This window comes from Phymastichus coffea, unplaced genomic scaffold (assembly GCF_024137745.1).
Source record: "Phymastichus coffea isolate CEN01 unplaced genomic scaffold, Cenicafe_Pcof_1.1 PCOF00060, whole genome shotgun sequence".
NCBI classification, from domain to species: domain Eukaryota; kingdom Metazoa; phylum Arthropoda; class Insecta; order Hymenoptera; family Eulophidae; genus Phymastichus; species Phymastichus coffea.
This window is the reverse complement of record NW_026706871.1, coordinates 442,952-515,040: the sequence shown is the minus strand read 5'-3', so window position 1 is coordinate 515,040 and position 72,089 is coordinate 442,952. Positions and strand designations below refer to the sequence as shown.

At 40.7% G+C, this 72,089-nt stretch overlaps 1 protein-coding gene across 1 annotated transcript; it reads right to left on the bottom strand.

The window, feature by feature from the left end:
• Positions 1-22,499: 22,499 nt before the first annotated feature.
• LOC131666718 (transcription factor SOX-2-like) lies at positions 22,500-46,232 on the bottom strand. Its single transcript, XM_058939577.1, has 5 exons — positions 45,773-46,232; positions 40,387-40,682; positions 30,197-30,391; positions 27,417-27,559; positions 22,500-25,034 (listed from the first exon to the last, which is right to left on the bottom strand). The coding sequence occupies exons 1-5, from the start codon at positions 45,775-45,777 to the stop codon at positions 24,441-24,443; spliced, it is 1,233 nt and encodes a 410-aa protein (XP_058795560.1). The 5' UTR covers positions 45,778-46,232; the 3' UTR covers positions 22,500-24,440.
• Between the last annotated feature and the right edge of the window lie 25,857 nt (positions 46,233-72,089).

Sequence of the window (72,089 nt, the reverse complement as noted above, 5' to 3'; positions counted from 1 at the left end):
TTATAGTGAAATATCGAGGCAGAAACTAAAAAATAACACGTTTTCCTCTCAGTTTGTTTAGCTTGGCGTTCGAGCCGGTAATGTTTGTTCAACACACACTGGCATTGAAAGAATGGAAACACGCGAAAGTCTTCATTCGTTGGAGGTTTCAATCAATAGTTGTACGAAGATTTATCGAAGCAACGAAAATCCTGGAGAGTCGGGTATAACTGTCGAAGAATCAACACGCGATCGTGTCAAAGAAAACACGTAACCGAGTTTATATTGTCGCAGAGTACAGCGAGCCCTTCTTTTATTATTTTTTTTTCTCTGCTCTCAATCGCAGCCGTAGCTGGAGAAACAAGTGTGCGTGCGTGCGTGTGTGAGAGCAAAGGGTTAAAGTAGAAAAGAATAGAAAGCCTTACCCCCCTTTTAAAAGGAATGAAATTGGCGAGGACCTCGCCGACTTTAATTTACAAAATCGACCGCGTGATTTCGGCTTCCAACCCTTTCGCTCTCCCCCTCGCGCGTTTGTACGGATGCGTTTTGTATGTATACGTCATTCGTCGCTCGAGTCGAATCGCGCGGGGCTTCGACCTTTATACTATTTTCTTTCCATTCCATCGATATAGGTGACCCTTATTTCCTTCTGTCACACATATATAGTTCTTCGCTCTCGATTCCTTTATTTTTTTTCCTGTACACTTTATACGTGTAGTATTTCAACAGTACGCGCGCATTTTAAATAATAAACGAAGTTTCAACATTTTTCGAATATAGTACTTTATATCCGAGTTGCCTCTCGCACATTCATCACATCGACAGCGGGACAAGCAAGGCGCTCGCTCGATCGTACAAACATTCGATTGCGCAAAAAGACAGATTGGAAAGTCGTTAGACTGACATTGCGAAATAGGTTACGTTCCGGCATGTAAATCTGCTAATCTCGCTGGCGCTACGACGTTGATAAATTTATCCCGGTGATAATTGCGCCGCGCGCGCGCGTTACATGGCAGCGTTGCAGCATTAAATTATACTTTGCTCGCTGCGCTCGCGCGAATTGTAATTAGGAAGGTGCGCGCATTGTGCGCGGGTGCGTCGTCGAGCGGCAGCTCGTTATACGCTTCTAATTAGAAGCTCGTAAATCGTCGTAGCAGTTAGCTGAGCGCGCTCCAAGGCTTAATCAGCAACGCGGAAGATATCCGTCGCAGTCGCGCGCTTCTTATGCCGACTAATTTATGCGCCGCAGCAGGCCGCGCCGTATAATGTCGCGGGATAGTAGCCAATACAATAACAAGCGCAGCGAGCGAGAGAGCGAGCGAGCACCAGGAATCAATCGATCGGAGAGACGGCTGAGAGAGCCAACTACATGGAAGAGCGACTTGGAAGCGCTGTCAAGGGGACGTTTTTCCCGCGCGCGCGTGCATATGGAGAGAGGAGAGGGTTCAAGGAGAGACAAGCAGGTAGACTAGAGATCGTTTCTCTCTGCGTCTCCTTTTTAATACAAATAATTTCGAGGGCGAGGCCCAAGTGCGTATCGATGAAAGCTCGATATAGGGGTTGCCTGGCTGCACAGACGAGGGAGACCAAGAAAAAACGCCGAATAATGAACAGCTACGTGGATAAGCTTCAGCCGGCTGAGAAATGGCTGTTGATAATACCTACGAAGCTCATGCGGCATTCTCATGCATTCTCTGCAAGAATAGTTTTTTTTATTATTCTTAAAAACATGCTGATCGCTACTTTTTCATGCAACATCGTATGACTAATATCCATTACAACAGAAAATAATCGAAAAGAAGAAATACTCCTTCATTCATTGATAATGGATTAAAACAACTAATTTTTATTTAAAAAAAAAAAAAATAAACAATAGAGAACTGAAAAACTGCATAGAATAAAGTATATTAAAATCGTAATTTTAAGTAAACCTAAATAAAATGATTATAAATGAAATCTAACGAGCTGATTTCAATAAAAATCGGTATTCTTAATGATTATATATCTACAAGTAAACGAAACAGGTTAAGTACAGTTTTTTAAGCTCATATATCTCAACGAACTAAAACAACTAAATCAAACAAAACAATCTCGTTAGCAACGCTTTTTGCTCTTGGTTATAGCCCAACGTACAACAGTATTATTTTGAACGTGTATTTTACGTAAATCGATCCAATTTCTTTTTTACATCTTTTGACGTTTCAGATGCATATCACACTCTATATCAGGCTATCAAATGTATTTCATATGTCCAGAATCATTAATTGACCGAAGAATGCATAAGTCGACTTAGGCTCTTCTTCCGTACTGCCCCTTAATGTTATAGATAAGCAAGTATAGTATCTGCACCAATTATATATTTTGAGCCGATTTTAACGAGGAATTATTGACACGGCAACTTCGTTTAATATATTAATATACAGCAAAATTATAAAACAGTATAAGTTAATTTTGGAAAAAATATACTTTGATGAAAATTATGACATTAGTCTAAGTGCTATACTACCATTCCTAATCATATTTATTCCTACTTGTCTATATAAATGCAATAAACTTGATAAAGCAGTATTATTTTGATTTTCAATTGTAGAATTTCATAATGATATACAATAAAAATTAGAATACATAGTAAAAAGAACAACAAAAATAACAATGCATGTAAATATAATTGACGTAGAAACTCATACGGTTACTATTAGGTGTATCGAAAAAAGCAGCAAGCTAGGTCCTCTCAAGAATCCATACGAGCACACAGTATTCACGCGAAAAAAATTTTGCATTTCTATTGTATCGGTGCCGTCAAGAAAAATGACGTACAAATAGCGTGATCGAAGGGCGTAACTGGATTACAATAATAATTAAGATAGAGCAGAGAGAGTGCAAGTCAGAGAAGACAGTAAAAAGGTCTACTGCTGCGACGTCTATCTCCACAAGAAAAATCTGTCGCACGCGTGTCACTTTCCGAAGGGGCACTACCTGCGCGTACGTACACGCACATACCACCGCCGTATACATAACGTACATATATACATATCGACATATATATTGTCCCATGCGGGAATTTGCCTCCTCGTGGAGCGAATCGCAGGGGCATTGTGAAATCGAATTAGCGGATCATTTGAATTTAAGATCTCATGCGTGTGTGTGTCGCGCGCCTCGATCTCTTCTACCCCACTGTATTTTCTTTATGCGCAGTTCTATGGTCTGCGTTGTGTAATTTATGCGATGCTATATATGTATCGACGAATGCGCATCGAAATATTCCGATACCGAAATTTCACCGTTCGCCCATTGTCGCGAAAAGGAATACCCCTACTACGGGATTGCCGTTTGTAATGAAAAGAACAGCTCGCGATCCGCGCGTAACCAAAGCGGAGCACAATGTTCATCAGCGCGACAAGAACCATTATTTATTGGCTTCTTCTGCTCTCCAGCACCGACATCCACGAGCCCCGCTCTTGCGCGCCGTTTGAAATCAAATATTTTTTTTTATTGCATGCGTACGCACGACAATTGATAATATCGCGTTACTTGCGTGAGAATACCGGAATTAAATGTCGTAATTGTGCAACAAGAGATCAATAATCAGACAGAAATTCATCCGGAGTACATCGAGAGAAAGTAGAAGGAATATTTTCCCATGCGACATGCATTCATTATCAGAGTCCACGGAACTGTCCCAAGCATTTTGATTGCTCGTACCGGATACTCGCAATAAAAAAGACAAGAAAAAGATGATAAATTTAGCGTATAGTAGCGAATACGTCGGTATATATGTATGCCGTTGGCCACCTGGGAGTGCAAGCGACTATCAAATTCAGGCGGCAGGAACAATCATAACGCGAAGTCACGATTGGTCTTGTGCTCTCTCTCTCGACTCCGCGTGCTGAAGAGCCCGGAGAGTCAGTTATGTGCCGCGCGCTCTTATTGTACCTGCCGTAATAGCGATTCAACGTGCACTCTCTCTCTCCCTCTATGTCTCTCTCGTCCAAGAGAGAGAGAGAGAGAGGGGGAGTTCTGTTGTACGGCGATATTATCGTTCCGGTGATCGCGATCCCAGATATACAACTACGCTCCTCTAAAGGAAATTAATTTCTTCTAATCAATTCATAAAACCGTTATCATGTGTACACGATATTATTCTTCGGGACATTTGAAAAATCTTGCTTGAAAGGCTATCAGCGTATTCGACAATTAGTAATAGATAAAAATCTGCGATTGCGCATAGCTTTCACACTTGCTATTGAATGTTATCATATAATTGTTATTTGTTTTGTCGGTCTTTACGCAAGCACAATCGATCGGTGCAATCGTATGTGTTGCTTGTGTACAACCGTATCGCTAAAGATAACAATCCATCCAGATCGAAATATAACAAATTTGAACGTTCGCCAAATGTTCATTGCGATCTTAGCCTTTGAAGTCATTGATTACATGTAACCCCTTTTATTAACAGTGAGATTGCTACTCATGTACCGCGATATATAATTATATATCGAGGCGCTTCTACCGCGAGCATCGAACTTTCCTGAGCCCTCAGCCCACAATTTGGCGTATGCTCTCATTTCCGATAACATCTATCTGAAAAAGCGTATCGCGGGAAAATAAAAGATCCCGCAATGGAGAGGACAATTGGTCTTTGAAGCGTTACATACCGCAGTGGCTGGTGCTGCTCGAATTTGATTATATGGAGCTTCTGAGGACGCCGCTCTGGCAAGCTGCGTGTCGAAGCCCTCAAATGAGTGACGCGGCAACAATCATTGTAGATCGTTTAATAACTCACAGTGGGTGTCGGGACGCGCCCGAAGGTGTATAAGGCCACTGGTCTTATACGTCTGTGCGTGTTGTAACCAACACCGTCACTTTCGGTTTGCTTTTTATCTTTGTTTTTTTTTTCGCTCGGTCGTTTGCTTTTCGAAAGCAACTTTGCCGCGGAGTATAGCAGGAAAGACAATCATGTCTCACGGTTTAGCGTCTGTCCTCTGACGCTAGTAATGGATTCGTATCCTATTTGTACTGCAAACTAAAGAGGACTGCCATTTCGGAGTGTCGAAAATGCTATTCGCAAGTTACAGAGTGAAGGATGTATTTCGTAGCAACCAACAACTGATAAATTAAAAACTAGGCGAGATAATTGTCCAAGATGAATTATGAAATTGAAGGAACGGACGATGAAAAACTGCCTGTACGTTTTAGTCTTCACCATGGGTCGAGAAACTTTTGATGAAGTAGATTTACATATTGGATAAAATTTCCTTAGTGCGTAGAATTCTTTGATATTTCTTGAAAAATCTTTCGGATAAACCATCGAGTCCAATGAACAAGTTTATCTTAAATTTTATGTTGAAAAATGTTTCGTTCTAAATTCTTATGCGAATTAGCGCTGAAAGAAGATCTGTCTCTGAAATGGAAAATGTTAAGTTAATGAATTCGAAATTCTAGACAAACTGTTGATAAATAGGTAGAAAAACCAGTCCATACATTCCGTCATTTGCGAAAATCTTTTACGGAGCATTGATTAATCCACCTGATAAATGATATCACATTTGATGCACACAGTTATCATTCATTAGATATGATAGAAATGCGTACGGTTTGTGAACAGCGGTAAAGAGCTTCGAAATTGAAGATTCGCCCAGGGGCAAACAATATCATATAAAAAGTTAGTGGTTACTGCCAGCAAATCGATGGATCAATCTGGCAGCGAAGCCATTATAACCCGTGCATGCGCAACGATTGTGGCGACTACAAAGCTGCGCAAAGTTCTTCACCGGTGCTATTCTGCACGGCGCGCGGGCTGTATACAGGGAAAACAGGCGCATTGTCGCGAGCCCCACAAAAGCCGAGCGACGAACCGCAAAGAAATACGTGTGAATCAGCAGTTATGGGAATAATGCAAAATTGACCTGCGCGAGAACGGGACACGCATATAGAAAAGAATCGGCCTTCTAAAAGCGAAAGACGCTCTTCTTTGATATATAAATTTTCGGAATTCCCTAGTAACTTTTGTACATTCGCATATAAAATTGATTCGGTAAGCGATGATTAAAGCACAGCACAGAGGCTCGCGGTAAAGCTTCATAACTCCTACATTCATAAATAGGTGAAATTATCTCGAATGAAGCTCTGGATTGGCTCTCGTAAAAAAAACTAAAAGCTATTGAGACAGTCGATGATACATTGCCGTAAATTTCACGACGGCGTGCGTACGCCTTAACAATATGCATCGTTGAGAGCAAAGAGCTCGCGAGAGAAAGCAGCAACAGCAGCAGCAGCAGCAGCAGCACCTCTCCTACGCGCGAATCACGAATCGGTCACTCACACGAACGCACACATACGCGTACAAGGGAGAAAGCTAGCACGCGCGGCCCGTAGCTCGTTTAAATTAAGCGGGTCCTGCGCGCAGTCACGTGCCCGTGTCCCCTTTCCACTCAACTTCCTTCCATATGTAACGCCGATCGATCTCTTTTCTTCAACCCTCTCGATTGCTTTCTCTCTCTGTCTCTCTCTCCCTTTTCAATCGTGCACGGTACCGAGGCATGCTCGATCTTTTTCTTACTCTCTTTTCTACTCTACTCGACCATTCATTTAGACTGCAGAGGCTCTTTTCGTTTTCTGATGAAAACTTTATTCTCAGTGGCTGCGCGTGGCTTCGAAGTAACGTATATACGTCGCGCATAATTAGAGAAATTATGAGTGAAACGAGTTATCATTAAGTGCTTCAGTAGTCATTTGTTGCTCGAAGGTACGAAATTAACAGTACTTCGCTTTGCGTGTACCAAGATACAAACACTTGCCTGATCCATGTCGAATAATCAAATGTCACGTGATGTACACGCAAGATTTACAGTGCCGTATCGATCGGCTGAAAAAGCGCGCGTGCCACTCAATTGTTCGATCGAACGGACCATTGTCAATGTTTTTGTAGTTCCATTCGGTCTCCCGAGACATCTTTTATCACGCGACTTTTCGTAAATAAACAATGCGCCCTCGCGAAAAGGTCATACGCATGATTATGCGTTTCGTGTTCTTCAGCCATCATTCTTCATTCCTTTCCTGCGACATCACCCTTCTTGCTTGTTTTTTTTTTTTTTCGCTTTTGCATGGCCATTCTTCCTCGTCGCAAAGCTTTTCCCATAGGATCTGCTTAACCCTACTTCCTTCTTTTTCGCTGCTCATATTCCACCCACCCCGTTGCGGATGAATCACCTTCGAATGGCATTAATTCAGACTGCTCGTGAACCGGCTGAAAACCTTTCTCGAATAAACTATACCGCGGGAGCTTGTCGCTGAGTGGCGGGCGCTGCGCTCAAGAGAAGCTTCGATTTCTCGCTTTGACGATACTCTTTTGATTATCTAATCAGGAATGTTCTTCGACGCAATTCATTTCATTTTATAGCACGCGCAGCAAATGAAGAGCTGTGTGTGCTGAAGCCCGTCGAAATACATGTCAAAAAAACATGCCAAAGCCATTGTTCGAGTAGTCAAATATTCATGGACAACTCTGGGAAGTCCGTCCAGCTCATGACGAACGCGAAGAGCGGCCGTCGGAACGATAACAGGATAAACAAAAGTAACGCAAACAGCACGCACACAGAGCGAGAGTTGGGGCATAGGGCAGAGGGTAGGGGGGCGGGGGAGGAAGGGCGATCGTAAAGGGAGTAAACCGAGATAGATAGGCTCGAAGAATGGAGAAGGAACAACGGCGCACTATGGGCTTCCCTCCGGCGTGGTGCACGGCTGGAATGCGGCGCTGCACAATAGGCCCGCGTGCAGGCAGCGTAGGTCGCAGCATTGGCTGCATATTAATACGATGTGCCCCCACGTGCTCCCACTGCACCGAAGTGCCCGACAGATATGCGAAACATGGCCAGCCTATCCATATACATATGTGTATGTGGCTTGGTGGAATTCAATTCGCCGATTGTCGACGGTGACAAACACGCGACACGCGTAGCTCGGCACTGCTGCTGGCGCGCCGCTGCGTGTACCTTTTTTTTAGGGAGGGTCGGAGAGGAGAGACACCGCTGATCAGGCATTTTTTTCCCCGATGGCTTACCACTCCTATGCGAGCCGCGTACGCGAGCTTTCGACGGTCGGCCGCGGATGGCTGTGAGCGACGAGAGCTCGATTGAGCTGTCGAGGTTTTGGTTTGGTGGCGAGCGAAATAAAGGAAATTTTCCATCGCGCGATCGCGTCTCTTGAAAATGATCGATCGCAGGTCGCGACATCGGAGAGGTTTTTCGCGCGAAGCCGATTTCAGCGACGGCCGTGCGGCGCAGAAAAGCGCAGAACGAATGGGCGCTGATTAAATCTGAAAGAATGTCTAATCAAGCGGGCGATTGCTCTTTAGCGGCGAACAAAGCAAGCGAGATCTGTCATCTTGATGTTTCTGTTGGCAACGCCTGCCGATCTTCCATTCTTCAAGCCGGGCCTTCTCTCCGCTTTTTATTCCTCTTCTTCTTCATAACCCTTTTAGCCGGAATATATACGCGGAATAATCAGAAGGATCGCTTGCGGAGGCGAGAAAGGCATCTCTCTTCTACTCTAGGACCACACTGCCGCCGTCGTGGCCGCATGTGTGCAGATGAGTTATGAGAGAGAGGAAGGCATCCATATGAAGAGTGCGCGCGAACGCGCGTTGCAGCGGGAGGCCACGACGCGAGGAGATAGTGGGAGAGGGAGTCCAGGTGTACGAGACTCAATGGAAACACGCGAGCGCGGCTAATTTACATACCACGCGCTCTCGGACCAACAGAAAAAAGAGCCGAGAGGAGACCTTGCCGAATCTCCCTTGATGCTGCTCTCCGCGGAGCAAGTGACTAATAGTTTTCAGCTTTCTCTCTTTTTCTTGCGCGAATCGATATTGGAAATAAAATTATTGAAATATGCCTGTCTTCTGCGTGCAGATGTTTTTTCATCATGCCCGCCGCTATTAATTTTTATCCTGCGGTGAATTCGAAGCTACCTTCAAATTCAGGGTTGCCACATCAGCACCTTACTATCTTTATCGAGAATTAAAATTAAGATATACGTATATTATTATGTTTACCTAGTAACGCTCATTTTTACGAATTCGCTAGTATCTATGTTAATTCACGTACCATGATTTCTTTCATTATGTTTCACGATAAAGCTTCATCGTTATTCTTATCCAACTTACATTATCAATAAAATAAATTATTGTTATGTCGCGCGCCACACAAAGTAACTAGATTCTAAATAGCATTGAACAATTTTGTTTTGTCTAGAACGAGTCAGTAAAATTTCACTGGCAATCCTGTATACATGCCATTGATCAATAGTAATGATTACAAGGTACCATTGGAAATAAATAAACATTGTTTATATTCATCTACTTCGATAAAAAAAGCGCATGCGTGTGAAAATTCGTGTAGTTTTTGAGAAACAGAAGATTGCCAGTAGAAATTTCATTAATATTTCATGAATTATGTGATTTTACAAGTAAACTTATAAAAAATAAAAAAGGTTTCCTCTTACATTTCTTCTATAAAACTATGATTTGAATTAATAGGAATATTATCGTATGAATATCAATATTTCATTTTAGTAATTTATTTAACAAAATTTTTAATCATCTAGAGATTTCATTAAATCTAAATGACGTATGAATGAATCCTCCTATAAAAAAGAGAACCTGGCAAAGTAAAGCCAGTTTATTCGTGAGTTGATTGGCTTAAAGATAGTCACGTGATCAACTATTGTAGACTGTTGTATATAGGTATATGCTGTGTATGATCATGAAAGATTACCGTAGATAATTAAATGTTTGAAAAGTGCATCAATATAGTGGGCATGAATTTCATATAAATTGATCGCTTGTATCATACCAACCTCAAAATAATGACCGACTAGAGATATTAATTGAATTTTGCTCTATGCAAAAGTTTAACTTTAAATAAAAGATATAAATTGGCAGATTCTCACGATAAAATATTGTACAGTTTCAACTTTATTAAGTTACGTAAATTATTAGGAAATTTTTTTGAAAAGACGCTAATTAGAAATGTGAACGTTATATACCGAAGTATTTACATTGTGAAGGATATGATTATAAAAAACTATGTTTTTAGAATTTATAATACATTTGTTATTGTATTTTTCAAATTTTTGAATGATGATTTTTGTACACAGAACTTGAGGTGATACAAACTTCATTGATAATATTTTGAAATCATGAATATATAACTGCATATTTATTTATCAATAAATAATATCATCAGTTATATCTTATATCAAATCAAAGGAATATCTGATACATATAAAATTTCCGAATGTTCTATTTTGCAAAAATGTGATCTATATTCGTGCATTAAAGTGAATGTAAAGAAAAGAAAGAGCGCGCCAAGCACGCTAAACACCACTAGTAAATAAAAATTCATTCCAATTTATAACTTCTTATAGAATTAAGAAAAATCAATGAATGCCATGAATTCACATATTCATACACAAATTAATTACTAATTACAAATAAGTGTGTGAACATTAGTAAACACTATGAAGTTTACTATTTGCTCAAGTTTATGAATGAAGTTTTCGGATATCGTATTTATAAATCCACAATTTCCATCGCACATCTAGAATACTTTTGCAATATTTACAGTCACACACACACACGCGCGCTCCGTGTACGTATTTGTGTGTGTGTGTGTATGTGCCTTTTAAATTTCGGAATATGAGTACAATTTGTTTGAAATCCGTTGATGCCAATGTTACTTAATCAGATTCGACTTTTTTTTATCTACATTTTATTCAATGAAACCATTGATCACATAATGCAATCACTTAATTTTTTTACTTGTTCATTGCGGGTATGAACCTTTGACATCTTTCAAATTCTTATAAAATATTTATTATAACTATTTACAAGTTAGTGCTGTTGAAATACTAATTTACAACTGTAGAAGTTTTCAATCTTTAGAATTTTGAACGGCGACTGAAAATAGTCTAAAGTGATTCTCGGTACGTTGATATAAAAACAATGGCCAAATTAATAATGACGTCAACGACCATCAATTCATACTCGAGTGGACGTATTAATGAAAAGAATGAAAAAGGCAAGCAGCTACATATAAATATAAAATTAGAGCGACAACGAAAAATCTGATGAATTTGCATTGTAAAAGGAAAAGAAAGCGGGACCTGCGAGTGAGCCAAGGGTCGCGTGGTTTTAATGCCAATAAAGTCGTCGTAGTCGCGCAAAGAAAGGACGTAAGTCAAGGGGGATGGAGTGTCGGATGTGTTCGCGAGGGAGTTTCGGGAATTTCGAGACATTGACTGGCAAAGTGGCGGAGCCGCGGTAGTTCTCTCTCGCTCTCGAGAGCCGCGCGGTATAGGTAAGCTCTAAAAGTCGGCGAAGCGAGCGCGCAGCACGCTGGGAAGTCAAGTATAAAGAGAACTCTTTCAGAGAGAGAGAAAAAAAAAAAAAAATCGGCGAGCATTTCTAAACGCCTGCAATGCGCGCGCCGCGGTCTAATAAGATTCTTGTATTTGCGATTTCCGCGCGCGACGATTCGAGTGGCACTAACGGTCTTGACGTACTTTCTCCACCAAGCTTTGTCGTCAAAGCCCGCCCGCTTGGCATTTCAGAATTTTCATGTAAACGCTTTGTCGGATATGAAGAGAGCACGCTACGCGAGCTATTATACGCACGGCGGTTATTCGTTCTTTCGAGTGCATTGATAATTGTCCGGCACCATTGGCAATTAGTAGCTTGTATTGGTATTTTTGAATAACGCTCGACGATCGTTTAATTTTTAATAGCACGCCGACGAGTGACGAAAGTTGGAATTGAAGGTTCCCTGGGAGTTTGACGTCCTTCGCGTGGAATAAACTAGAAGCACAAGCAAGGGCAAGAGGAGGAAGGTGAATTCTCAAGGAGCCCGAGCTAAAACCATCGGAAGTATCCTCGGTGCAAGAATAATTAACGAGGCCTATCAGCTTGATAAAGTGCAAAAGAGGGCATCTTATTTATGCAGGCCAGCGCGCGTGGATGTCGGCGCAGCACGCGCACAGCTATATAGCATAGAGTATGAAGCTTGCGCGACACAATGGCAATGCGCGCAACCCCCGATGTGTGGCGCGCTGCTCGGCATCGAGAGAGAGAGAGAGAGAGAGATCTTTTGTTAGCGCTGTAACAACTCGCTGCCTGCTCGTGCGCGGGCCGCGGGCAAGGATTGACTTGTGCAAACAACGATATTATAGGTGGCGAGGCACCTGCACGACGCGTTCTCTCCCTCCCTCTCTGTACTCAAAATAATTACTCGGCAAATACACGCCCGCGCGCAGCGCTACACCGCACTTGCATCCACGACGTTTCGTGCGTTGTAGCCTTCTCTCTCTCGCTCTCTCTCTCTCTCTCTCGACTTCGCGGAAAATCTGTTACATATATACACCCGTATGTTCGCGCGTGTCAGCCGCCACTGGCTTTTAGTTATTCGCGTCGCTTTTAGTTTCCTTCTTTTTTTGAAAGGGCCGCGCGCTCGCGAGCGTACACGGGAAATCCAGTTCTCATCGAACGAGCGGACGTCGTGCGTCGTTGTCTTTCGTGACTGTATGGAATTTCTGTGTTTGTCGCCCACGGCAACAAGACATGTGTCGTATTGTGATAAGGACGCCGAGCCGAATGATAACAATCGAGTGGCGCACAATGACTGAATGCGGCAGCGAATTAACGAGCGAGCACGAGATTAGGCGTTGAATAAACATCGATCGATCGCGAGGTGCTCTTTTTTCGTTCGGACTGCAATCGATGTAGTCGCACGTGCGGCTTTGGGGCTGTGTACACAACATTTTTACGCTGTTTACTGTATTATTATTCGAGTGACCGAGTATGCAATATCTCTCGGATATTTTCGAAAAAATCCACTGTCATCGACACATTGTTTCTGTCGCTCGACAAGACCGCATTATTCTGTCGACAAATGCTGTTCCTGGTTGATTTCAAACACGGCTATCCAATTTTCTGTAGCGGTAATTTATCACACATTCAGCTGAATACTATTTATTAACATCTTTAAAATGCCATTTTTCATTTAAAGTAGCATCCGCACCGTAAAAGTTATTACAAAACAACATTTTCAAATAAAATGCTTCAATAATTAGGTCTTTTCATACCCAGAAATGCAGTACTTTCTATCATGCACGATCAACACGTTTGTGGCCAATGAAAAACTAACGTTGAGGTAGACATCTGAGAGCCATTGATGAATATCTCCTTATAAAAAATTCATGACCGGATGTTATGAAGCAAAAATAAAACGCTATCTTATTGGCTCGTTTAGTGCGTATGTTTTTATTTGAATCTAACCCAATCTAACTTAACTAGTTTAAAAATACTTTATCAAAATTGTGTTAATTTCTATTTTCGTTTAAATATAAATATATAAAATCATTTTAATATTTTTAATTCAAATTGTTTGCATGTACATAAATTACATTTTATTTTAAAAATTAATTTTTTCATCAATAAGTTTTGAGAAAAAAGCTGTTTTCTCCACTATTAAATGTAATCTACGTATTAAGTGTAATCTCTGACAAAAGTCCTGCACATTGTCAGAAAACCAGAAGTGCTCGCTTTTAAAAAGTAGAGTTGACCCATCTTTTTCGTATAACTTTATATTGTGAAGATGTATATTCTTTCACTTTCAAACAGACATAGTTTTGAGTTAAATTAGCCTTTGCGATCATAATAAATAAAGTGTAAACTCAAACTTTTGACAAAATTGGTATAGATCTACGAAGAAATATTTTAATCACGGACAACCTTATGTAGCCATGTTTTAAATTCTATCTTGAGATCCCCTTATAATTTGTCTTTGTGATTATCGAAGAGAGAATACGAGTGTCAAAAATTATTTTTATAAAGAGTTAAAATAAATTTTTTAAATTTAATAATAATGAATATAACTTTTTTAACCAACATTTTTTCATAACATCAATTAAATAAGAGATCAATAAATAATTATTAATCATTTTTAATTGTATTAATTTGATTAGGGATGACAAAAATGTAGGCTGTTACGCGTGAGTCGCGCTGTTGAAATTCTAGTATGTAAAAACAGTCACTGCCAAGTAAATTGTAGAAGCCAGGGCAAACAAACTTTTACGTCCAAAACAGCTCAACGCGTCAAAGATAAAGAGCACACGATTCTGTTATTGCACAACGCAAGGGCAGAACACGATTACTTGTTTTCAAATACATTTTCATATTAGTAACCTAATAATAAGATGTTCAGAATTAAGCGGCATTTGATAATTCTTCAGTGCATCCGACTTACTTTTGGCTTTAAAAATACATTTTTTCTCTCTCACTTCTATTGGATCGTTATAGTAGAACAAACACTTGTACTCACCCGTGCTTGTTCTTGGGTGAATTTTATTATTCAGCACAGTTAGTAGTTTGATACCGTACCGAAATATATTATCTATTAATTGAATGTACGTCTGTTTTTAATGAAAAGCTCGGCATAGTTTTCTCAGAACTTTCCGACTTAAAAATTATTGCGATTACGTGCGAAGTTATGCTTTAATCAAGTTGATAATAAAATGGAACCATTCTAGAAACGTACACTTTCAAATAAACTTAGCCCCGTTGAAATCGGTTGAAGCGCTTCAAAGACATGCGCAAACATACATCAACAAATTTTCACTTATTTATGTCAGCTCAGTGGGTATATTATTCCGTGCTTGCATTTGTACGATTTGATTCCTTTTTAAATATAATAATTTAGTTTTACGTTCAAGACAGTCATATCCGTTCTTTATTTCTTTACAAAACGTTTTTCTACCAAATTGGAATGCACAAACAATGCACTCATTACGATGAACGAACACTTGTGTATACAAAAGTGTCTGGAGCACACAAAAGATCAACGATTATGAGGATACGAGGAAAACGATCGAACATGAGACTTCCGCTGGTGAATAGTCCAAAGCGAAGGACTAATCGACTGGAAGAAAATGAATGTGACGCACGTTTTGGCTAATTATACCAACTGGACGCGCGCGCGGCTCATTAGTTCGTGTTTGATTGTTTGCTCGGGTCCAAGTGCTGATAGAGCTCTGGACGTTCCGTTTTGTTGGCAAATTTGCTCTCTTGGCTAATTTACAAGCCGAAGGCAACCAACCTAATCTCTTACTTACATTTGGATTCCCGTTTGTCACATTTGTCGAAACAATTTTGACAAATAGATCTTATCTATCGCAGGATTCTAAGAGTATGCAAATATATTTACCAATTATGATAAATAAGTCAAATTGAACTAACTTCTACTTTGTTTTTAAGGTAGGTGTACACAATACGGAATTATAAGTCATTGCATAATTATAGTTTAATAATAACTAACTTAAACTCTTGTAATTTCAAGCAACACTCTTTTGTTGGGTGTCTAATAACAGTGAATTTAATATGGAACTAATTGGAAAAAGGTATTGTTATATATTCAGATATTCACATGTGTACCTCAGTTAAATTGTATTTCTTATCATATACGTACTATTCATTATTCAAGCAATATAGTCAATTCATAATATAAACAGATTTTTTTCCGTGTCAAAATAACAAGTCATTTAAACAAGTAAAGATCTAATTTTTTTGCGGTTTTCAACTATATCGATATATACTTCAATACTGCAAAATATGATGTGTTTAACAATGAATATTAATTTTTTTTAATAAAATCATATATTTTGCATACTCAAATAATCTGAATTGTGTTTACTGACAATTAATTGTTGTATTACATTGTACATTTAAATTAAAAAAGTAGATAAAAAAAGTTATTTGTAGTATTTATTCGCATAGTTTATTATTAAGTAATAAGTAAGAAGTAAAGAGTAATCGTAGGGATTATTGAGTTACTTATAACATTAAAACATTGTTGAGTAATGTTTTCGAAAGAGTAAAATATGACGAATCGGACGAATAATGGATCTTTATAGCTTTATTATATCAGCTGCAGCAACTTCGTTTCCACAGACATCTTTCTTAGAGTTAATGACAAATTTTGCAAGCAAGTAAAATTGCTTTTATTTGAGTTCCATTTAGATCCTTCAATAATATTTGCTCAATCGACAATACCAAAGATACAGAAGAATATTTATAGCCAATAAGAAATAAGCAATCCCGTAATAACCGTCATGTGATAACAATCAAACTCGGAAAGCCAAATCGGACGAGGGTATCTTTCAACAGATCGAAGCATGTCACAACATTCGCACGAGACAATAATAAATAGGCCATAAACGCAAACGTGCGCGCGCGCGTTAAGGTTTTGCGATCGGGGCGTGTCGATACGTCGAGGCGACGTATTATGACGGGGTGGTGTTCGTCTCGTCGAGAATAAGGGAGAGAAAAAAAGAAGAGAGAACGCGGCGCGCTTTCATTAGCGCTAGACTCTTATTCTGCTTTTACGAGCGCAGCACGAGAGACTTAGACGCGCGGCGAGGGATGGAATATATAGCTGTTATTTTAATTAACCCCGCTCGTCGCGAGATCCTTTCTTATTCCCGTCGACAGAGCTTTTGTCTCCCGACGCTTGCGTTGACGCTTTCTCGTATTGTCGCGATTGAGGCTTCAATTTCTTTGTCTCCTCGTGGATAATGTTAATTAGGATTATACTTGTTAGCGAATATTACATTGGATAACATTGGAATAATACTAACGAATTGCTATTCACCCGTAGCGTTTCATGCTGATTACATTTTATGGCAAAATAGCAACGTGCGCCTTATATACACTTTGTAATTTTTCCACAATGCCCAATTTTAATGAAGTGATCTGTGCCCTTTTTCGATGTAAATCAGCTTGTTCGGATGAAAGAAATATTTAAATGGAACGATAATTTATTTCACGAAAATTTGTCTACTTATGTTTCCCTATTCATTGAGCTATTATGTAGCTGAATCGATTGAAGGCTCAAATCTGATGACCGTAGGAAAAACGCTGATGACTGATTTGACAAAGTGCTTCTGTTATGAGCATAACATTGATAACCAGAAATCATACTGCCAAAGTTTCCGTTCACTTATTAATTAAAACAATTAGTTTAAATAGTTTTCAAATGAAAGTCGATTATAAATGTAAAATGGGAATTAATTAAAGATAATTTAACGTAACAACATAACATAGCTTCATCGTTAACGTCAAGATCAATTTTATTGAGTATTGAAATCAATATTAAAGATATATCATTCAAAAGCGTCATCTGAAACAAAATTTCTGTTTAATCCATATAAAATATTACGATAAATAAATAAAGGAAAGAAGGTGATCTATAATTTACTAAAGACTTCCCATTCGGATAATTTAAAAAATTTAATTTACTCTAGAAGATTAAACACAGATGTGTAAGAAGCTTTTAAATGTATAGCTGCGTTCAGAAATGTAGATTATTTGGAAAACAGCTATATATCGAGCTACTTATATTGTATATGAATGATCGTGATGTATTACGACATAATGTAGCTAAATTAATGGAAAATTCGAGTTGAGATTTTAGTAGTAAAAATTCCATTTATCACTTATTTTATGAAACTAGCAGCGAGTAAATCGTTTGGTAAAAGCAGGAAGTTACACTTTGTAATAATTCTCATTATCTTCTATTATAAATCAATAATCTAATTTTGAATATGTAAGATTGTAATAAATGTTGTTATGTCGCAATCTTTATTCAAAGAATAGGATAAACGTTTAATAGTAATTTGACCCATATAGTGAATATTGAAAAGAACTAAAGATTATTTATAGCAATTTTCGATATATGATAACTCATGAATTTGGAATTGTTTTACTAATACGCATTTTCCGCTGTGATATGTGTTTTGTTAAAAAAATTAAAAAATACGTCTTTAAAAAAAAATGATTTGCATTAAATATCCTAATCAGTATGACAAGTAATGAAATAGAAGATGAGAGCGTACGAAGCGTATCTAATGTCTCCAATTTTGTTATTCTCCTCTTATAAAAAAAGGGAACAGAAGTGAGTTTTTTTTCTTCATATTTTCATGTCGATATATTAATTATATAAAAAGTTATTAAGAATTAAAGAAAAATGATGAAAAATTTTCGAAAGCCTATATTTTAAATTAAAAACTAATACAATTAGTTTCGGAAATCGGATTTTTTCCAAAATACTTACAATGTCTTAAACTTTCAAAATAATTACAACCATCAACAATACAAAATTTTCTTTTTCGAAAGTTATTAACTTTTTTTAAAACAATTGCAAATATCTCAAAAAGTATTTTTTTTTAATTCTTGCTCCTATGTGTTCTTGAAGGTTTTCTCTGTACAAATCGGATATAAAATTCAAGTGCCCGAATTATTGAAAGGTGTAGCACCAATTAGAAGAAGATGCCTCGGCTTACGGTGGCGATGCGACCTCTCAGCTATCTTTTAGGCCTTTATTCGGTTCATCTTAAATAAAACTACATCAAGCCATTACTATTATTAGTCTTTCATGTATTTGAAATTGATTTAAGTATTTTTGATTATTCAATATTCATGAAAATAGAATATTTTTAGAAATGCGATATGATAAATAAATGATAATATTTTCTTTCTGAGATTAACTAGACTTCAGACCGATGGTTATTACTTAGCGGCCGCATTAAAAATATTTTATCTGTTTATTTATTCATATTCATTGATGTTAAATTATTTTCTGACCCTTTTTACTTCATACTCAAAAGATTGTGAAAGTCTTTTATATTTGAGACTCGACATATCTTCATCACTTACGATAATGAAGGTATGAAACACTACTGAATTTGATATAGTCTCAGCTATATTAAACCTATCACTTCATTCTATGTCAATTATCGCGTGATCTTTATTGCTACAGTATATAAAACTAGTTTTGGGCATTGCTTGCGCTGCCCATTGGTATAATTCCAACGCATTCCCAATAATTTCACCCTTTATGCTAACATTTCGAGCAAGCCTCTCTAACCCCTCTCCTATCCATCACAAGCACTTTTTCCATGGGAACTCGCGTAAAAATGTCACCCGACCGATAGAAAAAACCCTCAAGAACATGTAAGGGCATGAATTAAAAAAACATTTTATGAGATATTTGCAATTGTTTCAAAAAAAGTTAATAACTTTCGAAAAAAAATTTTTTATTGTTTATTATTGCAATCATTTTGAAAGTGCAAAGAATTATAAGTATTTTGGAAAAAATTTGATTTCTATAATTGTATTAGTTTTTAAAAAAATGCCTTTCGACAATTTTTTATCTTTTTTTAATAGTTAATAAATTTTGATATAATTATTTGATATATTATTTGATACATTATCGTCATGAAAATATGGAAAAAACTCAATTCTATGTGTAGAACGATTGCCAATTTAAGAAAAACCCGTAATCTAAGTGTTTTGGGCCCATCCAAATAGCCAAAAATCATCCATACATGTGTGTTATGCACGCTCATGGAAGATTACTGCAGATTTTCGTAGATGATTAAACGTTGGAAAAGTATATCAGTATAGCCGGTATACATTTTATATGGATTGATCGATTTAATCATACTAACCCAAAAACAAAACCAACTTATAAAATCTTGGTAGAGAAAATAATTGAATTTTGCTCTATGCCAAAATTTAACTCCGAACTAACAATTTAGGCAATAAAAGATACCAATCTATATATTATCACAATAAAATATTATATAGTGATTTAGACTTTCTTTCTTTAGTTTCTAAAACATCAGAACATTTTAAACAAATACACTAATTACAACTATGGACGTCTACCGAAATATGGTACTTATAAAACTATAATGTTTTTAGAATTTATATTAAAAGTTTTATTGTGTTTTTGAAAGTGTTTGATAAATTTTGAACCCAGAACTTCGAATGATGCAAATATAAAACTTTATCAATAATATTTTTAAATCATGAGTTTATAGCTGCATATCTATCATTCAATAAATAATATCGTCGGCTATATATCATATCTAATCATAGGACTATTAAATGAACATAGAATTTTCGAATTTTTAATTTCGCCAATAAAAGTTTTGATCTATATTCGTGAATCAAAATGAACACTAAAAAAAGTTGGAAAAAAAATGAGCGCGCGAAGCACGCTAGGCATCACTAGTAAAAGTAAATCAATGGTATTGTATCAAGTTTGTGTCGTTATTTTAAGAAACGTTTTGGAAGTATATAATATTAACTCATTTATTTTTTACATAACTATATTAATCACCGCGCTGTTACTCACGAAAATTACTGTTCTTTTGATTTCAATGACGATTTAAAAACAATAAACAAAATAAATTTTTAAATAGTTCGTACTGTCAACTTTACAATTCGATTAAAATAAAGCAATTATAATTATATCAGCGCTACAATAAAAATACTTACTAAGTGAATGAGTTTGGAATTCTTCATATTATTAGCGTCGCTCAATTCATTGGAAGTCGAGCGAGATAGAGAGAGAGAGAGAGAGAGAGAGAGAGAGAGAAAGCCATAGAGAAATAAATTGAAATCCGACACGAAACATTCGAATGACTCAACGAAATCTCGGAAATAAAGCGAAAATTCGAGGGTCCACGCATTCCTTGGCGTCAAGCAGTCCGCGGACAGTTTTGACGCGCGTTGATTAAGTCGTATCTCGAATAATTTGGATTCCCGAGGCTGTATGCCCTCACAACGACACAATGCCCTCTAATGAGATCAACCTCTCAAATTTATTATCCACGAGGATTGTGGCATTAATCGGTTCTCTTCATCTCGGCCTGACGTTGCGCAATTGCCGCCAATCTAAAAGAATTTTTGTCAGCACGCGAGGTTTGTCCACAATCACCAAGCGATCTTTAGCTCGTTGTCCGGTAATCGAGAAAGAATAGGTCGAGCTGGTCGACCGACTAACTACGACGTTGTGACTTTCGAGCGAAAGCCACCCTCGCGTAACAACTTGGCTCATGTTGGCATACCTTTTCGTATAGCGAATCTCGTTTAATTATTCCTCAGGCTATCATATTACAATAGAAAATAAGCGCTTAGTAGATTGCCACGCAGAAAATCGCCGGATTTTTCAGAAACACATGCCTCGCAAGAAGATCGACCATTGTAATTGTGTCTTTAAAAGAGTCGGGCGTTAGTTTCAAGACCCGTGGGTGATGCTATCACGCGATTCATTGGCCGGAGTGTCCAGAGCAGAGCGTAATTGCATTCAACTGGCGCATGACGATGGGAATGCCACGGGACGGCGACGCCCGAGAGAAACAATAATATCGGACCTTCCGCGTTTGAAGGCTGAATGCGCCGAAATAAGAAACTTAGAAGATAAAAGGTGACGGTCGAGGCTGAAAAACAGCGGCGCGCGTAGTCGCAGAAAATGAGCTAGAATAATAGGGCGCGTAGAATAAGAAGAAGAATAAGAGAAAGAATCCACGATTCCTTCACGAGTCAACAATCGCATTCTTCCCGCGCCTAAACTAGTCCTTCATTGTGTCCCCGGCGCAGAGAGAAATTGTGAATGAAAGAGAGCAAGCGAGAGAGGTGCTGACCGACGACGCCTCCGAGCAGAGAGGAGCAGCTGCTACCGTTTTCTGACGATGAATAGGTATATGCGACGCGGAAGACGAATCGGAGCCTAAGCCAAAAAGGTGAGACACTGTGCTTATTATTATTGCTGGAACACTACGTGCGATTCACGTAGTTCCCTTGTGTGTCACACGCCGGCTTTCTCTCTCGCTCTCTCTCTCTCTCTTTTTCTCGCACAATGGATTTAATCATATCCATCAAACCGAGGGAGTTTCGTTCTTTCTTTCTCGATCTACTATTCCCTACCGCCAATGCGCGGCACACGCACACAGGCGCACAACACACACAACGGAATTTGCCTGATGCGGTCTCTCCGCGAAGACGTGCTCTTGTAGTCGATGTTATTGGAGACGTGTTGCGCGTTGATTGACTAGCTTTTGATTGTCAGGAGTTGCAGGTTTTTCATCGTCGCGGGCACATTTCAACCGTAAACTAAATCCAAAGGAGATTACTAGCTAAAATTTGTATTTTCCAGCTGACAATAGAGATACTTGCACTCGTACGTCGCGCTGGCTTTATTATTTTTTTCAATTACAGCGAGCTATTCGATTTCACAAATAACGTCCTTGTACGAGATAATTCATAGCCTTGTAGTCGACACGATAATTCACAAAGCCGTTATGAATAATGCTGAACGCGATAAATTCCGCAAGAGAGATAATTAATCAAGCGGCAGTTGCGTGTGGAATGAACACTTGATCCAATATAATTTGCAGCAATTATTCCAAAGCCAAAAAAAAAAAAGAGATAATACGTACACACTTCACTTACCTAGAAGAAGAGCGAAATGCTCAGTCGCCATGAAAATGAAATACGATGTGCGAAAAATCTGTCCCTCATCATTAAAAGCAGCTTCGTTTCAACGAGAGATATGAATAGGTATGGTGGTGAATGGCGAATGAAGGTAATAAATAAGTTAACACAACAGCTCGCTCTTGGGAGGATAATGCTTAAGTTTTTATTTTAATCTCCACTTACGGTACAATATTTATAGATTATTTGTTTCGCTCGGACTATGATAATCGAGTAACCGGTAGAACTATTTAATGTTTATCATAACAATGGATATACAAAGGTTACACCAGGTTGTGAATAATGGGGAGAGTCGCGAAGGGGCGGAAAGAGACAGAGTCACGCGGGGGGACGACAACGACGAAAAAAAAAAAAGAAGTTGGACGTATTTCTCTCTCTCTTACCCTACGCATATATGTATATATACGCGAGTGTTTCGTTTCGTTCTCTTTTTTTTTTCTTAGTTTCGAGATTTCAAAATGAAAAAGAGAGCGCGCTCCTCTTCTCCTTGCTCTGTTGTTATTTTTTGCTTCTTCTGCGTCGCCGCCTCGAAAGGGAATCGCGAGAGACTCGAGCGAATGAAAGAAAAGAATAAACGAGTCTTCTTCCTCTTTATCTCGTGCAGACAATGATTGTAAATAAATTAGGTAAACTTGTTACCTGTCTTTATCTAAGGTTCTTTCATTGCCATCGAAACTTTCGAGAGATCGAGCGCATTTTCCCGCATTCGAGAGCGAAAGAACATGGAGGGATTGCGAGTCTCTTGGCAATTAGAACATTGAAAATCTATCAGCGATGGCAATGAAAGCGCGAACGACACCTCGAGATGGCTTCATCTATATACAAGAAAATTTACTTTGAGCTAAATCGTAGGACGCTGCGGAGGAAAATGTTTCCTCGCTTGATTCGTTGATTCGCTAGAATGTTTACACAGTAACACCGACCTTTTTCTCCCTCAATGTACAATATTCTTCTCGTTAGCTTTCCGATACAAAAACTCATAATGGATGCGCTTTGTAAATAATAACGGCAATCCAATAATACCAACGAAACGCAACGAAGGATAGTAACGGCAATTATAACGTGGTCCACAACATGCCTTTTCGTTTCGAATTCAGACGAAACGGAAAAAACTTAACAATATTTATTTTATGTAATCGAACTCGAAGTCTACGTCTACGAACGTAAGATTAACTAGATCCAGTTTTCGTTTTTTCTTCACGGACAGATTCTTAGCTTAGCTAATTCTATTTACAAATATTTTGAGTTATTTACAACTTGTATGTTTTTTTCTCTCTTTTTTAAAATTTTTTTAATAATAAACTATTGGGACCGTCGAGACGTTTTTATTGATGAAGCTCGATCTCAGAGATAGAAATGGAAATGGTAAAAGAGATAGGATAAAGAAGGTATAATTAATACAGCCGAAAAAGGGGTAAAAACAAGAAGAAATGAAGACTTAAATAACAGCTAAAAACTAAAAGAAAAAGAAAAATTATACTGGAAAGGCCGAGATTCGTTCGGGTTTTAAGCGAAATAATCGAAATGACTCGTCGGTCGAATCGTTAGGAACACAATACCGTAAAGGAAGTCCAATTTTCGCGGTGACTTCCTTCTAATTAAAAACGATACATTTTTGTTGAAAAAACACAAAGCAAAAGGAGAAATGACACGAGGTCCTAAATAAATAGACGATAAAAGAAATTTGGTTATGACAGTGCGCTTACAAATAGGTTGCTCTTACAAATTTACAGGTTTTTTCTTTATAATCTGATAAACTTAACACGCTGAAAATGTCTTGGATCCGAATGGTAGGTTTCAAACATAAAATCTTGCGTAATATCCATGAAATTTGGAGGCCTCCGAATGGCACATCAACTATGAAACTTATAGCATGAAGAAGGAAACACAGTCAAGCCGTGCGATTGAACTTTGCTCAAAAAAACAAAGGCATTTGGACAACAGTCGAGCAAAGTGAAGCAATCCTTGGGCGGGACATTGTTGAAAGAAAGGAACGAACGCGGACTGCAATAATTTAGTACTTGAGTTGGGGCTCTTGTCGCAACATGGCTCAGAGCTAGGCCCGATCGGGTCAGAAGATGACCGTGAGCGGCCTACGGAACTCGTTGCCCGGCGCGCCGGGTGCCGTTTGATAGCCGGTGTACTGACTCATCTGGGGTGCGAGCAGGCTTGCTTGAGCTGCGCCCGGGTAGTAGCTGGACAGACTCGCCGCGCCGGGGCTCGAGGTCGACGCCGACGACGAGCTGGCCGACGACGAGCCGGCGTTGTTGTTGTCGTTGTTACCTGACGACGACGAGCCGCTGTTGTTTTGACTCTTGGCCGCCGCCAAGCCGTCGGGCGAGTCGGCGGCGGGCGATCGGCTTAACGAGCCGCTGCCCGCGTTGCCCGGACTCGATTCCTCGTACAGTTTGTTCGGCTCGTAATTCGAGTGACGGCTGTAGTCTGGCAGGGAGGACGATTTTTGCTGGTCCATGTAGAGTTTCGATTGCTCGAAGTAAGCTTTCGTTGCGGAGTCCAGGTAGCTGCGATCCAGGTACGACTTCGATGTCGAGTCCAGATACTTGGGATCCGAGTACATCGACATCGCTAACGTCGACGGCGGCATGTACGCCGCTCTGTATTTGTCTGCTTCCATTGTGTACTTCATCGCGTCCATCGAACTCAACTGCAATCAGACGAGCGAAAGTTTCTTTGAGAAAACGAACAGGGAACAAAGTTCTTGCAACGAGAAAAGAAGGGTGCGCTAGCGGAATTCCTTGAATTCGCGCACGGCAGCAACAAAATAAACGAACGCGCGCCAACCCTAATTAATTTTTTATTCGCCTACATCCTCGGTGATAGCGCTTGTCTATATAAAAATAGCGTTTTTACTGCTGGACGCGATTTCGATATGCAGGTATGCGATGCATAAATCAGAAAAAAAGGCCCCGAAAAATGCTTTAATCCGCGAAAAGAACGCGCGCGTACGCCAATTATAAATTCAGCTCCAACATAAAAGGATATCAGAGAAGTATAGCTCCGCAAGGAATATAAACGAAAACGTGAGAAATGGCGCTAATATAAAAGTCCTTTGTGGAGGTGACAATTTACGTTCGGCTCGGTCACGTCTAAATTTATGCGTAAATTATGCCCACAGCTTCGGCTCCTACTCGGCATCCCGCGGCTAGAGAGCTTTGCACGCGCGTGTTAGTGTCGCAATGCGCGCACACCTGTAAAAACGAACCTTTAGCACCTGCGCGCTACATTCAACTATATCTCGCCTTGGGCGACGAACGCGCTTTGCTTCTCACTCGACGAACTGGCAGCGCGAGAGAGCTGCAGTCGCACGAGCACGCTGTCGTAACCTTATGGAGCTTCTGTTATCGACTCCCTCTTATTTTTTTCATCGACTCATCTCGTAAGTTTGTTCGCGTACTGGCAAAGATAAAAACAAATTGTTAGCTTTGCCTTCTCTTGCGATTCGTTTTCTGCCTTTCTAAACGGCAGTTCAATAACATCGTCCGTCACTACGCTTTCAAAACGATCCGTTCGCGTGACCAATAAATAAATAAAACAACCATTGTCTGGCTGTTAGTCCCTAAAAAAGAGAGGCAACACTAGCTACGAAACGCAAGTGCGCGACTAACGAGCGCACCTGAGCTCTTTTTTTTTTATTTTATCGCCGGGAGATTCCGATCGCAGATACCTACGTATAAATATATATAGGGACCGTCAGATTAAGGAGTCGAGAGAGAGAGAGAGAGGGCTTCCGTCTGAGGGAGTTTTGCCCATAGCCGGCGCGCTGCGCCGACGAATTAATTGCCTCTCGTTATAAATCTCCTCGACGCACGCGTTTGCTATATTTACCTCCTCCGTTCCCTCTGCGCGCTAATAACTCGACACGCCCCTCAGCCTCCGGAGTATGGCTACCGTTTCGACGTTATATCTACCAGCGCGCAAATTCGAAGGTCGAGGCGCTTCTTATTATTTTTTTCTACCGAGAAATGTTATATATACGTTCTGGAACGTTTCTTTTTGTGGGTGGGTTACTTTCGAGGATCCTTAACGGTAGATAGCTATAATAGTTCCTGAAATATCTGCGAACTGCCTGGCATATATAATAAACCGCAGGGCAGTGTTGCGAAACTACAACCGCTGATGGAATGAAAGCAGTTTTTCTTCCGCGAATACGTTCCGCGGTTCGTTCTCCGTTGAGTACAGCCGATTCCGAATATAGCCCGTCAGCACGAAACTCGACGACTTTTAGTAGAACGCGATCCAGACAACTGAAATGACGGTGGATTGGCGCACGCGCTAAGATCGTAAAAGAGGTGCAGCGACGAAGGGAGTCACAGGCGAGAGAGACGCTCGTGTATTCCTAGTATTCGCCTGGGCGTGAGCGAAGAGTTATCCGACTTGGCTCGGGTCTTTTGTCGGGTCGTTAAGCCGCTTTGTCGGCGATGATTTACACCCGCGGGATATAATACACGCGGTCCAATTGATTATTATGATTATCGCGCGTGGTGTTACAACGCTACTGTCTTAGCGTCGCGAGACTCGGCGTATGCGCTTCGTGATTCTCGACGCGCGAGAGAGAAAAGACGACGAGGAAGAGAGGAGAAACAAGCGTCAACGGGCGCATCGCCGAAGGAAGTACCGCTCGTGCAGGCGCGGCTGATCAAACAAGCTCACGCTGTGCGTCGCGTCGCGCGTGGCCCGCGACAAAGGCGCTCGCGACGGCAGGTAGTTAGACGCGCATCGCGAATCCCGCGCGAGCGTGTCGTTCGAGAATCATTAGCGGCAGGTTGCTGCTGGCTCTCCGACACGCGTTCGGCTGGTTACCACCGTGCCGAGAGAGAAAACGAGCAAATTTCACTCGCGCGGAAGCTTTATGTAGCCAAGTTCGTACGATCCTCGAACGTGTGGTCGCGATCCCACGCGAGAGTTCAAGGCCCCGTCAAAGTTATACAGAAAAAGTCGCGACCGCAAAGGAGCGGAAGCCGGACAAAAAAAATGGGGGGGGGGGGGGGGATTGACCAGAGAGAGAAAAGTCGCTGAAGGCACTGACCTGTGCAGGCGCGGTGAGTCCAGCGGACATTGCTGCCGATTGCTGGGCTGCTACTGCCGCGGCCACGCTTGAGAATGATCCGTAGGCCGCTGCCGAGCCGTAATACGAGCTCATTGCTGTCTGGCCGATTCCACCTGGCATGCCTGCAACAGATCAATCAGTCGGATGATTAGCTTATATTTAGATTCCTTTCTCCAGCCTCAGTTTCGATCCAATTGGTTATGTATTTTTACAGCTGCGAGCATCGTTTCCTTCGTCGCAGTCGGCGCAACGCGCGCTCGTTTCGAGCTGTTTGGCGCTCCGAGAAAACATTTGCATAATGAAAGAACGCGCGATGAGCGGGAAAGAGAAAGAAAAAAATGTAAAGCCCCGTACGGAAGAAAAAGGCTGCGCGCCTGAGTCATTCGAGCAAATCAATCGACGGCGTGTCATTTATGGCTCGCGCGCGCTCTCGAGCTGATTGGCGTTGAGACCTGGCGAGATTTATGACCACCGTGCGTGAAAAAAAAAAAGAAGGAAATAAATAAAAAAAATAAACACACATAATGTTGAAGTTGAAAGAAAGAGGGACCACACTAGCAGCTTTTCAAACTGAGGATCGTTGTAGGTTACACCGCAAATTCTATTGTTCCGAAAGCAGTTGGAATTATGTCTGACCAATTTTATCTTTGACTACTTAAGAGAGCGAATGGAAGGCGAATTGTCGCGCCACTAGTAATAACAACTCGCGAGACGCATCTGTACTGCGGATAATTACGTTGCGTACCACTATACACTCAGCCTTGGCTTATATTCAGTGTTTCGACGGGAAGTTTTCTCGACACGCTGTCATCATTGTAATCCAACACTGTCGGAATAATACTACACATTAAGACGTCCTTTGTCCAATAAGTCAAAGTGCACTGTCACTCCGACAAATTCATATTGCAACGATAAGCGCGCGTCGACTCGGCAACTGCCGTTTGACAATCGACTCGCGCTCGCTCACGCGAGAAACAGGAGTTCAGCTAGACGCAAGCGGTTCTCAGGGAAAAAGCAGCGCGAGCGATTCATCCGTCCAAAATATTTAGGCTCGCGCGCAATCGGCTGTTCACTTCGCAATTAGCGCGTGCATCTGTCGAACAGATGCCACGTGCATAATAGTAGGCGAGTCGTTTACACGGATTCGCTTGCTGTACGCTGCCTTTCCATTGTCTCGGAACACAGCGCTTTATTTCGCGTTACGCAATCCTCGGGATATCTCCCTTCCAGGGGCTTGGCTCCCTGTCAAAACCTACGCTGCGCGCGCGCTCTCTCCTTTTTTCCCCTTTCTTTTTGCATCGTACGGCCATTGTTTCATTTAGCGAGATAAAATATATCTTGATAAGGTAACTATTGTCCGCTTGTAAGTTTTGAATTTTTTATTTGATCGATCGTGATATTCAAAGAGGTATGTTCGATCATTAATCAGATTCGATTTTAAAGAAACTGCTTGATTGTTGTCGTTTGAGTTCGTTTAATCATCTTGTACTGGCAATCATTTATTGCAAAGAGTTAAAAAAAAAAGAAATACTCGATATCCGGAAATTGGCAGTTGCAAAGGCTCAATCAAATAGCTGTTTCGTCGAGATTAGTAATGACTGTCACCACTCGCCGTGTTCGAAATTACCGATTCGAGATACGTGCGCGCACGCGAAACAATAGGCACGTGATTGTGCGAGAATAAAAGATAAGCCAGGATATTGCGAGAAGAGAAAGGAAAAAAAGGAGGGTCGCTGAAAAGGAGCCCGCGGGCCTCTCAATTACGCCTCAAGTATGTGCCGCATGGCATTGCACACTTATTGCTCTCTCTCTCTCTCTCTCTCTCTCTTTCTTTCTGTGCGCGCACAAGGGAGAGAGCATTTTTATCGCTGTTGATCTTGATTATCGTTGGGCCGCTTCGTTGCCGGCAGCGGCCCGTCAAGTGCACGGGTAATTAGGGGCTAAATTGATTGGCACTGAATCGCGCAAGCACTCATCGGCCGCGTAGCAGCAGCAGCAGCCAGTCGTTGTCAATTAAAAGTTGACGGGATTAATGATGCGACGTATACACGGCGGTGCTTTTGTAAACGTTTTCAGTGCGCTCGCGCGCTCACGGATTTTCGACTTAACGACTTTACGCTCGCTAAACGCCCGTTGCCCGATCATTGCTTTTAATTAATTTCGCGTGTATAATTGCCCGAATTCCGGGGAAAATCGCAGAAGTCAGCTTAAAACTCTAATTTTGACAGAATGCCCGCCGGAACGTATACACTTCGGACCAAAGCAAACAAGAGTGATTCACTGCGCGCTCGTAGCGCACGCGCGTAGCGTCATCGAGCGTTAATTTAATGCCAATTACGTGACTCGAAGTGCGCGGGTCACGTAATTTCCATTGAGTCGAAAATAAACTCGAGAAGAGAGAGGGAATGTTCCGCGCGAATTGAAAGAAGAAAGCCAGCAGAAAAGAAGTAAAACGGAAAAAAAACAATTATTTACGACGACGCAATAAATCGGCAGAGTGTAACCCGATTAAGGACCCGTCGCGCGTAAATATCCCGCGGACTCGCCCGCCGCGAGGATGCATCGGTTACTGGCACGCGAGGGGGCATAAACCTGTCGGCCAGCTTATTATTTATCGGATTGTCTTACCCTTCTCTCTCGCACGCGTGCTCTCTCTCTCTCTCTCTCTCTCTCTACGACTCGTTACTCCCGAATGCGTTTATGGATTTTTGGCACGTGCGTTCCAAAGACTTGAAAAATAAAATTTGATGGCAACTTACTTGCTCTTAAAGCATCCATAGGTACACTTGGGTAGGGAATACTGTACGGATAGTTGTCTTTTCTGTGTGTCTTTGGCTTTCTTCGTGGCCTGTATTTGTAGTCCGGATGCTCTTTCATGTGCATGGCCCTTAACCTCTTGGCTTCGTCGATGAAAGGCAGCTTCTCGTCCTCCGTTAACAATTTCCATTCCGCGCCTGCAAAATACAAACGAATGCGCCGCGTTAGTAATCCATTCGTGGCCGTTATTTGGAATGTCGACTTTTGCAAACAGAATTGAAGATTTGGAATGTCCGTTGCCGCGCGAGCGCCAAAGGGAAAATAGACCTCTTTCCCTCGTTCATCTTCCTCTTTCGGACATGCCATTCGTGCGCATTTTCGGACAAAGAAGATTGATAGGTTTGCATTTGAAAAGGGCATACGTAATGGATAGCCCCTCTGTCCGAGTTTCATCGATATAGCGATCGCAGCTAATGGATTCCGCGACTCTGCGCTTCTTTTGCTCTCTCTCTTTCAAACGCAGTCCACTACATTCTACGCGATTCTCTCTCTCTCTCTCTCTCTCTCTCTCTCTCTCTCTCTCCCGGTGAGATAACTTATTTTCGGTAGAGGGTGACGCTGTGAGATTCGGCAAATGGATCATCGGAATGGGCATCACTTTGAGCTCGTATCTGTCTGACATAATTAAGGAATTTCCGACTTTTTATTTAACGCAGAGAGTTTCATTCATTGAGATCAGTTTATATACACGAAAGTATTAATATAAGTATGTCAGCCCCAATTTCATCAGCAGTTACAAATAATAACAATGAACACGACAGACACTGTACATTCTATTCCGAATGTTTGAGTAAGACCAAAAAAAAAGGAAACTAGAACAAATAAACGGCACAATGGGAGCAACCAAGCAACGGAACGGGAAACTCTTTCTCGGCTCATTCAACGCGGATACAAAAAAAATTTCCTTCATTACAGATAAGCAGACGAAGAAGAAAAAAGAAGGAAATCTTCAGCACAATAGGATACGAGCTAGCCTCGCGAGCTAAAGCAAATACAGAGCGAGAGAGAGAGAGAGAGAGAGAGAGAGAGAGAGAGAGAGAGAGAGAGACAGGGAGAGAAGTAAACGCATGGCATTTACCTAATATTAGAGCCTATTCAATTGGAGACACTCGTCGCCTCATCTTTCTCTTGTCTGTGCAGCTCCAAGTTCCCATTGTCGCGCTGACAATACGAAAAAACAAGGCGTCATAGATGCGCTCGCGAACGAAAATACATACGTACGTACAGTGGCGATTGACAGAGCAGACAAAAAAAACAAAAAAAAAAGAAACATGAAAAACTAACGCGTACAATACCAAAGCACGTACACGTTGAACAAGAGAGGTGCGATTTTTTTTCTTTTCTTTCACCCGGAGTGTAAGAATTAATTACCAAGTTGCGCGTTGTACATACGAAACGACGAACGCAACATTGTAGAACACTGGCCGGAGGTCAATCGAATGGAACTGCGTGCAGTTGCGGAGACGGGAGAGGAAAACATGCCGCATACCGGGGTATTAGAGCGATATTGTGCAACTAGAGTAGAGTCGTACGTCGTCGCTAGTAGTGGATTCGGCATTCGCGTACATCAGGGAATTTTACACGAGTGTATGAATTCTGATTATTGTTGAGATACCACCTGATTATACGTATTTCACTTTCAACTCTACTCGGCATTTTCGCGACGAGCTGTATGGATCGAATACTTTTGGTGCGTTTTCGACGGAAATAATAAGCGTGGTCATTGTGATAAATGCGAAAAAGACAAGGCTAAAGACGATTGTACGTGTACAAAAGAGTTGATTAACAATGAACGGGAAAAGGAAATTTGAGTGGATACGTGTATGGCAAATTAAATTCTGACGACGGGGAATAAAGCTCGCATTTTAGCGGATATTAATTATTACTCGAACGATGTGAACGATCAGATCCAATTTTGCGCAGCTGCGTCAACTTTCTAACGATAGAAAACGTCCTACATTTATTAAAATGAATTTAAATTCTAATAGAGCCAAACGCTTGTCGAAGAATCTTCATGTTAAACGGTTATCATTCACCAAACGCGAAAAGACTCTAGCAACAATCGCTAGAGGAGGAGTCTTATAAACGTTGCCAAAGCACCACCACCGCGCAGCAACGCGTGCTTCCCCTGAGCAACAAAGAGGCCCATCAATGCCATCAACCCTTTCGCAATTTGAATTTTCCCTTTAGCGCGAGAAAAAGAGAGGGAGAGAGAGAGCAAATGAGTCTTGAGGTTCTCATCCACCCCCGAAACAGTCGGTGTGTCACGCAAACTATGTGCAACGGAAACACGACGCGCATTTACCCGAGCGATTGTTCGTCACGACAAAAAGAAAAAAAATTGCCATATGAAAAGGATACGCAAGTTTTCAGTTTCAGCGAGACAATTACGAAGCGACCTTGCGCCGGCGTCGTGCTGACAAAAGTCTCTTGTTGAATTATTGAAATTTCGTTGGTAAGTCTGGTTCGATTGCCAAAGGAGCGACGATAAGAAAAGAAACGACTAGTATATTTAAATCCCATTAATAAACTGGACGGGCTTTCGTACAATGTTTCTCCGAGATATTTTGCTCGCTCGATGTATTTTTGCGCCGAGTCATTGTCTCACACGCATATATCTCTTTTCTCGCTGGGTTATTGTGATGCCGCGAGGCTTTTTTGTCTTTCGCTCGTTAGAACTCACCTTGCAGCAGCAGCAGCAGCAGCAGCAGCTCGTCTTCTATATATCTCGCCTTTCTTCTCATTGTCTCCGCGTGGATCTTTCGTTTCTTTCTATATCGCCCCTCGCGCGAGCTCGCTCGCTTTCTTTTCTGCCTTGCCTGACGGCAGTAAAGCGAAAGCAAAGTACTATCTCGTTTGTACACCGGACATACACGCGATACACAATGCAACCCTCGACGACGACGACGACGACGACGACGACGACGACGACGATGCCGACGCGTAGAATCCTATTGTCCGGGGCAGTCTTAATCTCGCGCTCAGAGATAATAGGATTTGGTAATCTAAACTGGGCGATTTGGTTAATTGTCACGAAAATTGATGTGGTCTCGACGCGCCCCACAAGAAAAGACGTTCTGCTGCTGGAGAGCGAAGCTTTGACGGATGAGTACGCTTATTGTGTGCGTGCGGTTACACTTTCCTCTTTTTATTTAATGAAGACTCTCCCCGATTGCCTTCGCAGGCAGCTCTTTCAAATTCTGACACGTAAAATATTTCCTTTCTCTCGTGTGCCCAAAGAATATTCAAATGCTATGATTAAAATTATATTTTCCAACGGGATTTCAAAAAGTAACCTACGCAGGAGCAGGAGAATAGAAAAGGGGACAAACGGCAATAAAAAAAAAACTTAGCGGCATTAAAAAAAATCATAAAAAAAGAAGAACGAGGCGCGACAATACGTGACAGAGAGAAGCGCGCGCGATGCGTGCACGACTGCACACACGAGTGAGTGTATACACGGGCAATCGTGTCGAGAGTGAGCCAGAGCATCAAGCGAGAGCTTGCGCTTGGTGCTACTACTGTTATACAGCACTCACACACACACACAGTGACAATGGGGCAAAAGTTGCCCCGGACCTGCTCTCGCGAAGAAACAATGCGAGGCTCTGTCTCGCGCACAAAACGGAGTTTAGCGATCCTCGGGATTTCCAGTTTCCGTGCGCTCGACTCTCTCGCATCACAATGCCACCAAGATAATGAAACCTCCGCGCGCGTGTGTGCGAGTCAGTCTTTTTTTTTTCATCAGAGAGTCGCTTCTTCTTGCCTGGCGATCTGCAGCTTTTTGCGTGACGCTCCGATGGAGTCGGAGAAAAGGATTGCGAGCAGAAGCCTCAAGTGCGAACGCGTAGTTTTCGCGATGTTTTTTCGGATAGCGAGGCTTCATTATGCTCATAATTCTCGACGATTATATTCACGTTTGTCACGGCGCGATAATAGAATCGCACTGAAAAGCGCGCCCGCATTATTTAATCCAAAACGATATTGAATGCCGTGTATATATACTGCAAAGCTGAAAAGGATTTCGAGGTAAAAATACTTTACGAGCGACGACGAGGAGGCATTATGCGAGAAGCCCTGCGGTGAAATAACCTTACCGGCTGTGTGTCGACAATGCTATTATTTCAATGTAATCCATTGATAACGTCAAACAAACGTTATCAGTTATAACGATGGAATAACCGATTTAGTATGTGGCATTGTTTCATGTGTATTCGAAAGTGTGACATTGTGAGCATTCGCGTGGTGAATGGGGGGGGGGGGGGGGGGGGGATCGATCAACGCCAATCACAAAAGGCGCCGTTTTATTACGTAACCATAGAAAATTTCGTGTTGCCAGCGGCGGCATCCGGTCTTCTCTCTCTCTCTCTCTCTTCATAATACTCCATTTGTGCCGCGGCGCGATGATCCAAGCGCTCGCGCGCGCGAGCTTTTTATACCACGCAGCAGCAGTGAAAATCCAATTTAACAGAGAGAGAGAGAGAGAGAGAGAGAGAGAGAGAGAGAGAGAGCGATGGTTACAGCCTCTCGTTGTTGTGAGCTTTTGTCTCGCGCATACGCGCATGCCCGATTTTATTTTGCCGCTCCAAATTATCGCGCGCCATATCGCGTAATCGCGGCTTCGATTGTTCTTGCAAGCCCTCCTTTGTGCACTTGCGACAGAGGATGATTAGAGGCATAAAAATGTCTTTGATTAAATATCGTTGAATAATTCTTTGCACGTTCGTTATGCGTCTAGTGCAAAAGTGTGCATTGTTTAGCAAACGCAGAGAAAGAGAGAGAGAGAGAGAGAGTAAGCGCACTTGGTTCATGGACTCTTGCACGCGGGTGCTAAAGAGAATGCCAAAAAATGGGAGAACGTTTGACATAAAGTTTCGCGACAAGCGCTCAAACACCTGGACAAAAGTTGGCGCCCAACAAAGTAGACAATCGTCACCGAGCGCGTACGAAAAGAACCAACAGTCAGCCGGAAGTACGCGGCGTAATTACGAATTCGATCCTGAAAAATTCATGCCGAGAGCGGCGGCCTTTTCATACGCAAAAAGCCAAGTGTATGTATACCTATATATATATATATATATATATATATATATATATATATATATAAATTAATACATAGTTGACTGTTGAAATAAAAAAGTAAAACGGAGGTAAACAATGAGAGAGAGAAAAGCGCGGATAAAGGCGCGAGAATATTTGCTTAGAACAATGGAGCTGGTCTGGTCTTTTTCCTCGTCCTTCACCTCCGAACTCGAAAGCCATAATGGCCGCCTCTCTCCCCGGCATCGGACAATGCCGTTTATTTAACATCGTTTAAAAAGTACAAAGCCTGTTAATTAATGGATGAAGGCAGAGAGACGACGACCAAGACTTTCGTTGGCTTGGCTCTATCGGAGCGGCCATTGTTTGGCATCGCACTTGGCTCTCTAACACAAAAAGCCCTTCGGGAGCGGGATGAACGGATATATAAGCTACGACGGATTTCAACTCGCTACGCGTGATTGTTCTTAGGCAGACTTTACGAGTGAATGAGGACCGTTTTTAGGCTGCATTCCCGAAATAACCTGCCCATATACATAATTCGATAGCGTCAAATTTTTATTTCCTGCCAAGGCAAAAGAGCATTTCACTTTATAAAAATTACCGTTGAGATATTCATTCATTCGCTTCTCGCAAAACAGAAAAGAAAAATATAATCAGTGCACCGCGCGTCGGCAACAAAAAAAGCTCCGCTTGAAAGAGCCATTAAGCTCGCGCAAAGAGGAAAAAAGGAAGAGATGAGAAGAATAATGAGGCACAAAGGTAAGAACTAGCAGGCAGCTTGCAGGTGCAGTGCGCCAATCAATGCGGCATAATTAGCCCTCTGTACTCTGGCAAAGACAGCAAGAAAGAAAGAGAGAGAGAGAAGAGACGTAAAGCTAAAAGAATGGCACGGAGCAAAAAGAAGAGGAAGAACCGGCTCTAACAAACAATAATCAATGGGACAATGCCTGCGCGAAGCACGACTTTAACGTGAAGACAATGAGATTTTAGACCGAATGAAGTGACTTAGTGAACAGTTTTAAAAAGTCTGCAGATTTCATTGTAGCAGGCTGAAAATCTCGGATATAATCATGATATTTCGACAGAAGCCGTTGTTTAAAAAAAAAATAATAATAATCCTGACGTGCGATTAGAATGTGGGAATGTGCAAAAGGTAGCATTTGTTTCTCGGCATCGGGCGTACAAAAAAAAAAAAACTCGACAACTGCACAGAGAAAAAAAAGAAAGTAAAAAGTCTTGGGAGCACGAGCTACGAGTCACACACCATCATCCCTCTCTGTTTTTCCTTTTTTTTTTTGCCGCTTTCTTTATCTCTCCCAGGCGCTCTTTCACTCGCGCATACTACTACGCGGAATTAAAAATAATCGTTCCCCGGGCGCGCGAGGTAAGTTCGTGGATTTTCATGCCACCGCGAGAGTAAGAGAGAAGCTCTTCTGTGTCGTACTTTAGCATTCGTCGTTAGTACAAGCAGTTTTTTAAGTGCTCTTGCACTCTGTGCGTATATATTTTTTTTCTCTAGGCGAAATCTCGAGTGTGGGCGTGAAATGAGATAGAAAATGTTTTCTTTTTGTCCATACGCGAAAGGCGTATGTTGAATTTTTGTCGCGTGGAATCGGATGGAAAGGCAGATGGATTTGAAATTTTCACGACGAAATTAAAATGAATGTTCAATTTAACACGATTCTCAATTTTGGATTTTCATCAAGGTAAAGACATAAATTTCGCGAACACTATGGTTCCCCTTCAAATTGTAAAACCAATTGGAAATTTTACGTTCGATTACTAATGTAAAATGAAAGTTGGATTGCTACCCATCGACGAAAATACTTTCCAATCACGAAAATGACAAATAGAAAATATCCCTTGCAGGAAAAAAAAAAAGAAGAAATCGCCCCTATCCCAGCGCAGAGAGCGAGCGCGGGAGCAATCGAGAGGAAGAGACTCGCGCGTATACGAATTCGATATTAGTTAAGGTTCTATAAAACGAGGTATACGAGCGGATGACAAAAGCCTTATAGTGGGTTTCTTTGGGTTCGAGAGTCTGGAAAGGCATGCGCGCTTGCGTCCTAGGCGAAAATACTTCATTAGGATGAAAGCTCTCTCTCTCTCGCTCTCTCTTCCCTCCGCTCGATATATACTTTATCTCCGCCCACTTCAACCCCTTTTCTCTCTCTCTCTCTCTCTCTTTCTCTTGTCATCGCGCGCACGCGCTCTTTTGACGTCCCTTCTTCTTCTTCTTCTTTCGCGCATGTATATAAAACGCGCGCACAAAAGGAATATAAAAGAAGAGGACGCGCGCGTTTCACACCCGCGCGATCGCAAACGACTACCCTCACGCGCCTGCTACCGCGTAGGCGGAGAAAATGGATATTACGTTGGCGCGCGATTGCTTCTTCTTTTTTCCTCCCCTCGCTCGCGGGTCCTCCCGCGTCTGTTCTCCGACGCGCGAGCACGTGGTGGCGATCCGTCCTCGGGCGGTTCGCGCGTCCGAGCGAGTTTAGCCACGACGACCAAGTCGAAGTTCTCAGCCGCCTCGACGGGCGACGATGAGCGAACGGCGACAGAGGCGCGCGCGCGCGCATACTATACCGATTCGCCAAAAGACCACGCTGCGCGCACTTTGCGCGAGCGACTTCCCCCCGCCCATCGGCAGCTCGTGTCGCGCGCGCGCGTTCGACGACGACGGCGACGAGCAAGCGCGATTGCACGAGCGTGTATCGCGCGTGCGATGCGAGAAAACAATTACAAAACGAGAAATAAGCGGGGATATACGTGTGCGCGGGAGGGAGGAGAGAGATAGAGAGACGACATTTGCGCGCCGGCGCGAGGATCGATCGGGCGAGCGAAGCGTAGAGAGAGAGAGAGGGCGGAGAAAAGATGGACGATGGAGGGAGCCGTGGTATACGTATATATTCTCTCTTAATGGCGCTCGATGCACTTCTATATCCCCGCTTTTTCGCGTGCGACGATCGGCCCATGCATCTGCGCGATACGGGGGTGCGGGACGTAGATGGCTGCTTCGCCTGCTCTGCCCGTGCGCTACTTCCACATTCGTGCACGTAGTGCGAGGCTCATATTCCTATTCGTATAGCTGTTCGCGGCTTGCCTCCGCAAGGCGCGTATCATTCTTTCGGCGCTCATCTCTTCCGCATACGAAGCGCACGGCCAACGAGCCCGCCAAGTTCGACGGCGCACACGGGGATCCCGTCTTTGCAAAGTACGAGCGAGCTATTTGCGCCGAATGCCAGCTGCTCGTCGGGCCGCTCTAAGCAGGCGAATCAGAGTGAATCGGCGCTCAAGTGTAATTGCTCGGCTTGCCGAGGACGTGTAGCAAGTTGCAATTGAAAGCCGCCCGAGCTCTCGCCGATTTAGCCATTTGACAACTGCGGGCCTTATCTCGTGCACCTGCGAAACTTCGTTGCGAGGGCCTCCGCTTGGAAATTAAGACGCGAGCGCGCGAGGGACAATGGCTCGTGCGCGCATAGGCGAGCGCAGAGCGATAAAATCGCATTATACGTCGCGAAGCGCTTATAAACAAGCGAGCTCCCTCCGGCTCGCGTCACTATCATATGTGTGTGTATATATATATAAAGCATTTTTTACGCGGTAGTGCGACAATGGGTTCGCTGTCGAGTCCTTGCATAACTAAAGGCTCGCGTGGGCGCGAGGCATGAAACGAGCGATTCGCGAGAGAGGGAGAGAGAAGCTCCCGTCGCGCACCTTCATTGTCTCGCTTGAATTTTAAATCTCACGCGGACGTTCGGGGGATACGCGTGTGTTGTGTGCGCGTGTAACGCTGGGCGCCCGCGCGGAATGCCAGGCGAGGGTGAGGTCTTGATAATGTCTTGGCGACGGCTGTGCCTCCCATTACGCCGAGTGTGCACAATGTCGCCGCGACAATTTTACGGCCTCCGCATTTTTTATCGCTGGAAAATTGAGCGCCAACTGCATAATTCACAGGTAGTCGGGGTCAACAAACGCAAGTGCTCATCGCGAGAACGTTTCATCATCGATCGGACTTGATACGCGTCACAACACAGCGCGGAAGAGGGTGGCAGAGATCATTAGACTTGGGGTGGTTGCGCACGTATCGCCCGAAGCGATGCGGTGGCCAACAGCCGGTTTAATACGCTCAACCACGCGGATATCATCTACGTGAAACCAGAGAGTTGGCCACTCCGAAAGCCGATCGACGCTTTGTTTTTTTTCATTTCCCATGCGGAAAAGACAGTGGAGCTGGTGTTCTCGCACCCTTGGGACGACTTTTCGAGCGAGGGGTCATCGTCATTCCATTGTTCTCGCTTGATTATTGAATATTCGAGCTAATTAATCGACAATTTTCAAGGACAACGCCTCTGCGCACATGAGCATTAGTGGAAAAGCGCAAAAGCGCTTCTTTCAGTAGCACGCAGATCGACGCCCAATTACTCGTCGGCGTGACAAAGGGAGAAATCTCGACGGGGATTTAAAGGAAAACCGTCGCAAAAGGCTTCTTTGCAAAAAAAAAAAAAGAAAAAAAGAATGCAAAGGATTTTCGCCCGTAGAATGATGATAAGCCGTCCTCTGCGCGCCCTTTATGTGGCACGTCGTCAGAGCGACAGAAAGAGAACACGAAAATATATATCCTCAAAGACGTACACGTGCTACGGATGTATTGTGCGATTTGTGGCAATATTTTTTTCATCGAAGGCAAGCTCGGAAGAATGTTTTTAATTAAACGAAAAGAAAAAGCAGCACTTTGCTCGTGCGCGCCGAAACAAAGCTTTGATAATAACGATTGTACGCTGTTTGACGCGCGCTCGAGAGGGAGAGAGGGAGTTTAAAAAAAAAAAAAAAAGAAAAAAAGAAGACCGACTCATGAGCACCACTGCAGCCTCGTGCACACGCACAGGCAGCAGTGTGTAAAAAGGTGCGGGACACAAAAGCCAAACTGCATAAGAATGCTGAAAAAGAAAAGCACGTAGCTGTACGCGCGCATAAGAGAGAAGCCCCGTAGGCACTCTCGGCGTATCGCACAAAAGAGTTCCAACACCGTGCCCCTTTGTCGCCGTGTACGTACAGAAACGCGGAGATGGAAAGAAGAACTCACCGAGCCTCTTGCTGATCTCGGAGTTGTGCATCTTGGGATTCTCGTGGGCGATTTTCTTGCGCTGCGAGCGCGACCAAACCATAAAGGCGTTCATGGGCCTCTTGATGTGATCGACTTGGCTGCGCTTGCCGGCCGCCGCGGCCGCGGCGACGGCGTTGCCTAAGCTTGCGCCGAGGCCCGCCACCGAACCGACCATCGGGCCGACGGCTGCTCCTCCCGGCGGCGAGGCACCCGACATGCCCTGCATGCCGCGCAACGTCTCCTGGAACGAGCCGTCGCACATGTTGCCGCCGGCTCTGAAAGCATATTTCGATTTCTTTACAGCTGCTCTCCAATTCCCTTTTCTGACGGATGTGCGCTCGCTATTGTATCAGTCTTTTTGGTTGGACAATCGAATCGTTTCAACAATAACGCTTGAGAAGAATGTCTTATAGTTTATAATCCTATCCGCAGATGTATGATATTATTACAGTTTGATAGAGCTACGCTTTCGAAATGATTATTCGGCCAGTGCGCGCAGCGCGGTGACCAAAGTCACCGCGTACGCGCGATTCAAGCGAGCGAATTTCCAATCGGAATCCAAATTCGCGAGGACCAATCGGATATTACGCGAGATAATCCATCCAGAGACCACGTGGACGGTAGAATAGGCAAATAAAAACGAAACCGATCTTGTTGTAACAAGCCCGCGCGAGCCTACTTAGCGCTTTCACTCGCTGGCGTCCCACCAGCTTCACTCGCGCCATAAATCCGTCAGTAAAATAAACGCATAAATAACTGTCACGTCGTCTCGCAGGCATTTATACGCACGCACGCGTCGAGCAAGTACAGAGCCAACGCCTTCGCGAGAAATCGAAGCTGCACGCCTTGGCCAAGTTAATTAATCCCCCTTTCGATATCGAGATTAGTTTCAGCAGATGCCAAACTGAAGAACGAGGCGGATTCTCAAACGTCAGCGCCAGAGACGAAATATAGGTAGAGAGAGAGAGAGGAAAATTCGACCGGGAGAGCGATATGCCGATATCCGAAGTCTTCTTCTTTTTTTTTTTTTTTTTTTCAAGTGACAATAGTCTGCGACGACGAGAAAGGCCCTGTCCTCTGCTGTACAAGTCCGGAGAGACGCATTTAGACGAGTATGCTAATGCGTGTGAAAGACACGCGTTATCATATGGGTGGACGTTAGGTCGCGTGTGTGACGAAAAATTTTTTTTTCTTGAACAATTCAAACTTGTCGTCAAATATTTGAGCCCGGAGGGATAATATATACACATCCCGCTAGAAGAGGCGCTACAAACGTGCACGAAAAATATCAGAATTTGCTAGAGCAATTATCCGCTGTAATTTGTCGCGGAGCGAGGCGAAAGGAAAGCCGAGTTTACCGTGAGTTTTTAGGACAGAACCGATAATTAGCGTGGCTCCCGAAAATAGTTTACCCATACGCGACGAAAATTCATTCTGATAATTAACGACAATTACCCCTCTTTCTCTCTCTCTCTCTCTCTCTCTCTCTCTCGAAATGTTTTACATTCGCTCGCGTGAAAATTAAACTCGAATAAATATTCATTAACGGGGTACGTGTGCGCGCACGCGCGAAACAGCTGCGCCGTTAAATGTAGATTAAGCGTTAAGTAAAAACGAAAGAAGAAGGCAAAACGGATGATTTACGTTGGATATAATTCGCGGAGAAATGAGACACTCCTCGTGCGGCTGCAGGCGAGGAGATCACTCGAAAAATGTAGCGGCATTAAATAAAGCGCGCAAGAGGCACGCGCCGCTCGTTCGGTGACTGCAGATCTGCGCGCGCGTGCACGCTCGTAATTGCTTATACATATGCGCGCCCGACAAGCGCGTGCCCTTTGATTCTATCGCGGGCGAAACTTTAAAATGAATCTTACGACCATTAACTGATTCGCTGCCAAGTTCTCCCCCCCCCCCCCCCAAATCGACAATGTCAACCTCCCCTTGGCGTACTCGAACTAACGCAATTATGCTACGGCGCTACTTGAGCCTTCGTTAAAATAAACGTGAAGGAGGCCTGTGGGAGCTTGCACCGCAGATTTGCTTTTCAATGCTACTAAGAGGGGGCAGATCACGATGTGCTTCTTCAGATTCGCCGCGTTAGATATTCGATTCTAGCCCTGGTGATGGGCTGATTGTTTGTTCTCTTCAGTTTTCTTTGTGATTTAAAATGCTGTCTGAGATTTATTAATAATTTTTTTAACGATTGCTTCAAGTTTTTAGGGTTCCATTTGAGTTTGAATTGTAATTTACTTTATGAGCTTACATTTGTTACTTTCGTAAATGATGCGATTACAACATTGAAAGCGTTTTTAGCATACGATGTCTAGATCAGCAAACCCGGTTCAAAATATCATAAAAGTTCATAACACTCATATAATTGAAGCATTACTGTACACAAAACATTGCCATCATCGAAGCGGCGAGTGTTCCCGTCGAATATAACGAAAAAAAAAAACGTCCGACGAAAAGCCAAAAAAAGAGAATAGCTATATATATGTATCGAAAACCTGCAGTAGCGCTCAGGGAATAAAAGCGAAAAGAAAGAGAGAATGTCGCAGTTACGATATTTCGCGTGTGCGAGGGGGTTGCACCCCACCCTCGAGTATCATTCAGGGGGATTAACAGATATATACGGGGGATGAGAGAGAGAGAGAGAGAGAGTCGGAGCCCGAGATTCAGTAAAAGATGCTGGAAGTAATGGCTGTTGACAACGAGGGGGATTAGGAAGTGCTAATTGAATGTTTAGATTCGCCCCGCGGATTCCGTATCTGGGGTTCTATATGCTTGTACTTGTGCTTGGCGGTTGCTTGTAAACGCACTAGATTGGAAATTATCGCTCTCTCGACGGCTCGCAGCGAATGTTATTAATTACAATTCAAATTCTAAGATGACGCTATCGCTGAATATGAAATTCGAAATGTTTTAATTTTGACAGTCGGTATTAATCTCCTCAGAGCCGGCTGTTCAATATTGTTGTAAAACCTTTCGATAACCTCGTTTCAAATGATCAGCCTCAAGGCTACCACGAAACTACCATGGAAACGTTCGCGCGTGGCGCTTAATTACGAAATACACTAAGATTTATCGAGCCGCAAACGAGTGAATTTCTAAGCTCGCCTCGCGCGCGGGACGATCTCATTTTGCGCTCGCCGCTAATTGATTGTTTGTCTCGCCCCGCTTGTGTGCGCGGCTAGGCGCCGCGCAAGGGCAGAGGGACGGGCTTTGCATGACAATGCTCGATTATCCGTTAATCCCCTTGGATTTGCGAGCGCGATAATTTTGATCGCGACGCGTCGCGCCACTGCGGAGTTGAATTTCAATGATGCCAGCGAAAAAGGAACCTCATCTTAATTAATTTGTTATTTTTGCCAGCTCTTTTTCTTACTTTCTTTCGCGTAAGCCGTCGAATTATCAAACGGAGTACGAAATACGGGGTATTTCCTTCATTTTTTACGTTTATAAAGCTGCATCGCTATCTGCGTTGAATCGATTTTGCCGAAATGCACGAAAAAAAGTAAGAAGCTCGATCAATTTTTCAGCCTTTTATTTCCATACGTTTGACGCGAGCTTAAATGTCTATTCGATAAAAACTGGTAGAACAGGTGAATATCCCCATATTCCTCCTTTTTTATCGCCGATTACTAATTTACATACGGATGATTAGCATATACAAGATACCAACTAACTTAGCTACCATGCGGTCATTCGTTTTCCATTAATGCAACGATATCCCTCGAAATTTATTCGTCTCTTCGTCGAAAAATTACGGGCGCAACACTGTTTTATCAGTTCCGATTGCACAAGTAAATGTTATAGAGAGTGAAGATTGCTAACTAGGCGGAAAGAGACGAGCGCACTGAAATGCCAAAGTCATTCATCCGTCGGATACTGAGCAGCAGCAGCAGCAGCAGCGCAGTCGGTAGAAAACATTGAATTGAAAGTGGTCTTTTCGACAGGCTACCGAGCGAGCGAGAGAAAAGGGTCTGCTGTGGGCTATTTGCCATTGGCAAACAGAGACAATACTCGTAAATTTTCCATCGAGTCCTCAGGCTTTTACGGACGACTTCGGTCCCGCGAATGGCGCTGCCCTGGCGCGATCGTATTCTTGTTTTCATAAGCTAATATCGCAGCTCGGGAATTTTATCAACGGGTTTATTATCCGATGTTTACTTTTGCGTGGCGAGAGCCGAGTCTTGACTCCACGCGCGTGCGAGTGCTTGCAATCATAACAAATCGGCGCAGTACGTAACTGCGCGACTATCTGCAATTTAAGCTGACGCGTTTGATCATTGGCGACGCGGTGTAACAACAAATTATATAACTTATCACACAACGCTCTTATCAAGGTACACGTGTCCAAAGCACAATCGTACATTCGATGAAAGTGCAATCGCGCTATTGAATGCTTAATTTATCCTCTACGTTAAACCGATCCCAGTAGATTTTAAATTGTTCGATTATAATTCAAAGTGCTTGGCTCATTGATAACCCTTGAAATGCCTCCCCCCCCCCCCTTAGCGATATAAAACTGGCATCATATAGCTACGGCGCATGGTGCTAATGTCAAGCGGGTGCTCCTTTTATTTATATCCCCTACTCCCGCGCTCGCGATTTGTCGCGCGTCACGGCGTGCCACGGCGGCGATGCCCATAAACTCGACTCTAATTGGAGTCTCGACTCTCTCTCTTTCTCGCGCGCGAACGCACGCCGTACCGCATTTTTAACGCTCACCTGCCTCTCTCTCGTGTATACCGTGACGAAATTTCCTTTCATTCATATTCATGTCCGGTTTATTGCAGCTTTTTGTATTATTATTTAAATGTTCGCGGCTCGTTTTAACTCTTTGGCACGCGTGCATTTTTTTTTTCGCTTTCGGATGGGATAAATACGATTGATGCTGTGTTTTGTCACTACGCTTGTTAAATATAGATAAGCGCGTGCGAGTAGTACGATATGCGTTACGATACGCGCGTAACTCGATCGATTTGAATTTATAAAATTAAATTACACACCATATTGTCATAGTTAGTCCTGATTGGATAATCATGTAATTGATAGCTGCAAGAGTACTCATACGGCAGTATACATATGAGTGTTCCGCAGCGATAATCAAAGTACAATCATTTACATTTGGTTGACCCGCATTAGCGAAGTCTTAAACACGTGGTCTTGTTCGTTTCGCAAAACATTGGCAGCTATTGGCGCTTCCAGTGGAGCTTAACGCAGCAAAACAACCAACGAAAGCGCGACACCTTTCGCTTGAGCGTCGCGCCTGGACCCTCTGCGCGATGGTATCACAGAGCGCGGGCTAAGCTGCGCGACGTGCGAGCGATGGCAAAACAAGCGACCCGTGCGCGAACCTCACCTCATGAAGTGGCCGGCGGCTCGTTGGTGCAAATCCAGCTCAATCGTGATGCCGTGATTGAGACTTTCGTCTCGGCAGCGCTGCAGCGGTATCCCTCTCGGTATCGGCGGCCGATGGTCGAGGAACGTGGGTGAGAAAAACAAACGAACCAAGGAGGCTCTCGCTCGGCCGTCTTAACTGCACGCAGACGAAGGCACCACGACGTTACAGTACGTGTATCCTCACAACAGAACACCCGCTAAACAATGACGCATCACTTCGGATCAGTCATCAAGCATAATACGCGCACTTGCACGAGCCTAATTGCTCGATAATTGTTTATTGTTTAATACACCACCAGTGTGTGGGCGCGTGTGACTGTGTGCGTGCGTGTGTGTGTATGTGAGTGTGTGTGTGTGTGTGTGTGTGTGATCGGCACGCGCGTCAAAGCGAAAGAGAGAGTGAGTGAGAAGACTCTGCGCGCGCGTCACAGCCGTGAGTGAGTAGTCTGGCGGATGGATCCTGGTCCCCGCGCGAGGTGTGTGCTCTCTCTCACTCTCTCTCTCTCTCTCTCTATCTACCTAGTCAGCGCTCCCCACCAACGAACAAAGCTCGGAGCAAACCAATTGGACGTCGAGCAGAGGCGGAGTGAACGGCCATTGGCTGGAGCTTCTCGAGCGCGAGTTTGCCGCGAGGTAGTGGGGAGGAAGCGAGAGAAAGAGAGAGAGAGATTGTGCGCGGAGGTGTGTGCGTGCGATGCCTGTGTGCATGCGAGAGCCAGGCAGAACTGGCGGCAAGCGAGCGGGAGAATGGTTCTCGGTAAATAAGGGCAAATTTAATTGTAGTTAAGATTGTATTGTGAAGGCGGGCAGCGAGCACGCGCCCTTGGCAAATGAATGTGAACGGTGCGCGAGAGCTAAAAATGAAGCCGCGAACGCCTGCCGCTGGATTACGTAATGCGCCGCCAAATTAAATGACATTGTGCGAGCGCGCCCGAGGGTTGCGCGACGCCGCGCGCCTTTTCCCGGACGCGCTGCCTCTGGCTACTTTATCGGTTTTGGCGATTTGCGCGGATTACCAACGGAAAATACTGCGGTTTCTGATCACCGAGAGCTAATCGATCTGCCGTAATATTCGCGCGAATCCCATTCAGCTTTCGTCGGAAACAATGACACCGTCGCTGTCTTGCAAGCCACTGAGATAACGAAGCTACGACCGATGACAATGAAACGATCAATTCAAGAATCTCCGTACAAAGCGTACAATCTCCATTTGTCACAAGCGTAAATAACGAATTACGCATAATGGCGACGTTTGCTAAAGCTCGCTACCGCGGTCTTTATTCTCGACGTTATTTTGGAAACGATGTCGTGCGTCTCTCTGCCGCGCGAGAGGTAGCATAATTATAATGAGCTTTAAGCATTATGCTAATGACAAGAGAGACTGCTGCTGCTGCTGCCGCCGCCGCCGTCGCGTGGCGGACGTGGAGGGGGGAGCGGGTGGGGTGGGTCGTGTTCGCTGACAATCGTGGAAAACTGTCAGCGGCACACATAAAAATGCAAAGCCATTACTCGCGCGAAAAAGCTCGCTGGCTGGGCGCAGAAAAGCTGCCGCTGCGGAAGAAAAGGGTCTTTGCCGCGGAGAAAAGGAGAGGGAAGAAAAGGGAAGGCAAGGTGAAAGGAGAGCCTCGCAACCTCGAAGAATGGGACGGTAAGAAAGGAGGTGCACAGCTCGGCCGTGGCGCGCGGCGCGCGCAGAAAAGAGCGGAATCCGTAAGAGCGGAGCCTAAGAATGTGCCACGGCGAGTCTTAAGGCAAGTGACTTCCACTATTGCGCGCGAGCTGCAAACACAATGTCCGCCATTTCTTTCTCTCCTCCGCCCCCCCCCCGGCCGCCGCGACACCGGGGAGCTCTGTGTATCCCCGTATTGTACCCACTTTCCTGTCGCGGCAGCCTCGCGAGATTCGTGTGTTGTGCGAGGAGGCCACGAAAAAACAGCAGCGTCCTCCGCGCGACAATGACGTGCGGGTGCGAAACGGCAAGGAAGCACGCCTTTGGAAAACGAGTTTGATCGGTCTCGTCTCGCCAACCCTTGTATTCTCGTTAGAGCTAAACCGCGTTTCTAAATCTTCATTTCGATCCAACAACTTATACATTGAAGCTGCAAAAAGCGCACAAGGAAGTGTCGCGGAAATTGCTGTTGCGATGCCTAGCTGCGTACATAATACGTGAATAGCCCTATTGCTGTGCATGCATCTCACCGGCGTCCCACCCCCTTCCTCTCTCTCTCTCTCTCTCTCTCTCTCTCTCTCTCTCTCTCTCTCTCTCTCTCTCTCTCGAAAAGTCATACAATTTTGCTGCCGTACACCGGAGTTACATTTTCAGGAATATAATATTGCATATGATAGCGATGAAAAGTTCAACTCGTGTATACACGCGTGCGTTCTCCGACGTTTTCAATGCACACTTTCCTTCAACTTTTCGTGTAGGACGGTTAATGCAACGAAGTATTTATTGAATATTTATCATATAAGCCGCTAATAAATCGTGAATACTAACACTTGAAAATTCATAAGTAACGACAATCAATATAATCCTATTAGGTCACGACATACATTTAATTATGCATGCATGCAGCCTCTCATTCGCGAGAGTGTGCAAAAAAAATAGCTAAATCGCACTTACAAAAAAAGAGAGCCAAGAGCCTGTATGCATTATGCAACAAATGCGAATCGAAATAAAAAAAAGAAACAACAGCAACAAAACGTAGACAGATAAAAAAGTACGCATAAAGCAATAGAATGTGCGAAGAGACTGTTAGAAGGGAATATATAGGTCGTTTTGAAAACGCATCAGCAACCATAATCCTTGCGCGCACAATATGTCGCGTATCTACGTGTGCGTGAGCTCGAAAGCCGCAGCGGATTTGATTTAACAGACAGAGCGAGTTTTTTTTTTTTCTTTTTGCGCGCGCGCACCTCTGCACGCGTGTGTGCTCTGGCGTTATACTGAATAATATCAAAGTCGCCCCCGGGAATGATATCATCACCGAGTGGAGGGTGGCCGCCCCGAAACAAAAACATATTGTCTGAATTTAATTGTGGAGAGGGAGAGAAAGAGATAGAGAAGGGGGGGGGCGCATTAGATATTCATACGCTACAAGTTTCCAGCGATCACACTGACAACATCGCTGTTGCAGCACTCGCGTAACACGCCGTATTTGTATACACGAACGAGGGGAGAATCGACAATGTGGCTGTGCAGCTTTCGCGGACCATGAGACCAGTATGAGTTTATGTTGACGTTGGCTTATGTATGGCGGTCAATTTATTTATTGGGCAACTCCGACGCCCGTGGCTTTTGTCTCGTCCGTTGGTACGTATATAGTTTTTAGCGTGCCATAGTTATCGCTAATCAAATATTTTAACAGTTGCAGTGAATGCCGATTTTGGATTGTGGATGAAATGTCTAAAATGCAATCGAATCGATAATCAATTTCGAAGAGCCTCCTTACTAACGAACGCAAACGCCTTCGAGCGGGCACCGTGCAAGCAACGAACAAGTTCACGCTCCAGATGTGAAATCGAATGCAAGAGCACGCCTACGGGTCTTATTATATATCGGGGATTAGCATTTCTCGCAAGGTCTTGAGTAACAGCGGGCAGGCGCGCGCGCCTCGATTAAATAGTCTTTGCGAATTGAGAATAATCGCCTTAATCGACTGGGCGTCGATAAAGGAAACGCGCAATAAGGGAGCCGATAGTAATCTGAATTGGGTGCGCACTGATACTCCTCGTCACGCGCGCAAGGTTTATAGAGGTCTTCATTTTCTTAAGTTCAATTTGGCTAAGTGTATCCTCGACGAGTGTGCACCGGCGACAATGCAACCCCCGTGAGCGCGAAGCTTATTCATACGGCTCTTTTGGACGCTGCCCACGTTGACTATCGCTATTCGATCGATCTTACGCCGCTGCACGTCTGCGAGGTCGTTCTGTTCGAATGCGGCTCGCGAGAAATCAGCGCTCTATGCGTAATTCAATGAATTTGATATTTATTATTGATACGTGCTTTATGCGCGCAATCGAAACTTTTATCACTTTGAAAACCGTTGTTATAGTGATTCAGTTTGTATCAATATTGATCTTAAGGGAATGCGAGACTCGGTAAATGCGCGAGTAGGGTGCCCACTATCCGCGCTGAGTCAAAATCAGCAACAGCAACATCTGGCGAAAGATCAACCGAAAAAAGAGAAGATGGAAAAATATATCATCAAAAACACCAGCGAAAAATTGCATACGTATTTTTATCAATTCACCGTTGACGATGACGTGTGTTTCTTTGACTCAACATGTAGCTATATACTAAATTTCTAATAATACACCACCAGAAGCGCCGAAATCCATTTTACATGTTGCGAAGGCAAAGTACAAATGATAATGATGATGATATATCGTTATTCTGAAAAATGACACGATTCAGACGATAGCCGCGATAATTCCGAATACCTTTGTTGAAATTGAAAATTTAACGACCAGCGAATCCGATGCCAAGCGATGACGACACAAGTACCTGCAAAGACATAACTGCAAGTTTATCACGATAACGAAACAATAATTCACTTTCCCGACGATAAACTATTAGTTTGGGAACCTTTTGTTCTTCATTTCTTAACAACTTGACGACTCAATAAGTAAAATAATTATAGCTCTCTTAATAAGGTAGCCTTATGTACTTCTATAGATATACAGCTAACGAAGATAATTCATTATGGTTTTTCTTCAATGGTTTACATTTAAATTACAGATCCTAGCAGCTTCAAACAATGACCGTTGACAAGTGTCATTGCGCATAGTGTGAATAAACATTTTTAAAACGTTATTTATGTCCGTTCCATCATGAAAAAAAAATTAAATAAAAAACAACAATTATGTCCAGCTGTCAATTTGATTATAATTCAAATTAAAATTCTGTTTTTGTTATAAATATAAAAATAAATAACACCTAGAAATTGTTATCGGTTCTTTAATTTCACTTATGAACAATCAGCGCTGAAAACAATTAATAGCACTCGAGGCAGCCTTGCTGCAAGCATCCACGATTTATCATTTTGGTAAACGTTCGGAAAAAAGTAGCGAAGGGCAATGAAAGCAGAACCAATTTTTCGATTGAATTCAATGAAAGTCTATAGTGACGCTCGATCAAAATTTCAAGGTAAAATCTATCTGTAGATTTCGTAAAAACAAGAAAAAAACAAAATTGCTCGTCAAAACACTCACTAAAAGATCCTGTCTCGCGAAATATATCCGCGCGGTAAGCGGACAAAATTTTCCAGCGATTGGCAGTACATACGTGTAGCAGCGCGTGTAGGACTGTCGAAAAGCGCAGTCGCGCGTATACAATATGCGCTCTAACAAAGTTATTACTGCCGAGTAACAACGCCGCGCGCATAAATAAAAAGCCGTCGCAGCCAGCTGAGCCTCGCGCTCTCCACTCTATGACTCTAATCAAACAGGATTCGATTCAAATGAGCCACACGCGAGATTCTCCCCCTCCCCACTCTTCCTCAGCAGGCGAAACAATGGCGCGCTTTTTCCGAAAGATAAATCTCGACAACGCGCTGATTCGCGCTTTGTTCTCTCCTCTCGCCCAACACTGTCCCTGTATATCTACGTTTTTTTATGTAACATCCGTCTTTTTACCTTTTTTTCTCTGTTAGATATATATATATATCGCGCACGCTTCATCTCGCATCTCACCCTTACATTATTTCGTCGTATCGTTGGATGAAAACTGCGAGATGCCTTTGTACAGTATCCATATCGATTAAAGTGACGCGAGCGTTTGACGCATTTGTAATTTATACCATTGTACTTGGCACGAGTCCACCTTTACTGGAATGTATACATGGTAAAAAAAGTAGTGTTGAAAAATTGTAAATTATGGCAAAATATTACGAAAAAAATCTTGAAATATTTCTTTTTGTGGATTTCTTATAATTTAAAATTGTACGATTGTAGAAGCTCGAAACGATAAAAGATACGGAAAAAGTGTCATGAGAAACAATTGACGATATACCAGAAATGTAGGTATATGAATGAGGTTAAATAAAAAGGTCGGGTTCGTTTTATACGGAAGCTGTTGCTACGCGATTTAATTCTATCCGAATTTTTTAATTTTATTTATTAAACATAATATTTTTTAATTTAATTAAAAAAAACATAAGATAGCATATATTGAAGAAGAAAATATTATATAACATATAAATATTCTACAAAATATTCGGTTGAAAAATAATTTGCCCAAATTATTCTACATAAAATGTTTCTTAAGGATTAAAAATATTCAAAAGAATTATATGTTGCCAATTATTAAATAATGATCAAATGTACGATTATGACTTGCAGAATATTTTGCGTCAATGAATCGTACGTTAATTTTTCTATAGACAGATATAATACAAGATATTTCATTTTTTAAGAAAACAGTATTTTTATTTTCATGTACAATGAAAAGGCATTAGAATAAATAAGCAAAGTTAAGCAATTCATGTTAAATAAAGTCGTGTAGAATCGGCATCTGTATGAATCGAATCCTATTAATAAAAATATGTTTTCTTTGTAGTGTATGAGAGTTATTTATTGAGAGCAGAGCCTACAAAATAATCAAACTATTGAGAACTTATTAAAGCGGTTATAAAACATTTCAATTTCTTGCGACAATTCACAACAGTTTCAGTATGTTTTTTCAGCATTGATCGCAATATAAATAATATTTATAACAAATCACTTCGAAAATTACGATGTTTCAGTACACTCCAGTATATTTGGCCATTGGAGATCGAAAAAGATGTTTAAATCTGCAATATTGAAAACACAACCAGCAGTGAAAGAGCACTGATTAACTGCGCAACACTCCCTCGATGTTCATCACTGTATACCGCTTCTCGTATATAGCATTGTTAGCTTGGCAATTCCGTCCCTTTTCATTTTGCGCCAATGCGCGCTCGCGCAAAAGTGGCGCATGCTATAGGGCAGCGCACGTGCTACGGTTTAGCGCGCGTCCTTCCTAATTAAAGCGAGCACTCATACTTTGAGAGAGAGAGAGAGAGAGAGAGAGAGAGAGCGCCCGTTACCTGCTCGCTTGCGCGCGTCATGCAAATTCATTTCAACAAACGGACCGTTGTTTGCGCGCGCAGCGTAATCCGCTTTTTTCGGAAGGAATATAGCGCAACTCAACCTTTCGCGCGGTTTTTCCTTGCGCTCGGTATCTCTTGTCTTTGGCAATAGGATTGTTCGCTAATTGTATTTTGAGAGTTTTTGTGAAGGCGTTATAAATAACATTTTTTTTGTCTTTGTACGGATCTTTTCGTCGACTTGGTTTACAGAAGTAGACAAACGTTACGGGAGAATACATTATTACAGACTGAATGATGAATTACTTGATAAAGAATCTGACGACGATAATGCGGGCAAGTTATATCAGTGGTGAAAACAATAAACATTAATTCACGCAGTAAATCTCAACTATAATCCTGAGCAACGAAAAACCAGAAAGTGCGTAAAAATACTATCTAAACTCTCGAAAATGCCAGCATAGAACGATATCGAGCGCTCATTCACAAAGTACTCGTCGTATTTCACCAGCGGGCAAGAAGCAAGGCTAACGCAAAATTTTCCAATTAACGTTCGCCGCGCGCAGCCAGCGCGCAAATTTTTCAGGCGTGCGTTCGCGCGCGAGGCAGCATTGTCGAGCGAAATTAACGGGGGGCGTCCGCCAACAATGGGGAGCTTTTGTCGCGCGGCAGGTGTCTCGCTCTCTCTCTTTCTCGTTGAAAAGCCACAGCAGCCGCGGCCGTCGTCGAACAGATAAAAATGTTCTTTCTGTCAAACCAAGCACGCCACTCATTTACAACTTAGCCGTCGATAACGCGCGTTAATTAGTTCAGTCGTCCTGGTACGAACAAATAATTAAATCTATATTTTGCCCGAACGTCGCGTTTTTTATTGGTTTCATCGCGAAATAGGGTTAACATAATGGGAAAAATAGCGTAAGTTAATGAGAGGTGTAGGAACATTATCTATTTATAACTAAAAAATGAAAAAACTGCTCCTTTTTCGTTATTTGCTTAAATATCTTTTTTTCTAATTATCGTATTGAGATGAGCTTAATGCGGTGTGAGATTGTACGATGTGTAGACAAATTAAATTTACAAGTTAGGGAGCCGTGAGTCGTTACTTAAAAGTTACTATTAATAGACATAATAGTCATACAGATGAGTTACTTTTTTGAAATTCGATTGGGACGGGAGTGGTACGCCACTAAAGATGAAACTTTACGGCCCCCTGATCCGTCAATAATGAAGTTATGGAAAATCAGACCAATCATGACTATAGAAGATGTACTAATTGTAGGTACGTTCATAAAATTTACAAGAAATTTTTCAACATGTGGCTGTTTATATTTTTTGAGATTTCTCGAAATTACATAAGATATTGTTATTGAAAAAAAATTTAATTAATTTTACTATATATTCATCGTTTTGTAAAATTTTCTCAGAAATTTAATACTACCGTCAGACTTATCTCGATAAATAATAAATAAATAATGTTCCGACATCTCTCATCGTTCAAAACTATTTTTCCCATTATCTTTTTCACATTATCATCTTTTTGAAAAAGCAATAAAAACGCATTACTCAGGCAAAATATATATTTTTATACCAGATTAACTAGACTAAATAATATAAATAATAATTTTTTTTCCATTATACAGCTTTATAACTTCAATTTTGATAATGTTCGAGCGATAGTACTTTTAATCATAACTGATCGTGTGGTTATTAATTGTTGATTGCAATTTCAATAACGATGCTTCAAGCAATATTCTCACAGCAATTAATGAAGTACGCTTTTCATTGATTTTGAATATTAAGCTATAGATGAGATCAGAGAGGATGAAAGACGTATTTTTCTAGTATTATTTTTATTTTAACGCATTCTAGTTATTTTCAATATTATTTTCAACATTACTCAACATTACAAGTATACTCTTCTGTTTAAAAGAAAATATTTAATAGAAGTCTGGAAAATGTCTAACTCTGATCACCATGTTAGACATTTTATTTTTCAGTTTGAAAAGTCTGAGAAAACGTCTGGCTAATTTTTCTCAGGTTATTATTTTTTTTAATGAAGACTGACACATATTATTGAAATCTTTTTATGACGAACATATTATTTATTAATAATTATTCCATATGAACTGAATTTTGAAAAATATGATGCATGGTTTTAAGTATGCTGAATTACAAATTTGTTCATCAGTAGCTTCGCTTTTAAGTTATGACGAATCGAAATAAATATTCGTTTACCACGATTTAAGTAGAAAAATAATTTGCTTAGTTTAGAGAATCAAAATAGATTAAAATGAAGTGCATTGTAGCGAACTTCAGAAATTTTCATCATAGAATTGCTAAAAAAAGAGTGTTGGTTCGTACTATTTTATTTTGAATGCTTTAACAAATCTCACTTTCTAAGAGAAAAAATGCATATCTTTTTGAAATTGAAAATAAGAGCCTTATTATAGATTCACTAAATTATAATTGTCAACGAAAAACAAGATTAAGTATTGCGTCTTATGGTTGTAATAATAGTATGCATTACAGCAATGAAGTTAAGTATGTCAATGTGAATTTTGGACACTAATTATTAAGATAACAAAATTTTCGATATATATACACACACACACACACACACACACACGTGAATGAAAAACTTTATACTTTGTAAAATTTGTGAATCGTATAAAATTTTAATAAATTAATTATAAAAACAAAAATAATTTAATTTTCTAATAATTAAAATTAATTTCCATACTGTCTCGGACTTTTCAAAAAAAAAATAGAAGTTTAATAAAATCAGCCAAACTTTTTCCTAGACTTTTCACAGTGACAAATGCAATCTAGTATAGTGATCTTGCCAGACTTTCTTTAGACTGTGGCTAAACTTCTATTATTATCATCTAATTTTAAATTCATAAGAACATAAAATTCACAGTTTCAAATTTATAATGTAGAAGATTAATTAACGAATCGATTCAATTATTCTATTACTTCTAATTTATCAAAGTACGATTTTTAATTTAATCATTAGATTTTACATGATTAAATTATAGAGAATTGTTTGAATTAGCTCTGTACATGTATTATAGATGGTGAAGTATATAAATATTGCTTTCTAATGACAATGTACAACGGTTGAAGAATCAAATAGTATCAAATACAAAACTTAACTTAAATCTATTAATAACGTTCATTCAAGCAAAGTCATCTGATGCGCAGTAATCGACAATTAAAAACGTTGCTTCTCATAATGCTATTCTTCCTGCTCCCCTTCTTTTTCCATCTTGAAAATCTTTCTTAATTTTCAGCAAAGCCTACGTAGGATCCTTCCGTCCTCTTTTAGGAACCTCCTTGTCGGTACAACGATCTTTGCTGTGTCGCAAAAAACAAACAAAATAAAAAAGCAAGAAACAATAGTCTGCGAAAGAAAAGAAACAGTAGCAATACTAGAGAGGCAGGTGTCCACTCATGGCTGGGCCCCGGTAAAACTTTACGAGCGGACATAGGATCCCTACGGTCCTACTTGTCTTTCTCTCATTGTTGCGATTATTTCTGGCCTTTGCGCGGCTCTCTTGACCTCGCGTCACATCTCGTTGCCATGTGAACGTTGCTTTTGACTTGTTGTCCTTCCTCCTGTAATCGACCGTTACGTACATGTATAATTGTACGGTAATTTATCGAATGACAGATGCTGATACACGAATATTATATCCTTATCAATAGTTTAATTGGACGGCTGACGCGCGTGTCATTTCTCAACGTAGCAGCAAGTTTTGTCGCGCGTAATTAATACGTATTGAAAAGAAACGGTATATACACTGCATATACCTCTCTGTTATAAAAATTGCGGGAATACGACATTCAGTCCATTTAAGTTATTATAATTTTACAATTGCTTTTTCTTTCGTTGCAGCGGAAAAAAGTATTCAACCACTGTAATATTTTTCTTTTGCTTGATTAATGAGCATGTCAGTCGAGGACATACGTCTCTTCGGCTTGTTCTTTGCATTAAAAGAAAACTATGTTGCTGGCAGTCGACGTGAGTAATATAAAAAAACGTAACTGTGAAAAATATCGCAACGCTAAAAAAATGATTTGGGATCGATTGGCAATTACTCGCGCGAGGCATCACAGGTGATTTGCAAAACGACGGCTTCCACTCCAAAAGCGAGCAGCTCATTCGTCGACATATACATAACAAGCTTCCGGGAAAATCCATCTTGGCTCACAACAACAGAGAGCTGCGCTAAAAGAGCCGCTGAAAGAAAAGTGCATTCGATGCATTACAGGCCCTCAGGGAGTTATTGTCGCGCACGCGCGATTGTCAACCTTCTTCCTTTCATTCGCGACGTGCAGTCTACTACTATATGGATTTACCTTTGGAGAGTTTTAGGCGCTGAGCTTGTTTACGAGAGAAAGGAAAATCCCTCCAATGCTACCGCGCAGCTCAACTCAACTTCTGCTCAAGCAGTTTTTTCTCGGGAATGCATCTGACCCTTTTTTTTCCTTCATTGTTTTCCAGTGAGCTTGATCCGTTCGCTCGTTAAATTCATATTCATACAATGGCGGTATAATGCAAAGAAGATTGTGAAATATTTCGTGATGGTTGGAAGCCTATTTTAGGTTCTGCTCAATTTTTCAACTTATTTATTGGCAATCATGGTAACAAACGAAATTTTTTCTTATTACGCATTAAAACCATTTTCTTAAATTTGTTGTACGGCTGAAAAAACATTCGATTAAAAACAATTTTCAAGAGATATGTTTCTAATTAGAAAAGATATTTTGAGCAATTATTTATTCCTTGAAAGTTTTCCTGATTTAGTGAAATTTGTAAAACTGAGTTTTACTTTTAATAAAGCAATGTATTTTAATATCATTTGATTAAATAAATGTATCGTTTAGATGAAAAAATCGTGCAATGATATGATCAATGATGCAATAATAAATAAGTGATAATGCAATGATAACGATAAATAACATTACACGAATGAAATGTTGTGATTGAAATCGTTTCACAGCAAAAAAGAATATAAACGAGACACAATAGATACCGGTAGCAGGACGTAAGATCTACGTTATTCCTAAAGACTAGAATACAAGCGAAAATGAAAACTAACCACAAGACAAATTCGACGAGGCAAAAGGCGAGATAACCCTCGTCGAGAGAATCTTCCGATCGAGAGAACTCACCTCCCGCCCGGTTCGGTATAGAATACAAGAAAAAAAAGCGGACAGTTCTCTTTTCTCTTGGTGGGAAATTTTTAGTTTTTTTTTTTTTTTTTCCAAACCGAGCAATTTTTGAGAAACAGCGGCGACTAGTCGGCGCGACAATGATCGCTACCAGGCATGGAGAATCGCCCGATTGTCAAGGTGCGTGAGCATTCCGCGCGAAACGCGCCACGCAGTCTCTATCCACCATGTGCGTCGTGCTTGGAAAACTCGGCGAGGGAATTTCTTTAAATGACTAGAAAAAGAGTTGTTTGAATTAGCTCTGGTTCCGCGCAAGTTTCACCAGTGACAGCTTCGTACCTTGACAGCCTTGGTCACACTCTGAATGGACATACTTCCTACCTGTCATAGGAAGGGTCGCTGTCGCTGTTGCCGAAATAGCTTTGTACTATTTATTGTGAATTTCGGTCTATAGCCTTTGTTCTGCTGGTATTGACTTTCGGCAGATCCCGTTCTTGAACTTCTTTTCGCTGCATGACCCGAAAAATTTACCGTTCTAGAAACACAACTCGGACCGTAATAAAGCGGTCATCGTACTTGCGGCTTGTCTTTCTTTTACAAATGAATAGGCGTTTAACGATGCCGCACCACCTTTATTTTATTTCACGAAATGGCTTTGACTGGACTGTGACATGTTTGTTTTCTGAAAAATTTACCTTTTTCTTCCCTGCGTTCAGCTATCTCTTACGTCTAACAGAACGGAGTTACCAATTTATTACTTGACCTTCCTATGGATGACTACATAGGTTCGTCTCAATTATTTTATGCTTAATTTATAAACTCTATCTAATCGGTTTTTTCACTTGTTAGTTTTATATCAATTTTTTATTTTGACCACGAATTAAATGAAATTTAGCATAGTTTCATAACATTTTAATATGGTGAGCAGTTGTTTGTTTATGTAATCTTATTCACCTATGCAACATATAAAATGTAAGAAAAATTAGGTCTTTTATCTTAGATCTTATATCAGATTATTCAAGTTATCTTAAAAATTCAAAAGACTCGTTTTTAAACAAAAAAAATTTTTTCAACGACTATAACAATAATAACTTGAAATCTGCTGAATATTTCATTATTTATATAAAGTTTTTTCAGTCTGAAAATTCTGAAAATTATTATTTCAAATTTCTCGAGATATAAAAATTAATCTTTATAAAACGATTTTCGCCATAACTAAAGATTAAAAGTACCTAGTGAGATGATTCTTTTTTCAGAATTCGTAAATCTTGGCAATTTATTAATGTCAATGAATAATTCAATATACGCTTAAAAAATCTTTTGATTTTTTAAAACAATTATCTTAATCCTTTAAATAAGTTTAGATGACTGAAAATTTTTCTGCATATTATCTTTCAACATAGCAAACTTAATAGTTGAAAATTCTATTATTCTTCTTTTTAATTGTTAGATTGAATCAAGTTAAAACAATGTCTATTCTAATGAACAAAAAAAGCTAGGATCGAGTGAACTCTAGATAATATAATATTTAAAAAGATAATAAAAGATTAGGTGGAAAGCATAGTAAAGTTGAAAAAAGTGATAAATTGATGTAATCATATTAAAATCCAAGAGATATTTTCAAGTATATATTAATTTCATTACCAGTATCTGATTCAAGATTTACAAATTTCACGAAAAATTTTATAAGTTTTTCGTACACAAAATTTCTATTGGAGAGTGCATTTTTAATCTGTGTATTTACAAAGCAAAAAGGCTTTGAACATTAAAATTAGCAGATAATAATTAGGTCTTTATTACTAAATTCAAGCTACGAAGTAACGGACATAATTTACATATTCATTTGACATTGGGATGATCTGAAACTACCTATTGGAAAGTAAAAAATTAAATTGGTGACACACACACACACCCACACAACATACAGGGACACAAGATTCTCATATACGTTTATGTAGGTTGAATAAAAGCAGAAGATATAAAAGCTATAACATTTTCCAGAAAAAAACATGCGCTAGCCAACTCGCGTCATTTCGTAATCTAAAATATGGGTAGTGCGACATCGTTAAACATATATACATTTGCGAAAGAAAGGCCGTCCATCCACTCTCATCACGAGTTGGACAACCACGAAATCCGTGCGGATAGTGAATCCTACGCTCTTGCGACTACTGTGCGCCGGAAAGAAAGAGAAAGAATGAGAGAGAGAGAGAGGGAGAGAGAGAGAGAGAGAGAGAAAAGAATAATGTTATATGGCAAGAGCAGGCGAAGAAACATGTCTAGGAAGAAAACTGTCATCGCGGCCGCGATTTATTTGCATAGGGAGGGCTAAAAGCGCGACTCGCATTGTGCGACGCCGAGCACTCTCATCCATCACCAATTTCAGCCGCTATAATTTTTCTCTCGCCACTCTTATTCCGCTGTGTGTACATACGCAGTGTGATACATTCTCCTTTTTTCAAATGTACACACCCGATGTGGATGAATGAACGGGAGGTGAGAGAACTTTCTGTGCGCTGCGGATTGTTTACCTTATTCCTTCATAGTCAAAGATAGTGCATTACACGCTTTTAGAAGGATACAGCAAGAATGGTGGTTTTTAATTTGTGAGTAGTGACGTCAACTGATATCATTGTTGCAGTCGACGAATAAACCTACGAATGTAGTGCGAATCAATACATCGATGAGTCGAAAAATTGAAACCGCCAGCACCATTGTCATCGACAAAATAAATCGGAATTTTTTGGTAACAATAATATTTTGAACTTTCAAATAACGTTATTATGAATTTTTAGAATAATATTGATTTTATTTTAAATGTTCATGCAACTATGCTAGACTGCACATTAACATTATACATACAATTCACGACAATTGACGGCAATACATTCATTCTATAACCTTTTCTTTTAAATTTCTACATTTTCACGGAAAGCGATATTATCCTAGTTCCTTTTTCTACAGGTGCCTAAGAGATGAAAGAAGCTAGCAGTCGATACAATAGATAACAGACGAAAGACATAAGCCGGTCAAACAATTGTGGATCGCCGCGCGTGCTCGTCGATACCGGGGCTAATGAGCTGTTTAGCGACTAGTAGGGGGTGTCGCGGGCACACTTACATGGGAATTTGCGCCTGCAAGCAGCCGTAGAGAGGCTTACACGCCAAACTTGAGCGACAGAATGAGCCATTGTCAAGGCGATCTATAATACGACGAGGGAAAAAGAAGAGAGCTTGTAGCTTTGCACCTTGTCTGCTATACCCATGGACGTGTATCTATAGACACTGATCAAAAGGACCGGCCACCGGAAGCCTGTGCGTCCTTTCTCTCTCTCTCTCTCTCTCTCTCTCTCTCTCTCTCTCTCTCTCTCTCTGTGTCTCTCGCCTCAGTGGAGCTTTTCGCGATGTAGGGTACTTACGCGGAGGATACGCAATTAATTGGAGATTATTTTTACCGCGTCTTTCGAGTCTCGATACTTGGTCGATACCGACAGTTTCGTCACAAAGGATTTGATCGATTGAACCGATCAATTAACGTCACAACACGCACTTGCAGTTACAATGATCCATTAATCGATGCAAAACTTAAATCTTTATCGAATGAAATGGATGATCAATCTCTTTCGCTCGTTAAACATTCCTCGGACTCGAAATTGTAAATAATGAAGATGTTGACGTTTGGCTAAAAATTCGTTTCTTTGAATATCTCGTACGTCTATTGATTTCAATGGCTCATACAGCTGATCCCTCAATTTCCACTGAGCGCGTGTCACATCCGCAACCCCTACAACTGACCGACCGCAGTGCTTACCTCGCTGGCCTTTAGTCCGCGCAACCTTACGGAAAAAAGGTCCATTATTCGTAAATATATAAGAGGGTCAAGTACGCTTCCCTTCTTCACAGGCGCGCGCAAAAAGGAAGTATATGTATATGTGCGCTTGCCGCGCGCGGCTCGCCAAGAAAGGAGCGAGCTCGTGCTGCGTGTGCTACTCCTGAAAAGGATAGAGGCCGGAGAGCGCCGCGCGTCTTTAGCGTAATACTTTCCAAAGAGAGCATAATCTCGCTTTTCCATTGCCCTCAAGCTCGACGCTGATTTTTCAGAGAATGAAATCAGTCAAAAAGGGGCTCCGGCACACGCGCGGATGCCCTGCAAATTCGACGAATGCGGTCCTTTTTGCTGTGAAAGATTTAGCTACTCTGGCTGCTGTTTCGTTCAGTGGTCACTGCCTTTCTTCGAATATCGGGGTTCCTATTTGAAGAATACTTTTTAATTACATATCCATATGTAAATCAATGTAAAGTATTTTTACTCCTGTTCACTCCACTACGCGTTTTTTCTGTATTGAACTAAGAGTTTGCCTGACGATCATACAGGTTCTAAAAATTATATTGAACTAAAACGAAAAGTTACTGTTTGATTGGAGTTGTTGCTTCAGATTTCAATTCTTAGTTCAACTGAAAAATATTACTTTAAATTCATTTTTGACATTTTTAAAGTGATAAAGTTTAAGTGTAATATTATCAATTCTGATTTTGATGGCTGAACATAATTAATCAGTCAAATACTAGATAATTAATCAGTTATAAAAAATCTAGAAAACCTTATGAAAAATTTAAAAAACCATTCACGTACAAAGTTGAATGAGTCACTTAACAATTTTTTGACAAAAATATAATCAACGAGCTAACAAGACACGCACACACACACACACACACACACACACATATTTAAAACCATAGAAAAATAAAACTATTATAAAATATCCGTATATTTCGCGTGATAAAGTCGATCTCAGTTTCTAAAGATATTCATTCAACAGACAAAGAAAATTTTCTGTTATAGGTGCGCCATGAATTTTATTAGTAAATAAAATTTTTTCCGAATATCCATTATACGCGACAAGTATTAACAAACGATTTACTTGTAATGATTTTACCACGATTTTCTTTAGCAAGTAAAAATTTTGTTGAATGTAAGTTTTGTTCCATGGAATGAAAGACGATTTCGTCAATAAGTCATATGTATTTTTATACTTTTAATAGATTATCTAGATTTGAAAAAAAAATGTAACTCTACGGATTAGAACTTTTTCCTTCAGTTGATATATTTTTCCTTGTATAATTTTCCATATGTTGAGAAAATTGCACTCTGTATGAACTATTTTACATATGCAGTATCAATGTATTAATTGAATGGAAAAAAATTTATAATAAATGTTAGCGAAAAAATCAATATGAATCATTTAGAATAAATCAAATGTCCATAATTTTGCTGACCCTTCTACACTAACGTTCCCACATATGACTCTAAATAACCCCAAAGAGAATTAGGTATTCAAACATAGTAGCATTTGATATGGTTGATTAAATAATTTTATTTATTTATTGTTATAATAATTATGTTAATACAGTTGAGTTTTCGCCTGTCAGGTGGCTTCAAACATCCCTAAAAAGAACTAGGCATCTAGAAGCTATATGTGTGGTTTCTCGGTATTATTATTTGGCTTATAAAAAAACGTCGATCACAAAAATGCATCGGGTGTACAAGTTGTAAAGAAACTTGTAATTATAAGGAAAATTTGCTATTGAAAGTTGTGAAACCAAATTTAAAAATTCTATTGAGACTTTATCGACAGATCCATACAAAGTTTTTTTTGTCCACTTTTCATTTAGTGAAAACAAATAAAATAAGCTACTGCATGAAACGATTGTTGTCACATAGGACTCGTTATGACAAATTACATATGAGTAAATTGTATACTTATTTATTACTCAATCAACAATCGAAATATAATTTAATGTATTCGAAAATGTAGAATTTGGATATTTAAAGATAATATTTCGAATCATGATTTCTTAGCCTTCTCTAGGTACAAATAACAATTGCTGATAATTACAATTATTCTGAATATTTTTAATGTTACCAGTACAGAAAATACTGTTAATTTAAAGTTATATGTAAAGAAGCTTCAACTGAAAATCAGATAATATACAGTGATAGACCAATAGATGAAAGATCGCTCATCGATACAGTTAAGCACTAATCTCCACAGCCTATTTTAGATTTTTGAAAGGAACGACTGCATAATAGAAGATGCTATCGAGAAGCAAAGCTCAACCGAGGGAGAAATTGTTTTTCACGCAGTTCTGCAAACTGCTACTCGCATGTCTACGACACAAAGGTCAACGTTGCTGCGTGCGCTGCGGCTAATCGATGATTTCCCCTGCGCATTCTTAGCTCACGTCATAAGTTGCTTGCGAGGGAAAAAAGTCCGTCGATAAGGATCGGAGCGCTCCCTTGTACTTTCTTCTTCAACAATTGCTCACGATTTCGCCGCAAAAGTCGCGCAAGCACGAAAAATGAGATTAGCCGAGCGCGCATGCCCTGTTGCAAGCACGCGGCAGTAATCCCTCCGAGTGTGCACGGTGTAGGGGAAATCGTCGTGAAAAATGCCCGATTGTCGCGTTCTATGGCGGTTTTAAAGGCTTTGACGTATTTTCAAACTAATGATTGCTGAAGAATATGAAATTCACCGGCCTTTTCTGCTGGTAGATTGTTGTGTCGTTGCTCCGAAATTTTTTTTGTTCTATTGTGCAAATCAGTTTGAGCGTATGAAATCTTTTCACAATGTAAGCAGCGTAAAATTGTATCAGCCATCAGTTAAATGGCATTAATCACGTAAATAAATTTATTTATATTCAGTTTTCACAATTTCAGAAATACGGAAGGAAAGATAATTGCAAATTTTTAATTTATGTATTTTAATTTTTTGAAAGCTTTCCCAAAAAGTTTTTATTAGGATATTTTTACGTTAGCTGAGACACTTTTACTTAATTTTTACGTTTTTGTGGTCATTTCGTATGAATTTTATGTGTTTTTGTAAAAATGTTAGCTGATTTTTTGTATAATTTACCATGAAACATGTAAAATGTATTCGTTATTTATCAAATGATATGGTAAAAGATAATTTGTAATACAGGGTTATTAAGACTACTATTATTATTATTCGTATCAAATAATAATAGTTTATATTAATAGTAGTAATATGATAAGAATATAACAGTCCTAATAAATTTGTATTTTCGATACTCCGTGCGCAAAGTGCGTCTTTCCCGCACGCTCGGCAGAACACGTGCGTTGGAAATCGCACTTTTCACATGTCGTATATCAAAAAATACGGTACGGCACATGTTTGGGAAAGAGTTTCTCGTCTCGTGTACCTTTCCACCCTCGCTTCACTCGGGCGTAAACGCCACGCGAGACAAAAATCTATCTTTCCCGCACTTGTATCGTAATGTACTATTCCCACACTTGTATCGTAATGTACTATATCATAAGATATACTAAAGTAGTACATTACGATATAAAGTGCACAAAGTAGGCGATTACTGTACTTCCAAAGATAATAGATTAAGTATCCCATTATTGCACAGCGTGATATTATCCCCGTAGTTTATAATCGAGCGCTAATGTCACGCTATGTAACGATAGAATACTTAAGTCATAAGTATCGTATAATATTTTAATATTACATTATAGTACTAGCAAATGTAAATCAGCACTTACGGCTTGTCCATCATTTTTGCATCGTTAGGTTAGGACATAAGCGCCAACGAGTGCTCTATAAGGTCGGTGTAAAAATGAATTAATTAAGTTACGGATAAATGTTACTTTAGTGCAGTGATGAGAATCCGATGACGCTACAAAAAAGCTTATTTTCACGAAGTTGTATCGTATCTATATCGTTTATATAACTATGATCAAGATTCACAGCCGGCATTCCCAAGAATCTTGGTCATAGTTGTATAAAAGATACAGGATATGATACGACTTTGTGAGAAAGACATTTTTTGTAGAGTTGATTTAAGCCACCAACGCTATAAAAAATTACATAATCACTTAAATAGCAATTGATTTAAGAAAAATTGTTAAGATTCATTTACACATTTCCGTATATTAGTATGTTACAATTCTTGTTTGAAATTCATCCAATATATAAGTGCTAAACCAAAAATATTTCACTTGTAAGTGATTATTTGACAAAAGAATATTTAAAAATATTTCTAAAATATTATCTTAAATGAATTTACGATTCTAAATGTTATATGAAGAATAAATTTCAGAAGCCACTAGATATATTGCAAAACGTCATACGTAAATAATATTCATGTCTTAAATTCTAGTAACTGTAATCTACAAGTAAACACATTAGATATAAGAGATATAAATATATCGAGTAAAAAATAAACGTCATCATAAAAATAGCATAAGTTACTTTCTACATTTGAGCAACGAAAAAAATATCTTGTCTCCATTGAATGAATGAAAATACAAGATCAGATATGTGCCTAGAAAATCTATTGAAGAAGTATCCAAAGGTAATAGAAAAATATCTCAAAATATTAATCGAAATTTTACGTAAAAATTCTTAATATCAACATCCGTAGTTTTCGGTTTACATTGTTTAAATGGTGTTTATTTCGACAGATTACTAATAATAGTTTCAAATAAAAAGTATTTTAAGGGGAGGCGAACCGACATGCCTTGAGTATTACATTATTTCCATTCAGTTTTAAACTTATTGTAAATAACTCAGCTATTCATTATTCCTAAGTTAATCTAAATGGCAGATGACTGAAATATTTATAGAGAATTCAAAACTGAAAGAGAATAATGTGATATTCGGAAATAAGTTAGGTTATGTCCTTGTAGTGTATCTACTACATTCCCTATTATGTTCCACTCAAACATTATTTCTTTGTTGATAACTATTAAATTGATCGTGGACAATTTTCAAAATGTCCATGCTCGTTATTATCCGTAACTACTAAATTCCTACTAGTTGAATAGTCTAAAAAGTTAATTTTAATTGGTAAACTATGACGCTGTCATTTTTCAAAGTAATAAATAATAATAATTTCCTTTTTTGTTTCACAAGCTCTATAAACGTGTATATTTTTGTAAAACATTCAGAAATGCTTTTTAAGTTCATACCGAAGAGAATATATCAATAATATTTATCGCAAAATTGAATTACCTGATTCCTCTGATCGTTTTGTATGATCTTTATGTATCTTGGAAACGACGTGTCCTGAAATTTAAAAAACATAACTTCTTACAACTTTGCAATATTCATCAATATTTTTTTTAATTGTGAACATCAAATAATTAAATGAATCTGATAAAAATTCAGCTACAAATTAGTAAAATCCTTAAGATAAATGATCGAATAATATTGATAATTAAATATCTTATTACTTATCATTATACATTAATAGAAGCAATTATGATTCTTTCTTTATATTTTGTATTTGTCAATACGAAGTAATGAAATAGAAAATCCAATAATCTATGGATCCAATCAGACTAAGCTGGAGCACGAGAGCAAGTATTGTCATACGATTTCTTTGTAAAGAGCGAATACTTGGTGGTTTTGGCTTAACAGTCCTTAACTTCTGTACACACGCACGCATTCAAGCATAGTAGTGCATCAACCAGATTGAGAGGAATCACGCGCGCGCGTACGGGATTAAATGATTTTTGGAGGCCGCTTTTAAAACGCCTATAGCTCTTTATCTTCCCTCGAGCCTGAAGTAGCGCGATTGCATTCACCGGATACAAAGCTTTTCATTTTACTTGTAGGGCCCTCAAGTGCACTTCTAAAAAAAGAAGGCAAGTGACAGTACAAAAAATCGAATTTCGATGCTATCGCTCGCGGTTTGCTTAAGTATCTTGCAGTTCTATTGCAGTTCGACCATTGACAAATCGGCAAGGGCAGTGTTGGGTGTTTGGTGAGAACATCTAAACAAAATATCATTACGACTGAGATTTGAAAACAATTTTTTTTTTCAATAAAATAATAATAATGAAAGTTGGTGCAAAGGTTTGATGTTATAACAATACTGTTGTTCCAATTGGTTAAAAAAACAATTGACCGCAGGTGAAAGTAAATTTCGATAATATCAACCGATGAGCCATTGCATTCCGTTACGCTCTCATTAAGATATTTCAAATACAATCAATGTCAGGGCATAATGAACCTTGTGATGACTTTCGGGATGATTATTTAAAATAGCAATTATCGCAAGGAGCCCTAAAGCAGCATCTATTCAATGGTCCGCCGGCAGTAGCAGTCCTAAGTTCGTGTAAACAATCGTTCAACTTTTAAACGAACGAACGAGAGATCCTCCCCCTCTCAGATTCTTTTCTACCCAGTTGGATTCTCTGCTCCCGGTGGACGCGCACGCCAGAAAAAAAGTCTCTGCGTCTCTCATTCCCATTGTGATCATTCTAGCTCTCCTTCTCAAACATTGCATTTCGTCTATCTAAATCTAACCCCTCAATATCCCTCTGTGTGTCTCTGTTGGCCAAAAAGTTTTCTCGGGCCGGCAGCGTCATTTGGCGCAGGGACAATGCTGCGCGCGAGCTGCCTGCCGATAGCCCCCGATTGTTTGCTACATTTTCTCACAATGCGCACGCCGAAAGAGAGAGAGAGAGAGAGAGAGAGAGGAAGCAGCGCGCGCAGGGGAGAAAGAGAGAATCTGTTGGCCGCCAAGTCGATCGCCAATTGACTGACGTTATCGTACCATCTCTCAGATTAGGAAGATTGCTCTTCACCGAGAAAAGGACCCCGACGCGATGTATTGCTCGCTCTCTTACGTATGGACCTTTTTTGAGAGAGAGAGAGAGAGAGAGAGAGAGAGAGAGAGAGAGAGAGAGAGAGAGAGAGATGATGAGAAATCCTTCGGCTTCGGTTGATGAAACAAAGCGGCCCAGTTCAGGAATGACGTTGAAAGAGGGCGCTCGTCTATCGACGAATGAATGCGTGTCCCCGTGTGGACGTTCATTAGGGGGGCCTATCCTCATAAATAGGATACGAAGCTGCGATCGATCCAAATAGCTAATTACAAATTACGTTCGATGCTTTGTATATTAAGCCCACAGAAAAGAAGTAATGATTCTAATGCAGGAAAAAATATTACGATAAAAACAATCGACATTGATGATTGATTGATTTACTTGCATCTGGGAAGGAGCGGAAAAAGAAAACCTATAAGAGTTGACATCATAATCTCGAGTACCAGTACCGTGCAAAAGCACAATGGCAGGGAAAAAGAAAACTCGAAACGACAAGTTACCGATTACGCTAAGAAAACATCGTGCGCATTTCAGGCGTGAGCTTGGTATCTTTTACGAGAAGTCCAATTTGTGATGCATTTTCTTTCATCATCCTTTTGGTGGGGCTGCCGCCATTGTTCGTCGAGCACACAAAACACAGGACGGAAACGATTTCCCTCTTGCGTGCCTTCTGTTTTCGGGAAAACTAGTGCTCTATACCTGACCAAGCCCGTGAGAATGAGCTTTTTTTCTATCTCACTTTTTTTTTCTCGGTGAAACCGATGACGACTTAACTTATTCCGTTCGTGTGAAATTTTTCATCTGTCATCGAGATAATTTTTTTCATCGTTTGTTCATTTTAAAACCATAATATACCTAGTAGCGGTATTTTAACGTTTCCAAAATTTTATGAAAAGAAGCACTTAATAAATTTTGTTCACGTAGCAGACTGACAATAATTCAATTATTATTATCCTGGGTCTGTGAGTATAATAAAGAAAACCATTCAAAACGACGAAAAAGCCTGTGAGTAAAGTAACAGGTATCACTCGTATAATAGTGCACTCAAACATTGATTCACCAAATTGTACATCGAGATTTCAGCGAATAGACAAATTAGTATCTCTCGAGTTCAAGAAAGAAGCCTTAGAAAAAAATCAAGAAAGAGAGAAGTGAAAAGAAAACAGCCTCGCAAAAGACGCAAAAGTGCGTTGGGGCAAATGGTGAGGTTGGGAAATAAGGGAGTCGTTGCATGAAAGGACGACGACTCGTTGAACGCGCTTGACCGCATTACGTGCATGACTCCCGGACATAAGGACACCCTTGACCTGTGTGCCGTGCAATTTCCGCTCTCCTCTCTCTGGAATTCTCCGAGGTCTCCTTTTTACAAACTAAAAGAGAGCGCAAATAAACAAGAGGAATAAAAGAAGAACCAGTCATACGGACCGTACACTTATGTGTGTGTATGTGTCTGCGCGCGCGTGCGTGTCTGTGTATATGTGATGTACCTGACCGGTGTCTCTCTTTCCTTCTCTCGCACGTGAGAATGACTTCTGTGTCGGCTGAATGGAAGGGAGAAACCGGTCGTGTTCCCGCCAAAATAAAAAAAAAGCCACTTTGGGCGCCCAGCAGTCTAGTCCGGCCGTCAAAGCGGATGTCGGATGAAAAGAGACTGGATGCGCTGGAATGCGGTTGTCTTCTGGCTCTCTTTCGTACTCGAGTTGGGGGTGACTTTTCGGTCACGCTGCCATCAACTTGACGATTCTCAGTCAGCTATTCCACCGTTTACCCGATTATAGTTATGCACGGGATAACATTGAAGAATGATTTTTATTTCGATCATTAATATTGTGTGACATGAATCATTAGGTGATGAATCGTGAGAGCCAACAGTGGATAAGTATTTATCGTGTCTCACGCGTGTAACAAGGCTGTTGCATACTCATCCAAAATCATGTATCATTATTAATGTTTCAAATTTGAGATTTTTCATTTTTAATGGGATACCCTTGTATTATATTATTCATAGATTTCTTGTAAGTTGAACTATAAAAAATTATAAAGGATTAAAAAACTAAGGAAGACGTAAAGGTTGTTAAAAATTTTTTAACTTTTTTCGAACGTATAAGTAAATATAAAAAATGATTAGTTTGAATAGGCTTTGACTATAAAGCTTAAACTATTCTAAAAAATATTTAAAAAATTGTAGTGTTGTAACATACATTTATTGTTTTCATACATTTTCAAATATTTTTTTTTTTAATTTATGCGACTCTAAAATTCACAGTCTTCTAAATAGAATCAATGATTTTCATGTGTTATTAAATATGTATTTAAATGATTAAATTATGTAAACTGACTGAGTGATTGTACAAGTTTATTATAAATTATTCTTCTAGTAGAACAAAAATGTAATTACAACTCATTTTGAACTGTTAAACTTCACTGTGTCTCGAAGGCACTCTGTGAAATGGTTTTCATGTATATTGAGGAGAGATCAATCAGCTCGAGGACTGGTATTACGGAGTTCCAATGTCGTTGATATCGGCACTACTAGCCAATAGACTATTGAGACCCTTATCGTTATCGTTTGACAGCACATAATCTATCGGTAATAGACTGTTCTTGTCTTATTACATCTGTGATCACGAGAGCCTTAAGCGTACAATTCTTGTTTCTCCGTATAGTCAAATGAGTTGTGATGAATTCCGGTCTTATATGTATTGTGTTGGCTGAATCTAATGTTAACAATACGATAATATTTGATTATTCTTCCGCGACTACCATCTGTGGTTGAAATGGCCCTCGTCATTGGTATCTATGCCTCAATCGTATTTGCTATAAAAATGAATCGGCATGATCAGCTCCATGTTTTTTCAAACCGTATCAAATCATGTAGCGCTGTTTTGTTTTGTTTGCTTCCTAAATTTCTGCGCCGGAATTACTGTAGAAATTTTATCTTTTTTGTTTTATAGTTTTGAGATACTTATCCATAAGTTTATTAAAATGAATTTCACTATGGATAAATTAAATGGAATGTAATATATTTTTTTTTTGAATTTAAATTATTAATATTAATTAATAGTCGCCGTCGATCATTAGTCAGCTTTCATTAACTACCAAATTGCCTCTTTCTGGATTGCTTACAACTATATGTTGGAAGCTTAGAATGTTCTCAACAGTTAGAGCCTCCTATTGGATAAGCATTTAAATTTGTTTGACGGAATATTAAAGTTGAATATTTTCCATAAAATCTAAGATGCGACTTTTAGACTCACAACTAGATTCCACAATGCATCAGTACTCCGAATAAGCATTTCAGATCATATATAATTTGCTACGAGAAATAGAACGTATATTTGTTTACAATTTTTGATACCTACATTAACGGAAGTTAACGAAGGTTACACG

Coding starts and splice junctions, on each gene's coding strand:
- LOC131666718 (XM_058939577.1), bottom strand. Junction 30,392..40,386: donor CGAGATCAGCAAGAGGCTCG/GTGAGTTCTTCT, acceptor TGTATTTTGCAG/GCGCGGAATGGAAATTGTTA. Junction 27,560..30,196: donor TATGGATGCTTTAAGAGCAA/GTAAGTTGCCAT, acceptor GATCTGTTGCAG/GCATGCCAGGTGGAATCGGC.